This window comes from Carassius auratus, chromosome 30 (genome assembly GCF_003368295.1).
Source record: "Carassius auratus strain Wakin chromosome 30, ASM336829v1, whole genome shotgun sequence".
Lineage (NCBI taxonomy): Eukaryota > Metazoa > Chordata > Actinopteri > Cypriniformes > Cyprinidae > Carassius > Carassius auratus.
Window position 1 is genome coordinate 12,644,445 of NC_039272.1, and position 57,405 is coordinate 12,701,849.

Here is a 57,405-nt window from a genome sequence, read left to right on the forward strand (position 1 = left end):
AAGTTATTACAAATACAGTTGTTCATTGTTAGTTCATGTTAGTTAACAGGGCATAAACTAATGTTAACAAATAACTTGTAATAATGCATTTAACAATGCATTAACTAAGATTAATAAATGCTGTAGAAGTAGGCTATAGTTCATGTTAATTAAAGTAGTTAACTAATTTTAACAAATGAAACCTGATTGTAAACTGTTTCCAGAATATTTTCAAATTGTTACTCCCTTTATTTTGTTATTTTGGAATAAATATAAAGATGCACAAAAACACTATGCAATATATAATTAGTATGTATGTATATATATATATATATATATATATATATATATATATATATATATATATATATATATATATATATATACATACAATATTAATAAAATCAATAGAATTATACTATTTGTTATCTTTTTATGTAATATGCATTTACCAAGGAAAATGTGACAACATAAGTGTAACAGGGACATACACATATAACTGCTTTATAACTACCTCCTGGTTTTAAAACATCAACTCACGCCAACGCCACTGCTCTATACAGCTATTAAAAATTAACTTCATCAGATGGCTAAATGTAATTTAAACAGCAATAAAGCCAGAATAAAAAAAAAAGAAAAATCCCATTTTACTAAATCTTTTCCCCACGATAACAGACGCCTATGATCTATGGGCCGGAGATGTTTTGTAAGGGGAAAATTTCAGCAGACTCATCTCTTGTGTAACATGTCATTACGTACATGTGCGATGACCTATATATTACATGACCGACATTCCTACAGTCTTAACACCGTTGAGTAACAAAGATCCAGACGTTCAACCTATATGTTAGACAACACAAAAACACAATTGACACAGGAAATTACCAATCTCCTTTCTCTCAGCAATTGCACATCAGTTCATCAAACACTGAAGCGTTATCACAATTCCTGATATTATCACTAGGGGATATCCTGTCCTGTCATTTTCCCTTTTTTTCTTCAATAAAATACGCAGCATAAATTTATTAACACGCTGGTGATTGATGACACACTGACATCTTTGAATTTAATTCCATTGTTCGCTAGTCCCAAGCGCACGTTACAAAACTCAAAAGTTTTGTGTTTTGTAACGCGCCTCTGTGGCCAATAGAATCGCTCGCTGATGCGCACGTGATTATAATTTTACGTAACACACAGACATAACGACGGTATGTTCAGGAGCGCGAGTCAGTAGGTTCTCTTGTACCGATAACTGTAAGAATGCTTTGACATTGTATTTATTATTTTTGTGGCGTATCTGTGAATGTCACATACAGGTATGCCGTTGCAAAGACTAGCCCAAGAATATGCTTTGGAGGAAAACGGAAGGTTTTTTATGGCATCTGAAACAGAAGGCGACTGGGACGAGCAAGACCACCTCGATCACCGTCAACTTGTTTTATCCAAAGCTGATGCTTTAGCGTCGGAAAATCGTCTTAAAGAGGCTGTCGATATGTTTTCCGTGGCTCACCGATATGGTCCGGTCCGGCCGGACCAGCTGAGCAGTTTAGTCGGATGCGTTCTGCGCAACTTCAAGAAGAAATCAGAAGAGTCCTCAACGAAAAGTGAGCCGAGCTGGACTCAGGATTGTGAATTCGACTGCCCTGGCTGTCATAGTTTCTTAGCCGAGCCCGTGACGGTGACTTGTGGACATACTTATTGTAGGAGATGTTTACAGCATAGTACTTTTTCTAAATGTAAACTGTGCAGTGAAGATATTAGGAGGAGGCCCGGGGAACCCCGACTGAATGTGATCTTATGTGGACTTTTAGAGAAGTGGTTTCCTGAAGACGTGGATAGAACTAAATGTTTATGGGAAGCTGAAAGCCTATTGAAGAGTAAACACTACGGAAATGCTATTGCACTAACCAATCAGTTATTAGAATCTGGTAAGTTTACATCCTTCACTGTGTCTAAATATATTTACTAATCTGACAACAATGCTATGACCAAGGTTACTAGGTCATAACACCGCCGGTCACAACTTATATTATTTATTAAAAGGGTACGAGGTGTGCAGAGCTCCACTGACCAACATTTGGATTGACAGCCATAACTTATGTATTAGCCCCGCCCTCAGGGATCATGTAACTGACGCGTTCGCAGTGCGCATGCGCACTCTGCACGCGTTGTGTAAGGCAGGTCGTGTTTTGTAATCCGAGGCAAACTGAGTTTGATAATAACAAGTAGAACAGTATGTAATAGCCGCAATGTTCAGGTGTCTGTTAAACAGAAAGATGCCTAAAGGTTGTCTAATGTCCTGTTGCCTAAATACTAAAAATGCAACAGCTGGAATTTGAACAAGCTCCAATGTCATAGTGAAAATGGTCATTTATAGTCTACCTAATGTATTTTATCCGAACATTTCAGATGAATTCAGATGAAACCCTTTGGGAATCCCAATATCTGTCATTGGTTATTCAGTAATGTAATTAAACTATCAAAGCACAATTTTAAATAGATTATTTGATTTAATATTTTACATTAATGTCACTTATATATAAGTTATATACATTCTGTAAAAGTTTTGTTTTAACTTTTTTTCATTTACATTATGTATAATGAGAGGGCCAACTTACCACATGTGTTTTATTTGTACTGTTGATTCATGAAAATCTTTCATCATATCCTCATTGTTAAGTGTTGGTTGCCAGGAAATATTTGATGATGATGATGAAGTTATTTAACTGCTACATAATGTCACAAAGTTTCCGGTCGTCTACACAAAAATCTTCTTTGATGACCATTTGTCACATTTTTATCTGCGTTACATTTCTTGATAGAAGTGTTGGTTCTGAATATGTCGCAGAGTAATCAGAGTGTGGCAGTCTTTTCTCTTCTGTTGTGTCCTCATTTGTCCTTGAAAAAAAGCAGTGCTGTAGTGTCACATCCTCTCTCCCTTTATTCCTGTGGCATTTCAGTGCCCAAATGTCTCTCCTTGATCCACTGATCTAACACATTGAATCTATGCCATGTCAAGTATTATGATTAATATAATGCTTGTCAGACAGACCTAAAGAAATGGTAGTTAAAGCTGTGATTTTGAGGTCTCTCACTGTCTCTGTCTTTCTCTCAGACTCTAGTAATGTGTGGGTGCGGGTGTGCCATGCCGAGGCTCACCGAGGACTGAAGCAGTACTGTCAGGCTTTAGAAAACTGGGAGGCCTGCCTGATTGCTACCCCATCCCCAGAGGTACATCAATTAATTTTCCTAACACATACCACCACAGATGGCAAATTCACAGTACATCAGCACGCTTTTACAAATATTATAATATCTGGATTATTGCTTTAAAAGCAGGTGATTGCAACTCACTCTACTCCGAAATCACCCCTATACTCTTAAATAAGGCACTACATGAGGGGACAGACAGTTTCAGTGGTGTCCGTAATCTTGTTTGGTATTATCGAGTGCACTCATTCAATCCCAAAATGCACAGCAATAGCAAGTGTACAAATGGTGCATGCTCCATGGCTACATAATACCCATAATGCACTGTGAGAATCGTGCACCAATTCTAGCTCTGTGATTAGCCTTCAGGCCATTAACATGACTCTCAGTCCCATTCTAGTCAGATTAACCCCAAAACAGAATCAGAATTCAGAATCAAATCAGTAAAAATCAAAATCAGGACTGTTACTGGAAGCTAAACTCATTCTGATTTGTCTCTCTCTTACAGGGATATTTCCAGAAAGCAAAAATTCTCCAAGAGATGGGTCATGTAGATGAATCTCTGCAGGTCTTCCTTCAGTGTTTGGCATTGGATGAAAACTTCCATCAGGCCAAACGAGAAGTGGAATTGGTGAGTTTAATTTCTGTTTTTGTAGTTTAATTTAGTTGGTGTTATAATAAAAATTGGCCTTCAGTACGTTACCAATTTCTATTTCTGTATTGAAATACTAAGTTGACAATTTAGTAAACAAAACATCCTCAAGTGACTGGTGAAACAAGCTAGGGCATCATTTCAAATATAGAATATTTTATTATACATAGTATTATGTTATTATACAGTATTGTTCAAAATAATAGCAGTACAATGTGACTAACCAGAATAATCAAGGTTTTTCGTATATTTTTTTATTGGTACGTGGCAAACAAGTTACCAGTAGGTTCAGTAGATTCTCAGAAAACAAATGAGACCCAGCATTCATGATATGCACGCTCTTAAGGCTGTGCAATTGGGCAACTAGTTGAATTAGTTGAAAGGGGTGTGTTCAAAAAAATAGCAGTGTGGCATTCAATCACTGAGGTCATCAATTTTGTGAAGAAACAGGTGTGAATCAGGTGGCCCCTATTTAAGGATGAAGCCAACACTTGTTGAACATGCATTTGAAAGCTGAGGAAAATGGGTCGTTCAAGACATTGTTCAGAAGAACAGCGTACTTTGATTAAAAAGTTGATTAGAGAGGGGAAAACCTATAAAGAGGTGCAAAAAATGATAGGCTGTTCAGCTAAAATGATCTCCAATGCCTTAAAATGGAGAGCAAAACCAGAGAGACGTGGAAGAAAACGGAAGACAACCATCAAAATGGATAGAAGAATAACCAGAATGGCAAAGGCTCAGCCAATGATCACCTCCAGGATGATCAAAGACAGTCTGGAGTTACCTGTAAGTACTGTGACAGTTAGAAGACGTCTGTGTGAAGCTAATCTATTTTCAAGAATCCCCCGCAAAGTCCCTCTGTTAAAAAAAAGGCATGTGCAGAAGAGGTTACAATTTGCCGAAGAACACATCAACTGGCCTAAAGAGAAATGGAGGAACATTTTGTGGACTGATGAGAGTAAAATTGTTCTTTTTGGGTCCAAGGGCCACAGGCAGTTTGTGAGACGACCCCCAAACTCTGAATTCAAGCCACAGTACACAGTGAAGACAGTGAAGCATGGAGGTGCAAGCATCATGATATGGGCATGTTTCTCCTACTATGGTGTTGGGCATATTTATCGCATACCAGGGATCATGGATCAGTTTGCATATGTTAAAATACTTGAAGAGGTCATGTTGCCCTATGCTGAAGAGGACATGCCCTTGAAATGGTTGTTTCAACAAGACAATGACCCAAAACACACTAGTAAACGGGCAAAGTCTTGGTTCCAAACCAACAAAATTAATGTTATGGAGTGGCCAGCCCAATCTCCAGACCTTAATCCAATTGAGAACTTGTGGGGTGATATCAAAAATGCTGTTTCTGAAGCAAAACCAAGAAATGTGAATGAATTGTGGAATGTTGTTAAAGAATCATGGAGTGGAATAACAGCTGAGAGGTGCCACAAGTTGGTTGACTCCATGCCACACAGATGTCAAGCAGTTTTAAAAAACTGTGGTCATACAACTAAATATTAGTTTAGTGATTCACAGGATTGCTAAATCCCAGAAAAAAAAACTGTTTGTACAAAATAGTTTTGAGTTTGTACAGTCAAAGGTAGACACTGCTATTTTTTTGAACACACCCCTTTCAACTAATTGCCCAATTGCACAGCCTTAAGAGCGTGCATATCATGAATGCTGGGTCTTGTTTGTTTTCTGACAATCTACTGAACCTACTGGTAACATGTTTGCCACGTAGCAATAAAAAATATACTAAAAACCTTGATTATTCTGGTTAGTCACATTGTACTGCTATTATTTTGAACAATACTGTATTTGCTACTTTTGGTCATCTAATATGAGAGCATGTTGATGATCAGATTAACTGTATTTTGTTTATTCAGGAATATATATACTGTTTTATGTTCAAGATACAGTTTTAGTTATTTGTGGTCTTAAATGTCAACTTATTGTAATGTGCTGTGGCCAAACTGTTTCATATTATCAGTTATGGACCATGATTAAATTATGTAAGATAATTGTTACTGGTGAAGCCTAAACACACAGAAAGACAAAGAAAGTGCGCTATGTACATTTCATAACCTGTGTATCTTTGTGAGTGTGTATGTGTGTGTGTGTGTGTGTGTGTGTGTGTGTGTGTGTGTTTACAGGAGGCTTAAAACACACTCTCTGATGTATTTTTGTGCTTTTCTTTGGCCTACATTAAGACTGAGAGCTATTTTAAAGGATACATAGTGATCTCTCAAAGACATTATAAAGACTGGTGTCTTTAATAACAGTTCTGAGGCATAAACACTAGCTAGCCGCACTTAATTCCTGTGATCTGTTTGTCTGTTATTGAATAAATTGCAGCGAAACTTGTTGTGTACAACATTTTAAATAACTGTTATACATTTGCATAACTGTTTTAAAGGTTTTTGAAAGAAGTAAAAATTTTAAAATGTTTTTGAAAGAAGTAATCAAGGCTGCATTTTTTTTGCTCATTAATACACTAAAAAGTAATATTGTAAAATATTATTTACATTTACAATAACTGTTTTCTTTTTTTAATATGTGTCAAATCTAATTTATTACTGTGTTAACAAAACTGAATTTTCAGCAGCCATTACTACACATGATCATTGGCTTTTACTGATTGTAGTAAGAAATATTTCTTATTACTATCAATGTTGTGAACAGTTATATTTTTTGGAGACCATGATACATTTTTTCAGAAATGTTTTATGAATAGGACATAAAAAAACTGCATTTATTTGAAATATACATTTTCATAACATTATAAAAGTCTTTACTGTCACTTGACATAAAACAAATACATCCATGCTGAATACAATTCATAAAAAACTATCTTGACCTCAAAACTTTTGAACGGTACTGTATATATGAATATACATTCTTAGCTATACTCTGTTAAACCGCCTTTTTGTTCTATCCTGATCTGTTACATATTTTTGTTCTTCTTCATCTTTAGATCTTGCATGACATGTTGGCTCCAGCCTGTGATAATGTCAAGGTTGGTTTGAGAGAGACAACCCACAACACTTCCTCACACTTGTGCAGTAAAACTCTGGAAAACCATCAGACCCCGTTGCAACCCCCCCACCAGTCTGTCACACCAGCAGCATCTATCCACCTGCCCTCTACAACCACAGAGGTAAGCAGGTCCCCCTTTAGCACCTTGTACATTAAAATAACTTTAAAGACCTTATGTTGACAGTGTCATTAGCAGCTCTTAATACTTTAACTCCTAATTTTTCCATGTCTGCAGAAACCAGGTCACTCTCAAAGTCTGGAGCGCTCTGTCCTGAGCAGAGCTCACTCCCTTCGTGCTCACGGGATAGGAGGAGCAGTAGAGGAGGGGCTTAAAAGAGTTAGCTCCGCCCCCCAGTTGGGTGACCCAGAAAAAGGGGTGCTGCTGAAAAGGAAGCTGTCTGTGTCTGAAGCAGGGCCTGGCGTGGCTTACAGCCACAGCAGTAAATATAAGAAGCAAGTAGGTAAGTCATCTATCCCGACGAGTACATGATGCAAACACAAGGTTGAAAAGCCATGTAAATAATTTAGTGACTGCACATCTGAACATTTTTAGCTGGTGGTTCTCCAATGATTATAATAAAACCCTCACCCAGCATATATTATATGTCTGTAAAATGTTCCGGTTTTTGAGTTTGCTTTCCACTGGGACTGTGCTTTACTATCATCAGTGTTGTGCCTGAACGCGTTCATTGAACGATAGTTCATGAACTCGTTCATATTTTGGGCGAACGTGAACTGAACGTGCTGTATTAATGCCTGATGAACATTACTGTGAACTCGTTCATTCTGGTGTCTGTGAACGGCACACTCTCTCAGGTTAACTTCTTTCAATAGGGTGCCAGATTTCTATAGAAAACCCGGCTAAAACACACCGTAAACGGGTCTTAATATGTAGCGGAAAAACACCCAATCTGGCAACACCAGCCACCAGTGTCGCACCGCCGTCCACCGCATGCGTGACACATCATCAAAAAAAAAGGCATCGAGGCGACAGCAGCATGTAGCAAGAAGGCGTATGATCATTTAAAATAATTTTATAATGTTTATGACAAGGTCGGTGAGAATGGGAGACAAAGCATTAAAGCAACAATGGGGAAATGCAGTCCCCTCAATGCTAATGTAAACCCTGGATGGATAAGGATTCACAATTGGATATGAAGATGAAATCTGACGCATAGCTTCTTTGTTAAAATTGATAAAATAATTGCTGTCTGTGATTCTATATGGGCTGTGGCAATAATTTTGAAAAATAATAGCTCGCAGCAACATATGGAAAAAAAGAACTATGAACTAGTTCATTTTTGGAACTGTGAACTTATAGTGAACTTAGTTCAAAATGTTGTAGTTTGAACTATGAACTGAACTAGTTCATTTTAAAATTTGTGAACTGAACTTTGAACTTTCCCAACACTGACTATCATCAGCTGAAAATGTCTGCAGTTTGAGTTTGCCCTGAATAAAGTGGTGCCCTCATCTCTCTGTTGTTCAACATTTTTACTTCAGCGACTGGCAGTGCTGCTACTCCTGTGGTCACAGAGGAAACCAAGTCCCATCGAACCCTGCCAAAAGACCTGCTGGACCCCAATGATTTTGAATGCGCTCTCTGTATGAGGTGAGGAATGAGTATGTTTCTAGAGTCAAATCGACTAAAAGCCAAATAAAAAATGTAAAGGAGGAAAGGACAAGTAATCCATATATGCCTTTAGAATAAAATATGAAAAAAAGAAATGTCTCTAGTTTTCAGTTTTTAACTACGTTTGTTTTTTTGTTGTTGTAGTTTTTTATATACATATTTTTTATAATGTTAATATTTGATTGAATGTATTTGATAGCAAATTAGTTTCTGAAAAAACTTTGTTTCTTTCATAATTCTCAGTTATTTTTAATTAATTTCATTTAAATATTGTTAATATTTTGTCAAAATGAGACTTTTAAAAGGAATGTATTTAATAGCGAGTTCGTTTCTGAAACATAATTTTATTCGATTTATTCGTCATTTTATTTTATTTGATTTAAAAGGATTGTTTAGTAGCAGATTAGTTTCTGCTTTGGTATCAAAATTGGTAGTGGAAATACAACAATTTGACTGTTATTTATTTATTTATTTATTTATTCAATTTTTACAGTTAATTTGATATTGTGAAGACTGTGGCATTGTCCACTGGTGATAGGACTTGAGATGGATTTTAAAAACAGTTGTAAACAAGGTCTTAGAATAGCTTATATTATAAATTACGCAGTGCACGTATAGAAGACAAACTACCGTATTTTCCGGACTATAAGTCACACTTTTTTTCATAGTTTGGCTGGTCCTGCGACTTATAGTCAGGTGCGACTTATTTATCAAAATTAATTTGACATGAACAGAGAGTAATGAACAAAGAAAAATGCTAAAAAAACTAAAAAGCCTCAGCTGCCAGGCGACAGGTTCATATATGTGTCAGTGACAGTGTTCAGCTCAGCTCATCTCCTGTCTCTTTTCTAGATTGTTTTATCAGCCTGTCACTACACCCTGCGGTCACACATTCTGCAAAAACTGTCTGGAGCGCTGTCTAGACCACAATCCCCAGTGCCCTCTCTGCAAAGAAAGCCTGAAAGAGGTTTGTCTCAAAATCATAAACTGTGCATTTGCATGGGAAGCAACAATCAGTTAATTATAATAGCATTCAGGACTCAAAAAGGTACATTTTATGAATTCATTTCTATTAATTAATAAAATTGTGTTTTATTTAATCTTAATTCAATTTATTTAAGATTTAGCACCATAATCTTTTATAAGTATGTAAAAGGATTACAAATTTTAATAAAAAAAAAAAAATTATCCTTTGTTTTTTAATTTGTATTTATTCACAATTCATAAAAATCTTGTTCAAAAAATTTTTCATTTCATCTAATGCTTTCAAGACTATCACAAGTTTCACACTGACTTCAGGCCATTCGGTCATCCTTACTGTCGTGCACTGACATGGCATTTTTGATACATTTTTTCATACTTTCAATTACATTCTAAATAATTTTTGAATTCGTAACCAATCCAATTCTTTCTGTATTTCTGTTGTTCTTCAACTTCTCTTCCTCCTCTGTTTGGTCACTCATACAGTATCTTGCCGTCAGAAAGTACACAATCACACAAGTGCTGGATAACATCATTAGGCAGCATCTATCCAAGGAGCATTCAGAGAGACTGAAGCTGCATGCAGAGGAAACAAAAGAGCTCTCAGAGTAAGTTTGCACACTACGTAATGTGAAGCTGCTTTTGCACTGATGCCAGGCATAACATTCATTTTTTATGCATAATCTTCTAGTTTTTAATCTTTACCTCCAAATGAAATTAGAAAAAAAATAAAAAATGTAACTTTCATTTGTAAAGTATTTAATTCAGTGAATTATATCACAATGTGATATATGATATGTGACCCTGGACCTGGACTGGAGATTTATACATCACATGAAAGCTGAATAAATAAGCTTTTGATTAATGTTTGTTGGGATCAGACAATATTTGGCCGAGTTGCAACTATTTGAAAATCTGGAATCTGAATGTGCAAAAAAAATAAAAAAAAAGTATTGCTAAAATAACCTTTAAAGTTGTCCAAATGAAGTTCTCAGCAATGCATATTATTATTCAAAAATTAAGTTTTTATATATTTATATAGGAAATTCACAAAATATCTTCATGGAACATGATCTTTACCTAATATCCTAATGATTTTTGACATAAAAGAAAAATGTATTATTTTGACCCATACAGTGTTTTTTTAGTTATTGCTAAAAATATACCTGAGCCACTTAAGACAAGTTTTGAGGTCCAGGGTCACAAATGTGATATTTGCATAAGTCCTTGTATCTAATCAACAAATCACACTCAATCTCTTTCTATGTTATTTGTCTTTCCCCAGTTTAACAAAAAATGTGCCCATCTTTGTTTGTACCATGGCCTACCCCACTGTGCCTTGCCCCCTTCATGTGTTTGAACCACGATACCGTCTCATGATCCGTCGCTGCATGGAAACTGGGACCCGTCAGTTCGGCATGTGCATCAGCGAAACCCAGAAAGGGTAAGTGTGATATATGAGTTATATGAGATCCATGTAAGCATCAAGTCTGTTGGATTATGTAGCTGATTTCATATTATGATATATGAAGGTTCGTGGACTACGGCTGCATGCTCCAGATCCGCAGTGTGCATTTCCTCCCAGATGGCCGCTCTGTCGTGGATACAATCGGAGGGAAGAGGTTTCGCGTCCTCTCACGTGGAATGAGAGACGGATACTGTATCGCCAACATCGAGTATCTGGAGGATATGAAAGTACGCACATCGCATGGATTTTTCGATTACTGTAATGTAGAGGAATGCAGGAAAAATAATGTCTAATGTCTGTGTTATTGTTAAGCATTCAGGGTTTTTTCTTATAAGGTAAATTATTTTATTTAAATTTATTACAACTTTAGCACCATAGTTTTCTAATTACAAAAAAAAAAATCAAAGAAAACTGTTTTAGTTATAGACTTAATTTTTTTTGCTAAGTAGAGATTCAAATTAAAATGCATGGAATGAAAGTCAGATACTGTACTACGAGTGTCTGGAGGATATGAAAGACTTTTAGATTACTGTAATGTAGAGGAATGCAGGAAAATATCTCTCTATGTATAGTTATGATAGTTTCCAGAGCTCAACAATAAGGTAATTTTATTATTTGTATTATTTTATTTATTTACATTTTAGCACCATAGTCAATTGGATTTTTAAATAACTGCAATATAGAAGAATGCTTAAAGATACGGTATTAAAAAACATTGTGCATTGTAGGTCAATGATGAGGGGGATTTGGACAAGCTACAGGTGTTACATGATCAGGTGTACGAGCAGGCCCGTAAATGGTTCCAGAACCTGGAGAACCGCTTCCGGAACCAGATCCTGCAGCATTTTGGGCCAATGCCAATGCGAGAGACTGATATCCAGGTATTTCCCGCTCTCTTAATCTGTACTACTGAGAGAAGCCCTGTCTCTCTTCTTTCTATGCCCTACAGCAGGCTGCACAGGAGGAAGTAGGTTAAAGTGCATTCAGGGTTGGGTTTGCATAAGTGCTGTTACATCATAAATGCGTCAGAAAGAACGGAAGTGAAACTGGCAGCTCTTGCAAACATGCTCACACTGTCTGGTAAACATATTAGCGTGTTGTCCCGAATAGGGATGGCATACTTTTAATAATAACGGAGGGAGGTTATGGTTGTGTAAGCGTCATGAACATAGCCAGGCCTTAAATGGTCAATTTGAAGGGCCTGTCCTGTGATTGACAGTTTCGTCAGTATTTAGTTTAGCTCATTGTTTCTATATTACAAAAAGAAAGCATGATATAAAAGGGGTCATGTCATGAGGAATCAAAATGTCTTTGATATTTTGAGATAAAAGAACTTTGATGTTCTGTGTAACTCAAAACATGGTGAGGTAAAAAGGTTAAAGCAAGAACAATACCAATTCTAGCCAATATCAATGAGAATTATTAGGTTTTCTTTTAGGTTATGGCTGATAACCTGGAAGCAGATATATAAAATTAAATAATATTTTGTCAAAAAAAAAAAAAAATCTGTATTTTTCAATCCTAGGCATCACAACATTTTGGGTACAATATAAAAAATTGAAATAAATTCTGAGATTAGCTAAATATTACATTTAAATGTGTTTTTAAATTGTTTAAAAAACTGTTTTAAGGAAATTAACTTAGTGGGAATTAGATGCATCATTTTTATTGTTAACTAAAACTATTTAAAAATAGTTTTTAAGTAAAATAAGGCTGAAGTAAAACATTAAATTTTTTAAGTTTTTCACCATCTAATGTATATTTAATAAAAATTTAACATTTTGCCTTTGTGACTAACCAAAATAAAATAGGTTTAAGTTGACATACTAAAATTACTAAAACTGAAATTAAAATAAAGCTAAGTAGAAATATATATATTTAACATAATAAAAATTACAAAAGCACATGTAATTACTTAAACGTAAATTAATCTGAAAAATAAAAGCTCATTTGTAATAATTATAAAAACCATAATAGTATAGAAATAATACTAAAATACCACATGATGGCAACGGGAAGGTAATCTAAGTATACAACAGGAAATGAGCATGCACAATTAAATATCTAACATCAGCTGATATATTTCCAGTAATAACAGATACAAATCTCTGATATCAGCCGAGAACCAACAAAGTACAGATATGACTTATATCTCTTGGATATGTCTCCTTAAATGTACTTTTATTAGTACATTAGCTTGCTCTTAAGACATTAACCCTATTTCTTCATTTTGTTTGTTTGTATTCAAGGCCACACCGAATGGTCCGGCGTGCTGTTGGTGGCTGCTAGCTGTTCTTCCTGTCGATCCACGTTACCAGCTGTCTGTCCTTTCCATGACAACACTAAAAGAACGTCTAGTCAAGATCCAGCACATCCTCACCTACCTGCAGAACCTTTCCAGCAACTAGAGCTTCCACACAAACACACACAGAACTCTGTTTCCACCAGCTAACGTCTGTGTCCTTCTGCCGGACAACATGCAAAAACTCTGTGGTGCTGAATGATGAAGAACTAATGAGAATTTAGGGAGACTCCACTGAAAGCCAGACACAGATTTCTACCTATGGGGATAGATGTAATTCATGCCGAGAATTCTAAGAACAAATTTGTTTTCTACCAATCTGTTCATAAACATCTTGTCTTTGTGCAGATCCCTGTAGTATTTATTGCTGAACAGCCTGTCCGTTCTCATTTAGGAGAAACAATCTACTTAAAATCACATATCCGTCCAATGCCTGTGGCCTCCAGACAGTGCTATAAAGGCAGAAATATTGCTGGAGAGCATCCAACATTTTCAACATGATCACACCATTGCTTATGTGTGTGTGTTGTGTGTTGAAGTAGACAGGGAGCAGCTGCAAAAACAACTTTTCAAGGTAGATTTTTAGGCACCGAGGCAGAAGGCAAGACCATTTTGAATATATTTTCTTCTTCACTTAATACTCTGGAAAAACAAAATCAGAAATATTTCTTCCAAGCATCTAGCCGAGCTTTCGCACAAGAAGTCATTGTCGCACAAAAAGAGAGAGGACTGACGATGCACTTCTGAATTCATCTGTGTTGCTTTTGTAGTAATGGACATTAATGAAGCTAACACTCTCCCATCCTGTCTCAAGCTTTCAGCTCAGAGATCGGCATGAGACCGTTTAGCATAGATGTATTTCTCCCAGGGGAAATGATTAGGACTTCCAAATATCTCAGTTGTTTAGTTTCAGACGTATCATTCATTTGCTGTGGGTTCACTTTGGTTAATCAAAGCCGCATTAACAACTTGTCTCCATATTGCAAGTGTTTCTGTTAGTTACAAGCTGCTCTTTGTCAGAATCGTTAGAAGTCATTTTAAGATGTTGCTGAGATATTGATATATTTTATTTGTGTAAACAAAGGGAAACTTGCAATATTTTGACAGATGTACTGTAGACAAGTGAAAAACAAACTATCGTTGGCTGCAACCAACACCATACTGAAAGGAGACCCAGCTAGCATTCTACATATTGACAGTGATGAATGCTAACTCACCTGTGTGGTGCTTGTTGTGTGCAGACTAACTTTTGCCTTATAATACCTTGTTGCATTCTGCTCCTATGGTATAATGCTTGGGTTTTTGCATTCCTGTTGATGGAAGATAATTCTGTAGTTTAATTTAATTAATTCGCCTCTTGGCCAAAATCCTTTCTGTGTGAAAAATATGTCACATTATGGCTTTGTTGTATGTAAATCATTTTGTTTTGAAAAATCTTTTTTTTTTACAGCTCTGCTCAAATATTTAAGTTGTCGATTTTCAAAAATAAATTGCACATCTTTTTCAATGTATGTTTTTATTGTATTATTAACATCATCATCATCATCATCTATCCAACCATCTAAAATATTTTTCATATTTCCAAAACAATTGTCTTATGTTGGATTGCAGGATGCTGGAGTCCAATTTATTTATTTATTATTATTTATTTTCTCCTTACTGACAATAAGTACAAACTATCACATAAACAATTTGACCTATGTATGGTCACAAGTATGCTGGAGCCTAATTTCTTATTATTCTTACGATTATTAGATAATAATCAACAAATAACATTTTTTATTATTAATATTCGAAAGAACTTATTATTATTATCGTTACCTATATCCTCCACTAGGTGGCAGCAGCGTCACTGGTTGTACAACAGCAGCATGTTTCATAGCAGCATCGTTGTCCTGGAGCTTGTTTCACTAAGGAGGTTCAACCAAACTCTGATTTTAAACTTGAACTCTGAGTTGACTTACCCTGGGATGGGAGAATCTGAGTATTCGGTTAAAGAACAGCTGAAATGAGCTGGTTTAATCAACACTAAATTGACTGACTCTGAGTTAAGCGCGTGCACCACAACTATAAAAAGCCATTACCAATGGAGCGCCGATATTACGATTCACCATGGCAACAGCTCCCGCCAAAAAGCCGTCTGCTTACTTCAGACTCGATACAAATGTAATTCTTATCAGTTTTATAATATCACAGGCACCTCAGAGTTTTCACTTAACCTACTTTGTGAAATGGGCCCCTGCTCTTAAATCATCCACCACCCTGCATCAAATAACCAGAATATTCTCACAGAGCTTCAGACCTTGTTTTATACAAATATACTTATTACGTATTAACTTAATTGAAAGGTTTGATGATCCGTGATTGAGCGCTCAGGTAGGACAGGAAAAACCATCAAACATCCAGCTATCGGAGAGACAGCATCATGACAAACTCTGAAAGAAAACAGAAGCAAAACTATCAGTTCGTGTAAGTTTAATTGATGTCATTTAGTCTACTAGTTCACTTCGACTACATCTGGGGCAAGTTCAAGCACCGTTTGAATATTAAATATTACAATATCATAGCACCACAGCAGCGATCAGCAATAATGATAAGCCTAATACTCACAATAAAAATAATAAGGTCATATAGATTATAACACAGTCTTGGAGGCAAGAAGTGGATTATTCTGCACCTGAGATGTTTGCAAGGCAAATTTTGGATCACATTAATTAGGAACCTCAGTTTCCACAAATCCCTTCGCTCGATGGGGATGTTCTCTTTTATTCTGGATGGAAAGGGCAGTGACTAACATTGAGCATATTTTGCAGTATTAAACACGTATTATACCGATTTCATCAGGCTCTGAAAATTCTTCAAAAAGAACACAAAGAATGGCCTTCTCATCTGCCATAGTTGCAAGTCTTGAGTGATCAGAACAGGGTGTTCAATGCAAAACTGTTTCCATTTAAAAAATGTTTTGCATCATTTTTGTTGGGGCTGAATGCAGCCCTGTTCTCGTGAATGTGAAGGTGTGAGGCTTTTCCCTGAGATCATGTCACTTGAGGGCTTCCGTACCAATCAACAGATACCACGGTATTCGCTTGAAAGTTGTTGTGAAAAGTTTGTTTCAGAAGTTCACATATGTATTCAATTCTTGCACATTTAGCTTGTTTTCTCCAGCTCTAAATGGCTCCCCTGAACTTAATATGTGGAAAATATATAATAGTGATTAAAGATTGTTACCTGACTGAGTGAAGTGAGCAGACGCTTACAGTTTGTTGTTGTGTTGTGATAAACAGATTTCTTCAATTTATAAATACATTATAATTAAAAATCAAGAAAACATAATTTTGCTAGTTGTGTCTGTTACTTCACTGCTGGGGGGTGAATGTCCCCTGTAGGATTATTTGTGATATTACGTATAAACACACACCCGCACACACACACACACACACACACACATACACAGTAACACTAACACTATTGTTTTGGATTTTTGTTGTTTTGGGATTACAGACAATATTCAAAAGGAATTGCAAATAGTATTTGCAATTGTGTTTTCTATTTGTGGACCTATATGTTTTGACATAATCCAAAAACAATTGCAAATCGCACATTTGTGTTTCCATTTTCTTTTCCATGTATGTAACATGTCTGCAAAATTTTGAATGGAAATTCCAATTCCAAAATTTCCAATGTCTTATATGTTATGACCCTTTTGTAATAGTAAGAGATAATCACCTATTTACTATTCCAACTCTGTGTCCTGAACTTTTGCCAATGTCTGCCAAAGTATTTGTCTTGCTGCTCAAGGAGAAGGCTCCAAGCTCTGCATCAGCCCGAATGATGTAAGGCTGCTATGATTATTTGTAATGGTTCTCTCTCGTGGTGGTTGGATAGGTGGTGCAGTTATTGATAGTGAATTGATTAGTGAATCATTGATTATCTGCGCTTGCTCCTACCATTTTTTTTTTATAAAACATCACTTTGTAGGCTATTCTCACAGGAAACAGTCCTCATGCTCAGTAAAATGCATTGCATATTTCAGAATCAGAATCGGCTTTATTCGCCAAGTGTGTGCAAAAACACAAGGAATTTGTTGTGGGAAGATTTTGTTACATACATGCATGGATACATATATACATACATATCTGACATGAGAACAGAAACATTTAAATAAGACTTAACAACAATAATAATAATGTGTATGAATCTGGGACCGAAGATTTATGTACAAATGTGTGCATTATTTATGCGTTATTGTGTATATATTTATAGAAAATATGCATATGTATTTACGAATTACTTAAGAGAGAGGCAATGATTAGAGATGGAGAATGAATTACATGCATGAATTATAGAATACAGGTAATAATAATAAATGTTAGCTGTTTAAGAAAGAGATGGCATGGGGAAAAATATGTTTTATGCCTAGATGTTGTAGTGCACAGAGATCTATCAGAGTCTGTTGCTGTCTTCTTATATCTGATTTGCTGGCTGACCCAAACCAGACAGTTATAAAAGAGCACAGAACTGACTCAATTACAGCTGAGTAAAACTGTGTCATATGCGCCTGTGGCAGGTTTATCTTTTTCAGTTGACGAAGGAAGTACAACCTCTGCTGAGCCTTTTTACTTGACTGTGTATTTTATTGGCAGTCAATGGGACAGTCACAAGCCTCCCGGTTCTCGTCCAAAATATCTTAAATTGTGTTCATAAGACGAACTAAGCTGTTACGGGTTCGGAACAACATGGGTTTAAGTGATTAATGACAAAATTTTATTTTTGGGTTGGAGTAACCCTTTAACATGTGACCTGTATCCGGATGTTGTCCACATACACACTGAAAAGACAAGTGTAAACACACTTCTGATCAGAATGTTATATGATTAGCATGTCCTCGAAATGCCAAAAGACTTATTTAAATATTGCATGGAAAGAGAGATCCGGGGCTTATGATGGTGGCTGAACAAACTCAGGGTTACAGGATTAGTTTTGAGTTGACAAAACCAAACCAGTCCAATCCAGTTTTGTTGGTACCATAAAGCTGATCATCAACTTTCTCTGTCAACTCAGGTTTGATACTGAGTTAATGGAGCATGTTCACATGATAGTGTGACATCAGTAATGAACAGCCAATGACATGCTTTGAAATTGTGATTCACTTGTCGTGAGAGAGTTGGTGAGATTCACTACCAAAGATGAAAAGTTTGTACAAGTTGAAGAAGTCAAGGTTTCAGTCCACTCCTTGTGAAGCTCTTCCAAGTTCTTGAATGGGCTTTTCCTGGCAATCTTCCCAAGGCTGTGGTCATCCCTGTTGCTTGTGCACTTTTCCTACCTCACTTTTTCCTTCCAGTCAACTTTCTATGAATATATTTTGATACAGCACTCTGTGAACAGCCAGCCCTTTCAGCAATGACCTTCTGTGGCTTACACTCATTGTGGAGGGTGTTGATGATTGTCTTGTGGACAACTGTCAAGTCAGTAGTCTTTCCCATAATTGTGGTTGCATGTTCTAAATTACCAAAAGATACAAATATAGTTTATGAATAAATGTAAAAAATATATTACTAAATAAAATTCTGAAATGAAGCAGAATTCAGAGCACCCTCCTACGAACTGAACATGAGCTGTGATTAAATGTCACTACCAATTTCTTTTTTTTTTTTATCACTTGGATAGTGAGCACAGTCACATGGACAACACGCCATTCGCATCATTTTTCATCACAAGTTTCTAGTGATTCTCTGATTTTAATTCATCAATATAATTCATTGTGTGATGATGATATTCATGCCATACATTCTTGAATCTATTATATGACTCTTTACCACTCTGCACCTTGTACTGACTGCAATCACAGCTTTATGTAATTTTTTAGTTTTTGGCAAAAATTTGCAAATTCCCCATTTTCCTAATAGAAATGATTAACAATGCTTTGTTTTCCACCAGTAGTTGGTCATTGCATACTTTCTGATTATATCAATAAACATCAGCCTCCAGAATGATTGACAGCTGACTGAGTGTGCTAGGCATTGGAAATCCAAGTGCAAAAGCAGGACGTGGAGAAAGTAATAGAAATTATGTTATTTTCTATTGCTATACCAAAAAAGGACAGAATCTTAACAAGACATAGGAAATCCAATAGCAAATGGACTTTACTTTCCATTAAAAATTTGGCAGACATGTTACATACACAAAAAAGAAAATGGAAACACAAATGCACAATTTGAAATTGCATTTGGTTTATGTCACAATGTATGCATCCAAAAATAAAAATAAAAACAATTGCAAATACAATGAATATTATTCCATATTGGGATATATGGACAGCTCAGGGTTACGCCAGTATAGCAGTTACCCCTAGAGCAAACTTAACCTGGTTGTAAAAGTGAGGCCCAATAATGAATGTCATTATGAGGGACATATGAATATAAAAAAATGTACTCAGTCCACTTTTAGTACAAGATTGCTGGTCTCAGTGTGTTCAAATGGGGACACCCTCAGTTTTAAACCTCTTTTTAACCCTCCAGGCTACACAAATTACCCATATATTCTATGAAAAGCAGGTCCCGAGAGCCATTACTTCAAGTGAAAAGAGGGCTGCTGCTGTTTTATCAGCTTGCCACTAGATGGCACTCTAGAGCTTTGTTATTGTCTTGCGTGACTTGTTGTACACAAGTTAAATGGTTATTGTTTTGCGTTTTTGTTTGTTTACTGCTCATTGAGTCGTGTGAACTTTAGCTATGATCTAACTAAAAGCATGCTGCCTTCCTTACCATCAAAGTCCACGTTCCCATCTCCGTTGAGATCGATGTCTGTCAGAATTTCTTCCAGTTCTCCCTTCTTCAGTTTCTCCCCGAGTAGCGTCTTTGTGGACTCCTTCAGCTCCTCAAAGGTGATCCGTCCATCACCGTCACAGTCAAACTAAGAGAGGCACAGAGGAATGCAGAATTTTATGAAGAGCTAATAACATTTATGGGTTGGAAAAAGATGCAATGTAACGACGTTTTGATGAGGGGTTTTGTTTTCTATTTAATGTTCACTTTAAAGTGTGCTCCGTTTGAGAGCATACACACCTGTTTGAAAGCGCAGTGCAGCTCTCTTAGACCCACCATATGAGCGGTTTCAGCCAGCATCCTGGGCCCCATTAATTCACAGAAATCATCAAAGTCCACATGACCTCCCCCTATAAACACAAACACACCACATACACATTTATCTTTACTTTAAAACTGACATACACTACCGTTTAAAAGTTTGGGATTGGTTCGATTTTTTATGTTTGTCCCTTATGTTCATCAAATCTGCATTTATTGATAAAAAATACAGTAAAAACGGTAATATTTTAACAGACTTTAATAGATTTTAAATTTTAAGTAGGCAATACTCCAGTGTTTAGTGTCACAATATTCTTCAGAAATCTTTATAACATGCTAATTTGTTACTGTTTTTTTCCCCAGGATTCTTTGATGAATAGAATGTTCAATAGAACAGCATTTATATGAATATAGCAATTTAGATTTCTTTACTGTCACATTTGATCAGTTTAATGCATCCTTGCTGAATTAAAGCATTGCCACTTTTTAAAAGATCTCACTGAGCTCAAAACTTTATAGGGGGGGTGAAATGCTCATTTTCACTCAATATCCTGTTCATCTTGAGTACATATAGAGTAGTACTGCATCCTTCATAAATCCAAAAAGTCTTTAGTTTTATTATATTCATAAGAGAAAGATAGTCTGTACCGATTTTTCCAGGAAAAACACGACCGCCTGGAGGCGTGACGTGTGGGCGGAGCTAAAGAATCACGAGCGCGAATAGGCTTTTGCGTTGAGAGGATGTGGAAGCTGTGACATTACCGTGAGGGACAACCCATCATCCAAAACAAACCATGGCTTACAGACAGATTCAGCCGTTTATTTATGATCCAGAATCAGATCCAGAGGCTGAAACTGAACGAGAGCAGCAGCAGCAACGACTCGCTCCGAGCGGGGCTCGAACCCGGGTCTCCGATGGGAGGGGACGCACTAACAAGGAGGCAGAGATATTTGAAGCAGTTTTACTCACCGCCTGCGATTCCAACACACGATCGTGACCCTTTTTCCTTGGGATTGCAACATCCTTAAGAAATAAACGATACACAAATCCGTCGTCAAACTGGGCTTTGTGAACAAGCATCATCGAAATGCAGGGAACAAACAAAAACACTTGCACAACTCCGTTGATGCTCTGTAAAAATAAACTCCATCCACTGGTCCCTTAATGCTGTTTTTTTTTTCCGGTAATCTGTGCAGGGTTGTCTTGCCCTGGCAACCAAAAACACACTTCTTTTGTGACTTTTCGCGACGCTCTCGCTCTGATCAGTGAATTGCTCTGATCAGTGAAATGTCTGTGCTACTCAGCCTCGCTATACGGGAGCGTGCGCTCTTCCGGCAGAAGTGCCCTTAGGACCCATATAAGGAAATTCCGCTCCATCTAACGTCACACAGAGGCATACTCGAAAAAAACTTTCCGAAACTTGTGACAAACCGGAAGGAGTATTTTGGGAACAAAAATACTCCTTCAAACGTACAACTTAATTTTTGAAACTTTGTCCATGTTTAGCATGGGAATCAAACTCTTTAACAGAGTAAAAAACTCAGTTTGCATGAAATAGCATTTCACCCCCCCTTTAAGCGGTAGAGTAGGTCAAAAGGTTAGAGTATAAACTGAAACACACACATTTCATTTTTATCTGCTGAATGATCTCAATCAGTTCCATCTCTGTTGGCATGTATCCCATGGTTCTCATACAGTCTGCAACATCTTTGTAGTGCAAATAGCCATCCTGGTCATAGTCAAACTCTTTAAATGCTACATGCAGCTCTGAAAGGAGAAGAAAGGAGAAGAAATGTAATCCCACTTTCAACTTTTTCAATTTGCAGTATACAGTCTTTGGCTTAGGTGTTATGAAATGACAACACACACACTTACATATATGGATTTTGTCCCACATTAGCCTTCTTTGATCGATAAAATTTGATTTACTAGTTTTAGTATTTAAAGTGTATTTACATTTTGTGTGTGTGTGTGTGTTCTGTTGTTAATTATAATGTGCTACTTCTGTTTAATTTATATGTTTATTTTAATGTTAATGAAGTTTCACAATAACACAGATTATGGTTTTAAACTTACTTTAGAACATTAACATTATGCCACATACTGTACCAGTTACGGTATATAATCTATAGGACTGTGCTGGTTTAGGACCAATATAGGACCGTGTATTGGCTGACTCACTACTCTGTTATTACTAATGCAGCTTACATCTTCAACCGCTGTATGCCACTAACCATTCATGACAATACCAATCCATTTTTAATCAAATTTATTTGTGTCAGATGTTTTGTCAGTTATTTATCTTATGCTGATTGTGTCTGCAATTGTATTGTGTCTGTCTAGGCTAGTCTCGGATATTAAATATGCATGTTCTGTACATACCATCTAGTTCCTCTGGCAGTAAATCTCTGTCCTGATGAAAGTAAATGGGAGAGAGAGAGTCAGAGAGAGGTAGAAGGACAGAGAGATGAAAAAGCAAAATGACAAAGAGGAAAAAAAAATTGTGACAAAAAAAAACTGCTAAATATGGAAATTATTACAGCATGAGAGCTGAAAGTCCTTAGAGACATTGGGCATTTTTAATCACTAATAAGTGATGTTAGCATGCTTATCAAAGCTGCTCAGTGGGACAATGACACATAGAGCGGGGTGGGATTGTATAATTGGATTACACCATAACATGCCCTGCCATGCCTCATGTTAACACTCATACAGCCAAAGAACGGCAGAGAGATTCAGGGGGAAAATAATTAACTCGTTTTGCAAACATTAAATGTGTATATGGCTTAGGGGCAATGTGTGTTAGAGGAAAAAGAGAAATAACATTTAGGAAATAAATGGTTTAAAAACTGTTATTAATGCTCTATTTCGAAAAAATATATCCTTGCATAAAGTTCTATTTAGATTCATGCACATATGCATGCTTTAATGTACAATTATACAAATAAACATATATGCAATACAAATAAGGTTGACAAAAATTTTGACTTAATTACAAACAAACATAGCACTTTCTGGAATAGATGCACTCGGGCATAAACATGCAAATGCATGCACCTAATAATGTTATTATTAGTACACTATTTATCATATTTTTGTCATGTAATTTTTTTTAAGCAAACTTTGCATGTAGCTTCACTGTATAATCTAACAGATTTCGCATAGTCTTTGACATGAAAATAATTTATCGAAAAAAAAAATGGAGCCAATAGTTTCATGAAATAAAATTTCAAGCTGTCTGAAATGTCAACTTCAAGCAGCTTTTCTGAATACTCTCCTGTCTTAAAAATCCAATGTTTTTGTTCTCGTAGTCAAAAAGAAAAAGCATATGTCAGTCTTGGCCTTCTTAACTGTATTTCAATTTTGTTTCATATTTATCAGTTTAGTATTTAAGATGTGTTATTTTATTATCTTTCCTACCCCAACACATACAATTGGTTGAACCAGTGTTTCTGTGTCAGATTGGTCTGAATTTTTAATCAAATCATCGTAATTATTTTATAGCACCATAAATAATCTTTAAATTGCTTACATATGAAGTATTTTAGCATCAAAACAAATGACACTCGTCAACTTTAATTTCACCCAACGACACTGTTCCTGCACTTGGCCAACTTGATAACCTCGTAACTTCAGTGTTAATCCAATGTGGAATGGGAATGTATAATAAACTTTTACTAATTGATTTGTAAAGCTGGTGCCCAAGGGCATCGCTGTCCTTCAAACGTTTCATTCACTGCATGCTTTGGACTTTTGACCTCCAAATTCCCCAAAACACATATTTATTATTAAAAATAATGCATTACTCATAGACTTCTCTGGCAGAGGTTGCAGTTATGCAACAGTGAGTTGCTTCAGGCTATTTACCCTTGGATATATGCTAATAGGGTCCCTTGTCTATCTGTTTTTATTTCATTCATTCTTCCAGTTCTGTTGAGCAGAAGCCATGGATCTTTAAGCTGTGCATTCTTTGGTTTGTCTTGTTTGTCTCTTAGACTCTATCCATTATCTCTGTCTTACTATTCTACAGCGTCTCCATCTTCTGGGTTTCGCTTGCTTGCTGGCTCTCTCTGCTCTCCAGACGTACTCTTGAAAATATAATCAAGGGCGTCTGAGTTTAAATGACTATGATTCAGAGACTTGTGACAGATTCATAGCATCGTTTTTAAAAGCAGAAGCAAGATGCTAGCTTAGGGCTGAGCTTCAGTGTACCAAAATAATTTTTTGACTTGGCACTTGTTACTGACCTGATTGAGGAGGAAGGTAGTGTGTTGACAGACAGCAGTATTTTCTCAATCAAACAAACAGGCTAACATTAGGCACCTATAAATGGGTCACCTGTCTAAAAACATCTCAGACTAGTCTAAGCTAGTTTGCTGGTTTTAGTTAATCTCTCTGGCTGGTTTTAGAGTGATTTTGGGCACTTTTCAGCTCGGTCAGTCTGACTGATCGCCCCACTAAACCAGCTGTACATCTTAGTTTAGATGGGAGACCATCTAAAGCCAGCTAAGACCTGCTTAGAGTGGATATTAATTAATTAATTTATTTTTCAGTAATGTGGTGATACTGTCCAGTGATATATAAGATTGTAAATACAATAATGCAGAATCAGTCTTGTTCTTGCAAACTAAAACTATGATTTTATTTATTTATTTATTTTTTACAATTGAACTAAAATAAAATACTAGATGTGATTTTGTAATATATTATAATTTAATATGAAATATGCTATTATAAATATTAGATGAAAAACTTTAATGTAAACGAAAATAAGAGATGTTATTTAAATGAAAATAAGAGATGTTATTTAAAGATTTTTTAAATAACTCAAATTAAAAGTAAAAAATAAAAATAAAAAACTAAATAGAAATATTCAAAAAAATACAAAGTTATAAAAATGGGAAAACAAAAAAAAATTACTAAAACTTCAACAAAAATGAATATATATATATATATATATATATATATATATATATATATATATATATAATTTATAATAAAACAATACTGTAATATTAAATTATTGCAATAATTTAAATGTTGCATCAAGGTACACTGAAAAATAGCATGTTATTTTATGTTTTATTAGTTATCACCTGTTCAACATTATTGTAGTAATTTAAATGGAGATCACTCAAAAAAAGAAAGAAAACAAAAACAAAAACAGCAAGAATACATTGTGAGATCTACTCTAGTTCACCTGTCCAAAGAGAGCATTGAGGTACTGTGTATATGCTGCAGCGATAGCTGAGTTCTGGCTGAAAGATCTACTGCCGCGCCGTCCTTGACTGCCAGATGAATCCCTGTGACCTGAGTTTTTCGAGTCTTTGGAGGAGCTTCGAAGAGCAGAGCGTGGAGGATGAGCATCTGATGTGGATGTAGGACCCGAGGAGCTGTTAGTGAAAAAGAAGAGCTGAACTGACCACACTGCACTGCATCTCAATCGATGCAAGTATTGATTTAGAGCCACCCATACCTTTCTTTTGAAGAAGTTTTACTCCTCTGAGACATGCTAGTAGATAATGAGAAGGAGAAAGGGAAGATTTTAGATGTTCAGAGAAGTTTACTCATGTCATTCATTCTCATTTCGTATGCCAGTTCGTCCACATTGACATAGTAGTTACATCATTTTTTATTAAACATTCATGCAACCATGCCCAATCTATCGAAGTTCACATGTATAAAACATAACATCAGTTTTCTGGCCAAGTTACTGCAACCTGTTTTACCCTAGATTTCAGTAGTTAGGCAGAAGGCTGATTCCAATGGAGAAAATGCCTACTGGGTCACTTCCTGGCATTATAATAGTCAGAAAGATCATAGGCTGGAATTACAATGATCATTTCAAATGGCAACAGTTTGATGCTATTGTTTTCCCTTTGTAGAAAGGTTTCTGTTTGAAGAGAAGGACACACGGCGTAATCAAACGCACACTAGCGGCAGATCCAAGAGGACGGACTGTTCCTCCGAGCACTGAATTAGATTACAATGGAGGCCGACAGGCTCACAGACAGCCTATAAATTACAATCAACAGTTTAATATGCCCAAGCAAAGCAGGGAACCTCTGTCTGTCCTCTGCCCATCAAACAAGTCATTAGAACCCAAATTGTCAATGGCTCCTCGCAAGAAACACGCATTAATTCAAAAAGAGCAAATCATTCACAAAAAAAAAACAACAACATTTATTTCTGAAGGCCTTTGTGTTTTGATTCTATATAAATCTGTTGTGCTCCATTTATTGGTTTTGGATTTTTTTTTTTAAAGCTTAAATAGAAAAGAAAATACCAAAATACCTTAATAGTTTTTCTTAGACTTCAACAAAAGTCTTCTTGCACTGTCAAACTACTTAAATATTTGTGTTTATGAATATTTGTTCATGTATAAATTTCAATAAATGTCAAAATATGTTGTTTCTATGTATATATAGCGCCACAAATGCATTGTTTGTCTTGCTGATTCAATAAAACAATTGTTTTGTTCAACATGGACTTTTTCTTAGGAGAAGCTTTAAATGAATGTAAGCTAAATATAAAATATGATATAATTTAATTTATATCTTTATCTCATGTCCACATATTTATTTATTTGGTTATGTCTTTTAAAAGAGATAAGTTAAGTTTTCTTTTTTATTTTGGAAACAAACCCTCTAGGTTGATACAAATCATATTTGTAGTGAACTGAAAAGGGTGGCTTTTATAAATCAGTATGTTGACTCAAATCTGAAGAAATTTTGTTAAATAAATGCTTACTTCAGAAAATTTCTAATTACGTTTGAGTCTTTATGGCATATAGTCACAGCAAACTGATTATGCATATTTAAAATGAGATGAAACATACTAAAACACAGTACGTGGGCTCCGTCTGCTCTGGGTAATTTGCTGAATTTATTTCAGTGCACTAGTGACTCTCACCGAGAGGAAGAACCTGCCTCACTAATCTACAAGAGTTATTAAACTAAGTGACCAATTGCTGTCAATCAGCACGTCGACACAAGCAATTTCGTCTCCTAATTCCTCTAATTGGAATAATTTAACAGAGAGTGTGGGGATAATTCTAGGACAAACTAATCGTCAAAGAGAGCCAAAGTTGTGCTGGGGCGAAGAAGGCAAGGCTGCTCCATTTTTCTATCTAGTTATAAGATACCGAACCTTTTTGATGTGAATTGTGATACATGATTATTGGTTTGCTGGAATGCTGAAAACGGTGACATTCTTTTCAACTATTTTTTTTTCCTTTTTTTTTTATGGAAGCCACCTTTCAGAGCCGGCCTTCCAAAAATGACTCCATCTGACAGATGCAGATTAGATTGAACATTGACCTGCTTCAGAGATAGAAATCTTTTGCACCCTGAAAGACTCAATCACATTGAGATATCTGTCCTAGCCAAGGGCATCAGATACAGGCTTTCAAATGGCTTTGTCTTACTGTTTGACAGCTGAATTAAACAGAAGTGTTGATGATGTTAGACCTTTGATAAACTTTAAACTTTTTAATGTCAAGAATCTAATTGATTTCAGTTATTTGTATAGTACTTTTCCATACTGTACTGTATATTGTTACTAAAGCAGCCAGTTGCAAGGAAAACACCCATGGAAACTTGAAACAGATTGCAAGAACTTTCCTGGGGTACATCGGAAAACAAGCCACAGAACGAAACATGGACCGCTCAGACTGACATGATCGATCCCCATTACAGATTTTGTGTCATGGCACTGAAATGAGGCCGGCCCCCTCCTTTGCAATTACGGCTATGCAGTGATGGGATTTATCTTTCTAGGCCTGGCAGACACTGACAATCCACTATCAGCTGCTGTGTTTAGAGTAGCTGCTAATTACATCTAGACAAACTTTACATCTGATTGACTGCATTCAAAGGCTCATCACTTCTCTATGGCTGTCATTCATGTCCTTAATATCACTGCAATTATTTTCTGCATATGTTTCAGTAACTACGGTCTGACTGCTTCTCTTCCTCTCAGTTTCTGTTCTAATATAGCAAAGCTTTAGATAAAGATTGCCGCTTTGACTGTCATCATGTGCCTGATATGCTACTGTTGAAAATGCTTTGTTGATGATATTTGGAGTTAATTGGGCATGTTTGCTACCGCAAAAGAGCTTTATACGAGGGAGAATTTAAAATCTAAACTACATAATTTTTTCATTTTACCTTCAGAAAAATGATCCAATCCAGAACCACTTGAGTCGGTCTTTTAAATCAATTCCTCCTCGTGTGAGAGAATGTGTGGATTGACTGGAGAAAGTGACCCTTCACCCTCCTTTGATAATCTGAGTAGGTGATAATCTGTCTAAATATGTTTGGATTAGCATGTGAGATGAGCGTGTTGATGATGTTTAAGACGTGCGAGTATTCCTGTGAATGTGACTGTCTGGAACAGACACATTACTCTGAATTTATCTGTGATTGCACGGCATAAAAAGTTCAGCTGTTGCCTTATATGTTTAAGTATAATCATATTGGCTGTATCATTTAAATTTACATTATATTAAACAGACTTAAAAAATGTAGCTGAATCTTGCATAACTTACCATACCAGTATGGATATAAAACAACAGGGGTTAGTTGTCACAAAGGGTTATGTCATACACATTTCTATGTAAAAAGTCAGAGGTCATACATTTGTTTTATTTTATATCTAATATTATTTTTTGTATTTTTTAAAGTTTATTATGTATAGTATTTGTTCATATTTTGATTTAGCTTTTTATTTTCAGTGTTCATTTTCATTTTGGTCTTTTTTATGTGCTTTTGTCATTTTCGATAAATATTTCTGTTTAGATTTAATTTAAATTTTACCTTTTTTTCAGCTAGTTGACAAGGCGAAATTTTTTATATTATTTCTGCTTTATTTGAATTGATGAAAACTAATTTGAATATTTTGTTAACAATAACAACAGTATTTGTAATAACTGTCTCTTGTTTTCTTATCATTTTTAGTAAGGTTATTTTGCCACCATGGTGATCTGTTATTCACATATTCTTATTCTGTGACAGCTTATTTACATTGTTATGTTTTTAAATTGTGTATTTGGGGACTTATATATAATATATATATATATATTAGGGCTGTCAAAAATAGCGCGTTAACAACGTTAATTAGTTGTTTGTCGTTAATTACGTCAAATTTTTTTAACGCATTTCACGCATGCGCAGTGTGACAAATTATTCAGGTCAGGAAAAGTCTAGTCGATCTCTGAATTCTCAAGATAGTAAAAAACAGCGGCGAGCGCCACGACGAAAACACAGAAGAAGCTTAAGGTTTTACCCCATTTACTCTCAAATACATTCATGCCAAGCTCGATAAACAGAGACGACTTTGGTAGTTGATACGCTGGAGCTTCTTCCTGTTATAGCGTCCTGTGTTTCAAACTGCGCATGCGCAGAGCGACTACACGTAATCCAGCGAATATTACAGCTGTTTGGAAAAGCATATGCATTTTTACTTGGTTTTACTGGCACTTGAAGCCTTCAGAACGTGAAAATATCGATCCTAAAGTATTGTGGCAGAGCAAATGAACACCTCCCAAAAACAAGAGTGCCCAGAGTGCTGCTTATGTGATGGTGGAGCATGTTTGTGTTTCTCTATGCATAATTTCATAGATATGTGGCTATATTTAACTACTGGTTCACCTAAAACTCTTACACTATCAATAGTTAAATGGCATGGTTTGATATAGTGCTCAGGTAAATTTGATCTAAGTAAAAGTTAAACTTTTGAAATTCAGAAAAAAAAGAACCACAGATTGATAAATCAATACATGAAAATTATGTATCTGTGTCCTGTTATTTATCTTTTGGTATGCATTTCAGGAAAAAAAATGGTTAGGATTCAGGTGTAATTGCAAATAGTGATTAATCATGATTAATCCACTGAAAATTCTGATTAATTTGATTAAAAATTTTAATCATTTGACAGCCCTAATATATATATATATATATATATATATATATATATATATATATATATATATATATATATATATATATATATATATATATATATACACAAAGTATATAAGCTCAATATCTCAAAACTTCTCAGAATGCAGATGGAACCTTGTAATTCTAAGGTGGCTTTTTGTCTAAATGTCAAGTCTTACGTAATGTTTTCTGAATTTGTTTTTCATAATTGTTTTACGGTTTTTATAAGCCTATAAAGGGCTGGTCCCATTGTGAAAGTTTACAGCATATAGTGTGACAACATTGCCAGCTATTGGGGCATGTTGTCACAAAAGATCAATGGTGTTAAATTAACTGTTTTCTTTTTCCTGGCCAATGATAGTGATGATCAATAGCCTTTTTGTAGCCAAGAATTTAATGTATGCGTCTGTACGGAAATTGATCTTGGGTAAAAAGTGTGATGGCTAGCTCTGGTCTCCCCTTTGCATTGTGTCTGTGAACTGATTCAGTATTTGACCCAGTCAGCCGGAGATCAGATTGATTCTAACTTTGTTCATAAAGTGTGAACAGACTCGGGACACAGCAGTGACAGCTGATTGCAAGGTTCATGAATGTAATTACAGCTCCAAACCGTGACATAAATAAGCTCAAACTTTTGCACATAATAAGGTCCTAATGAACGGCTGTCATTAAGACAAAGATCTGGATCATGTATTTATATAGGAACTGTTTGGCCACATCATTGCATGGACTTTTAATTAAACCAGAGAGCTTAACCCTAGGGCAGAGTCTCATATTGTTACCAGTCTATGTATCGAAGATAATCATTAAACATTTTAATTAAGATAAAAATAAATAAATAATTGTATTACAACCGGGGTAAATTTAAAGTCCATAATAAGGCTTTATAATAAAAAGTAGCATAATTAAATCTCAAATTCATGCTTGCAGCTAAATAAAAGAACACAAACACCTCTTCTGTGTGTTTCTTTAGCTCCAAGGCTAGGAAAGGGCTACGAGAATGTTTACAAAATATGTGAATGCATGCAAAGTAATGTGCTCTATAGCCTACTGTACGTTATGCATAATTCCCTTCAGCATACTTATGCCAGATGGTTTTAATGTATTCAAGACTCTTAGAAAAGGTCATTGGTTCACATTATTTCAATATTATGCATGCTTACACAATGCCAACCATTTTCAAAAGCTTATGTACTTCTGTTATGATATATCATAAGTTATAATTAGCATAAGAAAGCAATTCATGGCGTCTTAGTAAATTAGCTTTCTCAGACATCGACTGCAAACGAGTCAGAATGCTGTCTGTCAACGTTCAGGCCTGAAACAAGAGAGCAAGAGTCATTATTGAAGTTTTCTTGGCCTCCTTTCTTGCCTGCTGTCCTTCATGGCATTTGTCAAAAGAAAGAGGTTCACCTTTTTTTCAATTTTCTCTCCTAATCGCTTGGTGAATGTTGAGGTGAGCGTGCCGGCTGGGATATGCCGTCATAGTCTATCATGCTCGATTATGCTTACTGTGCTTTAAAAAGGGCTGATTTTGCATTGCAAATCTCCCTCGCAACTTTTTTTCTTTCTTTCTCTGAAACAACCAAAAGGCAAGTCAAGCAATAATGTTATTCTAGTGTGAGCTCCCAATAGACATGGACCATTTAAAACTGAGAAACATAACCAGAGTCAGCGAATTAAACTCCTGCTGCCAATGCCAATACATAAACTCCATATTCAGTGAAATGACAGTGTACAGTTAAGTGGGTCTGAGAATGTGTGGCATGTGGATTCATTCTGCAAACATTGCATACAAGAAATAGCAAAATTGACACTGTGCAGTACGTGAGAATGTTTAAATTTCAGCGTGCAGTGGGTAGCAGTGTTTTCATCCCTGCGGGCTGGGGGTAATGCATGGTATATTTTTGAACAGGGACTGTTATAGATTAGAATTTAGGTGTGATGTTCCGGAATCAATCACCTTTATTTATATAGTGCTTTAAACAAAATACATTGCGCCAAAGCACTGAACAACATTCATTTGGAAAACAGTGTCTCAATAATGCAAAATGATAGTTAAAGGCAGTTCATCATTGAATTCATTGATGTCATCTCTGTTCAGTTGAAATAGTGTCTGTTTTAATTTGCAATCAAGTCAACGATATCGCTGTAGATGAAGTGACCCCAACTAAGCAAGCCAGAGGCGACAGCGGCAAGGAACCGAAACTCCATCGGTGACAGAATGGAGAAAAAAACCTTGGGAGAAACCAGGCTCAGTTGGGGGGCCAGTTCTCCTCTGACCAGACGAAACCAGTAGTTCAATTCCAGGCTGCAGCAAAGTCAGATTGTGCAGAAGAATCATCTGTTTCCTGTGGTCTTGTCCTGGTGCTCCTCTGAGACAAGGTCTTTACAGGGGATCTGTATCTGGGGCTCTAGTTGTCCTGGTCTCCGCTGTCTTTCAGGGCAGTAGAGGTCCTTTCTAGGTGCTGATCCACCATCTGGTCTGGATACGTACTGGATCCGGGTGACTGCAGTGACCCTCTGATCTGGACACAGACTGGATCTGGTGGCCACGGTGACCTCGGAACAAGAGAGAAACAGACAAATATTAGCGTAGATGCCATTCTTCTAATGATGTAGAAAGTACGGTGTTATGTGAAGTGTTCCGGTTCCAGTTTACCTAATTAATGCAGCCTAAAAATCCTTTAACGGATTTGGATATTAAAAGCATATTAGTATGTTATGTGTATGCCAGGTTAAAGAGATGGGTCTTTAATCTAGATTTAAACTGCAGGAGTGTGCCTGCCTCCCGAACAATGTTAGGTAGGTTATTCCAGAGTTTAGGCGCCAAATAGGAAAAGGATCTGCCGCCCGCAGTTGATTTTGATATTCTAGGTATTATCAAATTGCCTGAGTTTTGAGAACGTAGCGGACGTAGAGTAGTATAATGTAAAAGGAGCTCATTCAAATACTGAGGTGCTAAACCATTCAGGGCTTTATAAGTAATAAGCAATATTTTAAAATCTATACGATGTTTGATAGGGAGCCAGTGCAGTGTGGACAGGACCGGGCTAATATGGTCATACTTCCTGGTTCTAGTAAGAACTCTTGCTGCTGCATTTTGGACTAGCTGTAGTTTGTTTACCAAGCGTGCAGAACAACCACCCAATAAAGCATTACAGTAGTCTAACCTTGAAGTCATAAATGCATGGATTAACATTTCTGCATTTGACATTGAGAGCATAGGCCGTAATTTAGATATATTTTTGAGATGGAAAAATGCGGAATGACTAATGATTCTGCATAAGCACATAATGGGAGCATTCTGCTTCTTTAAACATGGCTTTCAAATTGCTAGACACATCAAAAGATAAGATGTCTCAAGCTGGTAGTGCGTCGACTTCACACTGGAAGGGATGCATGAATAGATCCAGCACTCGCACACACAAACAGACCACTGTCATACACATTGTATTATTTCTCTAATTATGTGACCGTGCAGACTGGAGTAATGTCTTCTGAATATGTATCTTGGCCATCACAGGACTAAATTACATTTTAAAATATATTAAAACAGAAAACACAATATTTAACAATATTACTGTTTTTACTCAATATTATACTATATTTACTTTCTAACATGTCCCTTACAAAAGCATACTGGGAAAATACTGTGGATGAATGTTGGTGATATCAGATACTGTAGTGATACAGTAAATACCATGATAATGAATGATTACCATTTTTATATATTTTTTCTATTGGCTAATATTTCATTGTGCATGATCATTTTCTCTTCTTTTTTCATTTAGATTGACTTTGCTGTCATGTAACGCTCAACTAAACTTAACCGTAAATCACCAAAAAGTTAATTATAAGTAGTAACACTGTTAAATGTAACCTTTAGCAGCTCTTTAAAAAATGTATATTCTTGTTATACTGTACATTATAATGTTGTGATTCCTGAATGAATTTCTAGTATTTAAAACAACTGATTTTAAATTTTAAGTATTGTGAAGTAATGTGGAATTTTAAGCTGTTTATCGATTCTCTACCATTAAAATGACATGAAAATAATTACAGGCTTATCAGTATGAGCCAGAATTTTGATATAAGTGCATTGGTATATTAAATAGTGATTCAAGGTATTATGAACTAGAATATTTTTGTAATTGTCTCCTTAATGACTGCCTGAATTCTACTGTTCTAGTTCTTGCACAAATTCTCACTTTCCATCCAGTTGTTGTTGTTTTTGCGTAAGTAATATATATATATATATTTTTTTTTGTGAACCTGTTGGTAGCATTGATTTATGTCTCTATTTATGTTATTAATTTTTATCCCTCTTTCTTCCCTCCTCTTGTCTTTTTCTCTTAATATTTGCATTTTTATCTTTTCTTCATACAACAGTAACCTTCAAATCCAGTCTACTGTCTTGCCCATGAGGTAATATCTGGCATGCTTCATTTCTCGATATATTCCTTAATGTTGAATAGGGCTAACCTGTACACTGCATGTCTACATACTGTGTGCATTTTTCTCTATGGTTTGTATATATATATATATATATATATATATATATATATATATATATATATATATATATATATTATAAAGAAGGGGAATTATGCTATCAATCATAGCCATGTCAGCTTCTCCAGCAAAACTAACCTGACATGTCAACAATATGAAAAGCAAGGCCCCATTAGGGAGTAACAGGAGGAGAATGAAGGAATAATAAGTGAAAACAAGAGAAGGACAAAAGGTTTGAAAAGAGGATGATGTATAAGAGAAAGAATATTCAGCAAGGGGGAGAGGGTAAAGATGAAGAGGAGAGATAAATTGGGTCATTTGGAAATGTGAAGTGGCTGAGTTGGCACCAAGCTGTGAGTGCTGTGCTTGGTTAGTCCCCAGCTCAGGATTATCCCTGGAGAAGGACTAATTTAAACCCCTGAGAGAAGAGTTCACAGACAGACAGACAGAGTATGCATTGTGATAAATACTGCATAACTGCACACAGCTACGTGAGACTTACGTAACTTCAAAGCCGTGAAAGAAACTTGCTGCTCTGTGATTTATTTTCCTCGACCCTGAAAAGTCCTGCGGTATGAACGAAATATCTTCCAAATTCTGGATGAATGAATCTGTCCAAATAATACATTATTATAAAAACATGTTCTATTAAAATAATGATAGGTTTGTTCTTTGTAAATACAGACTTGCAGCATCTTCAAGAATTAATCAATTGCCGTCTGTCTGAATGAATAAACTCTTTTTTTCATTGCATTAGTCTTGTTTTCTTACTCTTCATTTGAAAAAGTTACATTGACCAATTTAATATTTATAATTGTTTAACTGCCATACTGTTAAAATCAGTACGGCAGTAGAGTTGTTATGATGTTTTTTTTTTTAATCTTTGTGAATGATTCACATATTCACTCATAATACTCACTCACTAGTTGCCAACTGCTAGTATAATACTGACCCATGAATCAGTCCAAATGATAAAAGGGTAGAATGGGTTGATTGAAAGCATGGATTAATTATATATACACACACACACACACACACACACACACACACACACATACAGAAGTATTCCATGAATAGTCTCTAATTTCTCAAAAGTTCATAAAACTACATGCAAAATATTTATTATGAAAAAATAAATGTTATCTAATATTAGTTACATCAAATATTGCCATATACCTCACAGCCACATAGTACAAACCCTTAAAAACCAAATCATGGCTTGACCGTTCTATTACAACCCTTCTTTGAAGTTTTTCAACAAACCACTTATGCTTCCATTTAAAATGCTGTTGATGAGTTCTGACTGTTGTTGGATCCCACATAGCGCTTTCAGCTTTTCAGAGAGCGGCGCTGGTGTGTTTAGTGAGGCATTTGGGTGACTGGAATCTAGCTCATCTCCCCCACAACTGAACAGAAAAGTCATATGACTTGAACTGAGGAGAGAGAGAATTTGGCACAGCAGCGCTTACTGGCTGTCAGGACTACAGATGAGACTGGCAGAGGGCTAATAGGACCTGCCTGTCTATTATGGAAGAGAAAAAGAGCAAAACGGAGAGAGCGGACATTCGAAGTCTCAAATGGACAGGGACTGTGACGTGTTATCAGTATGTGAAGGTGAATGATGACAGAGGTGGATACCTCAAGATGAAAAACGGAAAACTAATGGGACAGTGCGGGTGTGAACTAAGCACAACACCATTTACACAGCGCTCTCTGTTTTCCGAAAATACTCTGTTTTGAGATTTTAAAACCTAAACAAGTAGTTGCTTGTGAACAAAATCACCGGGATGAATCAAAACCACTGCTACTAGCTATTAAGGCTTTTCTAGAATGTGTAATAGGTGGGTTATTAAAAAATGAACAGGCTATTAGCCATGACACTCAAGAATGTTAGAGCGGAATCATTTTTTCTTGGAATAAAAGATTTGATCCTTTTTTTAGGATCAACTACCCAAGAAGAGAACAGGCAAGCTGCACGTTTGAGGACAGAGACATATGTGCAAGGGCAAGAACATCCATCTATTCCCAGTGTATTTAGAGAGCCGAGAGATAAATATATCTGTGTGAGAACCTTTTTCAGTTTGTGCATTTAAATCAAGGTGAATTCTTTCGGTGTACCATGCTAGGGTAGAGACTAGGTCGGCCAAAGCATTTGTAATGGAGGATGACAGGTTATTTGTACTGGTTTAACAGCCACTGATTATTACTTTCTAAAAAGTGAGGGAGAGCCATCGAACCATCTCTATGTTTATGCGTATATGGCTCTATCTAGCATGCTCACGAATACTGATGAATATGCATCATCATCATTGATATGAATATGCAGAATATAAAAGACAAGCAGATAAATATATTTTAAATGAGAGGCAACCGCTTTGCTTGAGCAGGCCCATCCTTCATTGTGTTTGTTTTATGTCAGGCAGCATAAATAGATTTTCATACATAATTTATTATTAACACACTGTATTATTTTGTATTTATGTACGTGCATTTCTCAGTGCAGTGTGGGATTTTAGCTATGAGTCATACTTTTGCTAGGGATTTTAGAAATACATCTGAATGCTGTGTGGTTCCTGTGCCATGAGACGTAGCCTATTGCACAATTATACTAAAATTATGACGGTTGACCTTTATATGACAAGGTGACCTTCAGCTCACCACTTTCATCTCAAAAGCAGGATTGAATGTTTTTCTAATAGCTAATTATTTTTGCACACGCATTAATGATTTGATTTTAGCTGAGCACTAATTAGCGACTATGCCAAAAGTGAAAAACGAAGGTTTAACCAGTGTTTTTTTGCAGAATAACCAGGTTTTATTATTTTTATTTTTTTTGGTGTAGCATTGTCTCTCATTGTCCCTCTCTTCCTCTGTGAGTTTGTCTTTCGAGGTATACAGAACCCTACAAAGTTCATTTTTGCACCTCAGCAGGATTCCTACTAAACTGAGCCAAGATATGCCACATCTGGGACTAAAATAAATTTGTAATTCACACTCTCTATCTTTACTAAAGACACATGCAAGCGTATTATGAAACACCATATTAAGTCTATTAATAACCCCCCTTTTTGGAACCATATTTGTATATTCAGAATCTCAAATAACAAGAAAAAAGACCAGTTGTGAAATGAATGGTTAAACACAGTGATACAGTAAAATGATTTATCAAATAAAACACTTTATGTTTTGTGTAGAAAGTGAGCTTACTTTGTGACAACAGGAATATTTTAAAACTGAGAATGATTTTCATGACATACATTTTTTTGACAGAACTCCTGAGAAGGCAGAACAGTAAATTATGAGTATATCTCTAGCATATCTCAGCACCAACTGGTCACGTACAAGCTCCCATGATGCATTTTTTTTGTATCCATTGTTTCCACAGCCAATGCAGCAGTAAAGCTTTGATGACGGAGGGTTTTGTGCAGTTTTTTTTTTTTTTTTTTAGACTAGATACTTTTTTCCTGACTAAACATCTTTCTCCTCTTTCTTTAACAGCATACAGAATGTTTTGATGATGTAGACCTAAACTGGGTTAATGATTAATTCTTAATATGAAATATCAGAAATATGAATAATAATTTTGAATGTTGGTTTTTAAATACCTAGTTCAAAATTGTCTGAAATTAGAATAGATTTTGTGTGTGTGTGAATTTTATCCTGCAGGCTAAAATGTATGATATAATAATTTAAAATCTAATAATAAAATAATTTATGTAATAATGTTAACAAGTAAACACGGTGAAATCACAATGAAAAACATAGGCTACATGTCATTAAATATTTTGTGTTTCATAATCGATTTACCGCTAGCATTTAATAAGCTATCAAAACTGCAGGTTCGAACAGATTCTGAATCATTTCGATTCGTTTGAACAAACCATTTAGTCCTATTTTCTGAACTGGGTCAACCAATTCACCTTAAAAAAATTGATTCAAAAGAATGACTCGTTCACGAAGCGAATCAACGCCACAGGAGAGCCAGAGCAGGATTTTCGGCGAATAGCTTACATTTTAATTGGTTCTTTACACAAAGCTACCACGAGGCTTCTGGAGACTTGGAATATTGTGCATGAGTCGTATGGACTGCTTTTATGGTAGTGACAGTTGTCATTTTGGACGTTAACAGCGCCAGTCCTCATTCAATTTCACCATATCGTTTGTTTCACACACAAAAAAAGAAAATCATACAGAACAACATCAGAGTGAGTAAATAAATCTTATAAACATGAACTATTCCTTTAAATATATATCTATACAGAAAGTGACTTCAAAAATATTCACATGTGACAACTAGCCCCGGTGTTCTGTACATACTATAACTTCTCTGCAGTCCTTTCTTCCTCTCATCTTTTTACGAACTCACTATGGCTATTCAGTTTCTCGTATGTCCTGAACTCACTATGGCTATTCAGTTTCTCGTATGTCCTCCGTTTCTCTCTCTCTCTGTTCCTTTTCAGTGTTCTCTCCCTCATTGTTAAATCTCAGCAGTACACGGTGAGAGTGACAGACCAGTGAGCGCGGTGCGCAGAGAATTTCAAGAAAACGTCACAACTGAGTCAGAGCGAGAAACGAGTTAAGAGAGAGAGAGAGAGAGAGAGAGAGAGGGACAGAGAACGAGGCAGGATATATTGATACTAAACGACGGTAGTTTCTCTTCAGTGTGTGTGAGAGAGACCATGAGTGAGGACAAGATGGAGTGCATGAACAGATGAAGACTATCATTGGGTGGGTGAGTGTGTGTATATATCTGTCCGAGTGCCTATTTTGTTTTGTCCACTTGATAATGTAGGTTTATGTATCAGCTTGACCACCTGTTAGTGTGAGCGTGTCTGTGTCCAGACGCATGCATGTTGCCTGCAGGTGTATTTCTTCATGAGTGAACACATTTCAAGTCGGGTTTAATGATTGTGTAGCCTACTAATAGCTGTTTATTTGCGCTTCTGATCAAGTCTGCATGTGCTGTGTCTCTGTGCTTTGCCAACATGTGTATGTTATTCATCCCGACAGCCTTTGTGTGCGTGATAGTGTTTTTGCATAACAGTAGCCTCTTTGTGTGTATGAATGAAAGTGTTGAAATAACTGTCTTGCCACACATCTGCAAATGTTATTGTTGGTTGTGATGTTATTGTAAGATGCTTTTTTGTGCAACATTTTATTTTTAGTCAAATTATGTAAGAGGCGAACTAAAACCAGGCAACATGTTGCGTGTTTGATTTTTAGACTTTTAGGTAACATTAATTTTTGTGGCATTTCTAACGATCACAAAATGTTTTCATGCATATTCTATTTTTGGCTTGTTAGACAGTCTAGTTCACGAGACAAGAATCTTACGAACTACAGGGAAAGATGTGAAAAACAGGTTGAAAGAGAATGTGTGAGACAGAGATAGAACGCACAGAAGAGGATGCGTATGAAACAGACACTATATCCCTGTCCTTAGGGAGGTAGTGTAATCAAAGCCACATTACTGGTAATGAAAGATATTATCTGCAGAAAGTCTGTCACACATCTTTATCTGTCTGGATCAGAGGCTGTGGGGAATTCTTCTGTTTCACTTGTCACATCAAACTTTTGTTTTAGTTTTGCTCCGGACAAAAACTGGCACCACCAAATGGGTTGCAATTGTGTAAGATAAGAGATTTTTAATTAAAGGCATACTTCAAATGATTTACTCCCACTCATGTATTTCGATTTTTTTTTTTTACGGGCTATCAAAGAAGACATCTAGCAGACAGTCCAAGCTGCTTTTTTCCACAGTGAAAGTATAATGAAATTGACAATTTAGGGGTAATTTAAATGTAAGGTTTTTTTTTTTTTTTTAGGGAGGTCACTTAATTATTATTATTTTTATTATTATTACTTTATTTTAAGGGAAGAGGGAATATATATATATATATATATATATATATATATATATATATATATATATATATATATATATATATATATAATTATTATTATTATTTTGAAAACAAGAAAAAAAATAAACATGAAAAATGTAAGCTTATAATAAACCTAAAAATTAATTAAAAAACAAAATTATCTGAAAATAAGAAAAGAATTATGAAAAACTAGACCAAACAAACAAAAACACATTAATATGATGATTTTTGATTGCAGTTAATGGGATGAGAAGGAAGCAAAGGATGGTAACATGGGTCAATGTTATCTTGTTTTTATTTCAATACATTTCATTTCATTATTTAATAATAAAGCACATTTAAAAACAACTCAAGGTAGACCACAACATGCACAGTATTTTTTTCTTAAATTAAAAAAAATATGTTACAGTTATGTTGTTTTAAAAAGTCCTTTCTTTCTCTCCACAGTTCTTTCCAGTGGTCCTGATGAGCGTTTCCAAACCACCTCCGCCCCATTCCCATTTCCCTCCCAGTAACCCTTCCTCCCATCTCCCCCTGCCTCCATCCTCCTCTCCCTCCCCCTCTCCCTCCACCCCTCCCTTCGCTGCAGGTCCCCCCAGCCCCGCTGTGCTTCCTCCTCCCTCCCCAGTCAAGATCTCCATGCAGGAGCACTTTGCCATCAATGTGTGCCCTGGCCCCATCCTCCCCATCCCACAGATCTCCGACTTTTTCCCTCGTTTCCACGACTACCCCATCACCCCCCCTCCACCCCGGGAGAAAAAGGTCCTAAAGGACAGAGACAAGGACGGAGACGGGAATGGAGAGAAAGAACATAAGAGGGAGAGAGAGCATGAAGAGAACGGAGAGTTTGTCGACTCGGATGACGATGACAGTGAGTTTGTCTCGCGGCTAGTGACTATTGTTTCGTGTTTGGTTCCCTTTGGGTAGCTTACACATGTGTTTATGCTCTGCTCTTCCTTTTAAGTAATCGTTCTGCTGATGTGTGTAACACCAATGAGCGGATGGTATTCAACCATCTGTTCCATGTTAATGAACCCTGACCCCTTTTGACACATTCTACACTCAAAGACCAGAACGTGAGTTAAAGAAAAAACAAGGACTTTCGTTTTACAACCCTCTTACAACATAACTCACCACCCTGGGCGCCGCCATGACGGCAATGTCCTGGCGGGGATGAGAGTTATAACACCTTGGAGACTATCCAGAGATGCGATATCGAACTTCAAAAGGGAAGACAAACAACCCCCCTTCTTGATCGCACATTCCAGTGAAACAGACGCACATACACTCAAAAACAGGCACAAGCATTTTTGCTGGCCCATGGACCTTATTTTACTTAAACTACCTCTAAATGTATTTTAATGTCTCCCTTTTTGTGCTCAAATGTATGTATGCGGCATAATGGAATATATGAATGTTACTGTGTGTTTAATGCAAACTTTAGATGCATTTAGTTAATAGTAAGTCTGTATCTTCGGATACGGGACTGGTAAAAGCCTAGTTCTTAGTGTCTGTATAATCGTAAAAACACGACTGTAACGAATCTTGATAGCAAACTACAAAAAGATGCATTGTTTCAGAGGAACGATCTTGCTTAAGAAAAATGTTTAATTTTGTCATCGCCATAAATTAGACCAGTGGGCGGAGATCAGCAAACAAAGAAGATTTTTCCCGCCTCAGTTTGTTTACACTTCATTGGCTCATACTCAAAAATTAGGCGTGAACCTAGGTTACGTAAAAGCTCGGGGAAACCGTGTTTCTGGGCATTCCGCCAGAGAGAAAAGAGGATTCCCAGCTTTGCAACCGGACTTCAAGAAGTTCTCCGTTATTCTTCTTTACTTTTCGTTTCATTCTAGTTTTTCTTTATTGTCTGCTGATATTTGACTTCGTTCAATTGCCTTCACGAGCCAAACGAACTTAAGTCTAGTCATCTTTTGGCAAAGTTTACCTTCGCGTTAACCATCGAGCTCGCGTATCATCTGCTCTGGAAAGAACCACGCTGAGGCCGCACAGACCGGACAATTTGAGCGCAGCTACGCACAAGAGCCAGATCAAAGCAAGTACTTTCTTATATCGCAACTAAAATTGCTGTTTAAGGTTGTCTAGGCTATTCCATGTTTGTGAAATCATTCAATGACTTGGGGTCTCTTGCAAAGTTAACTGTTTGAAATTGCCACGCTGAGATTGCTTTTCACTTTCACTTTCTCTCCTCTCTCTCTCTCTCTCTCTCTCTCTCTCTCTTTATCTCTATCTCTCATTTATCTCATTATTATTCTTGTTCATTTACCTTGTTTAAATTGTATTTTCGTTTTGCTATATACTCATATTTACTCCGTGTGAATTGTAGTTATGTACTCTTTAGTCTGTTTTTATTAAATCCTATAATTTGCTTGAATTGAATTGTTTTATTGCTCATTGAGATCGAAGTCCCTGAATCGTGTGATCTACGCTACGAGCTTTGTTTTATATGAATTAATTTTCAGTAATCTTAGTAGTACAGACACAGAAAATATTGTTTTTTCCTGATCAGAAGATTAATATTTCTTGGAGTTTGTAAGAAGGGTATTTTTATTGAATTTTGATAAGGAAGTCTAGCTTCCAGTTCGCTGGACGAACAGATTGTCTAGAGTAACTTAAATTAATTCTAGTAAAGGTTACCTTTAAATGATTAAATATTCCCTCTTTGGGTAATTTAATATTTGTAAGCAATAAGCACGTTATATTCATAGACTCATGAATATTCACTTCATTTGAGTTAATTATTCCCCAGAAAGTGATTGTTGCTACATTAAATGGTGGAGTTAAATTTGGGCAGCGTTCAAACTTTGTTTTTGTGAGCAATATTCATTTTCATTTTCATGAGCATTTTTGGATGTTAATATTATGTATGCGCATTTTTGAATTGTGAGTTAAGTCGCGCTTCGAGCGAACTCATTTGGCACAAAGGCAACTGTTCAGCACAGCAGCCTAACAGTTTCTAAAAATACCTATAGTCACTGTTATTTTAATAAAAATAAACTGCAGTAAATGTTAAAAGTCTCCTGTCAAGAGAAGACCAACATTTTCATATGAATAATTAAAAGATGAAGAAATCTTTTATTAATTGTAATATGTAAATCTGAACCTGAGCGATGTTCCTCTGATTCAGTTAAAAAGGCCTTGCATATTAAGTATCGTTATTGAATTTCGTGGTGAGCCACAGTGATATTCAAAATTTAAACGATAAAAACTCCTGGTCTAAATTGGCTTAGCTACCCGATTTTAAACCTAAAACATTTAAATCATAAGTGCTGTTTTGTTAAATGTTTATGGGAGGTAAAACAGATGGACAAAATCTGTTATTAACAGTCTTGTGTTGGTTAGAGAAAAGCTCCGGCCTCACGCGCTGTTTAATTTAGCACCTCAAGGGTCATAAAACCTTTGTCTGTTTGTGAGTTGCGATTTTGATGCAGAGAATCAGCGCTGATGAGCGCACAGAGATTAGATCATAGTGTAACTGACTGTCATTCCGCTATCTAAACACCAGAGGGAATTTTAGACGTTTCAAGTTGCCCTGTCTTCTGATTCCAGCTTGCATGAGTGCCATCTCTGGCCGTTTCAGATAAGGCTCTCGAATTACTAACCTCTATTTCTCTCTGTGATTTATTGAATTAGCTGTCTAAATTATCAATAATTATTTGCATTAACAGCTTTGCTCGTGCGAATATTATTTCAGCATTAGACAATTTTTGCCTGTTTTTGTTCACATTTACTTTGAATTTGGTTCAAACATGATTTGAATTAGAATTTAATTGTTTAATAGTGCAAATTAAGTGTCTCAGCCCAACCACTGATTAACCCATTTAGAAGGGAGCAAGCCATCTAGTGGCAGTAACCTGTTAAGTCAGTTCACAGCTTGCATCTCTCTGATCTCTTTCTTTTCGGTTCTGTTTTGAATTGCTTCATCTACTTTTACCCTTTCTGATTAATTTCATAATTATTAATGATACATTACTGTTATCGTTGGGTATTATAGGGCATTTATTCCGATTTTTCCAATTAATTCTTCTCACCTGCTTATTTTAAATTTAGATTTAAACCAGTTTTGAATTTTTAATTTGAATTAAGTTTTCTGCCCACCAGGTTAAGCCACAGAGAGTGAATACGCCCCTTTGTGGTGAAAACCAGCTTCTTCTTCTCCCGTGCTCATTCCTGTCTTTTGTTATTTATTTTATTATTATTATTATTATTTTTTTTTATTATTATTATTATTTTTTTTATTATTTTTTTTTTTCCTCTTTAATTTTTTTTTATTATTAATTTTTATTATTATTATTATTTTTTTTTTTTATAGTTTTATTCAACTTTTTATTTTATTTTATTCTATATAGCCCTTTTTGTTGTTTATCTTTCCTCTCTCTTTTTGCTTAGATTATTTTGATAATTACCATCATTATCATAAGCTTTTGTTTTGTTTTATCATCATTAGGTAAAGCTGTTTACCTCTCATTTCTACATATATATTTACTCAGTTGATGATTAAACAAACCAAACCTTAATTCACTTTAAGTTTCCTTTGTTCATCCTTTGTGTATTTGATTGTAGAACTCCTTTGGTGATAGGACAGTCATCTCAGGTTTCCAGTGAGCAAGGGGGCCAACCGGCGTTGCCAACACTGGCCGTGAGTGAAACTCGGTCCCTCTTATCTCTGTTCGTTTGCGCCACGCAGTGGAAGACATCAGCAATTTGGCACTCCAACGGTGATCAATCAGTCCAGCTGACACACGACGCAATCTCTGGGACCAGTACCTAAACCGGGGGCTAAATCGGGGCCCACTTTCTTTTCTAAAGAGAGGGTTCTGGGGAACAGCCCAATTTTGTAGTGCTGTCTGGCGGTTGACATCTTGGTGTTGCCGGTTGTGTTAAAAGTCACAAGCTGTTTGAGAGGGCGCAACGTCAGAGTAACGGAGGGCCAGGGACACTGCGGTTGAGTGTTTGGGAGCGCCAGGGAGGCTGACCGTGCCGCTGGATTCCACCAGGTGAACCAAAAGTGATAAAACCTATCCACTTATTATAAGGCGCAGAATATTAGATATTCCCCCTGATATTTATGTTAAGTGTTTGGTCCATTTTCCTCTGTAAGCCACACCCTTTTCCTAGGTCTCTTACTCCCCTAGCCGCACGTGCTGTAGGCCCCTAGCAGAAACTCTTGTGAAAAACAGCAGGCTTAATTTTTTTTTTATTCTCTACCTAACACTTCTAGCGTTCTTATTCATTCCATTTCATTGCAGACCAATTTATTTGGTGTTTTGTTTTCACGGTGCTCTTTCCTATCTTCACCTTTTTGCATGCTGTTGTGATTCTGTTTCTTGCAGTTCACCGAGAGACCCCAAGGAGAGCTAAGTAGTAGAGCGACAACCGAGCAGCCGGTGTCACCAGGTGACCCACGAGGCTATCCCCTGTCAAGTCTCTATTTTGGGCCGACCCTAATTGGACCCGCCTCCCTGTCTAACTGTCTGCATCAGTTAGCCAAAATTCTTAGAGACGGCATAGCCGTACGATAGCTCGTTAACCAGAGAACGAACTTGCATTGGCCTCTTTGTGTGTGTGTTGTGCTTCTCTTGTCCGCAGTGAGCCAAGATGTCGCGTGCATCCAGTCCCGCAGTCCCTTGGGATCAGCTAGCGACATGGCTGGAGACGATGACGACCTCCTTCCTGCCAAAGGACACCAGTGACCTGCAGCACTTGAGCCAGGGACAACTGGATACTGAGATGGACCAGCTGATGGCGAACGATCCGACGCAGAGTTACACCCACAAAGAACTTGCCAGGATCACAGGGACCCTAGCTCACCTCCTCATCGCCCAGGCAAGGATCAGCGAAAGGAGCAACCACGACTTGGAGCAGGAAGCCGCGGCTCTGAGACTTCGAGTGGAGGAAGCCCTACAGCATCAGGCCCACACCCAGAGTCGTCTAGATAAGCTACTTCTCGAGACCCAAGACCAGCACGAGAAAGAGAACGCTACAGATCCAGAACTACAGAAAGAAGTGGAAAGACTTCAAAATGCCCTGGAGAATCTTCGTCTGGACACAGACCAAAGAGAACATTTGGAGAGAGAAACCCGAGAGAGACTCGAGGCAAAGCTCCGACAAGGTGACGCTCTCCTTGAAAGGGCTGAAATCGAACTGAAAGAAAGAGATGCTAAAGTGAAGGCCTATGAAAATCACCTGGAAATGGCCCGAGCTGAAATCCACGACCTTACACAGCGTAAAGACTCTCTAATAGATGAACTTGACATGGTTCACAGAGAACTGAAACATTCTTATAGCCTGCAACGTGAACAGAAAGAGGAAACACACTCCACAGAGTTTCCCCTGGCCAGTGAACCCCAGCGTGTCAGCCAAGAACTTCGAGCTGGAAAAGGGGGTGAAAGCCTGCTTTTCAAAATGTCACCAGCCAGCCTCCACGAACCCCTGTCAGCAGTGGGGGAAGGAAAACCCTTCCAGAAAGTCCGGGTCACCAGCCACGGACACATAACTCCAAAAGAACTGGACAAGCTGGCTAGAAACATCCCTACGTTCAACCCAGATCCTGCAGGAGGCCACGACATTCACGCTTATTTACAAGATATAGACTTTCACTTGCAAACTGTCACCAACGTAACCACTTGGGACAAATTGTACCTGCTCAGAATTACGTCCAGTCGTGAGGTACGCAGTTTCTTAGACCGTCAACCAGAGACTGTCAAAATGGACTACCAGCAACTGCGAAAAGCTTTGGTGCGTGAATTCTCTGATCCAGAATCAGACCAAGGGCTAGTAACCGCAATGGACCTCAAGCAAGGTCGACTTGAAACCCCACCAAATTTCTACAACCGACTGCGACGTGCCTACTTCGGAGCAAGGAATGAACCAGGCATGGAGGAAGACGTCAACTTCCGAACTTTGTTTCTGCGAAACCTCCATCCTACTGTCAGCCACCATTTGGGAGTGTTAGCGTGCCCGCGTAGCATGTCAACGCAACAGTTACGTGATTTAGCACATAAGGCCTACACCAAACAAAAGACTGTGTCAGAAAAGACTGTAAAACACCCAACTATTTGCTCTGTCTCTGAGTCCCATTCAGAGTTGACCCTAGAGGGCGCCCAACAGCACCCCAGTTATACACCCATCAACCGAGAGTCAAGACCGTTCCAAGCCAGCAGAGGGCAGCGCGGTCGCGGTGGTGGTGCCCGTCCGAAGCACCAGAACGACCGCTCTGGAATATCCTGGGACCGGCCTCGCCCCTCCCATAACCAAAAGGGGGGGGGCACCTGGGAAGCCGGCCGGCGACCCAGAACTAGCCAACCTCCAGCCTCCAGAACACCAAGCCCAGGGAGGCGGGAGGGGGAACACTCTCGACGTGATACTTGGAAACTCAAGGCTGAGCCCACATCTAAAAAGGAAAGTGCAGCCACATCCGAAGCTGCAGAACTTCTGAGAATACTGAGAGAGTTCCTTCAACAGAAACCTCACAAGGAGGACAAGAAGGATAAACCAGACACCGCATGACTAAACCTTATGCCTGAAACCAGCACCACTCCCAACGTCTCCACAACTGAACCAAGCACACAGAACACTGTTTGTCAACCACGAACTATTGAACTAGCTGTTGCCTCATCAAACAATAGCAACACCCACTCAGTCCAGCTGACGTCTGCACCTCCTGACCAAGAAAGCATCATCCCACACACTGAGGTGCCAGAAAGTGCTGTTTTGGTTATCTGTACCCACAACGAAACACACAAAACATACCCTAACTGCTTATCGATCAACACACAAGCCCCAACACCAAAACTCCTGGGGAACCTGATCGAGAAGGGAGTGGCTCGGAAACTCTACCTAACCATCACTTTAGAAAAGGAAATGAGACTCGAAGCCCTTGTGGACACAGGGTCAGACCTCACGTTGATTTCGGCTCAACTATTTGATAAGCTCAAATTTGAAGCTCAGAGACAGAATCGAACTCTAAATTTTCACACTTGCAAGCTGAATGTGCAGTCATACAGCCAAAATGACATCCAGCTCAGAAATGTAGCTCCCATCCACCTGACGATCGGACCTATGAGCCTAGTACATCCTATTTATGTCTCACCAATGAACAATTATTCATTTCTCATCGGGAAAGACCTGCTTGATCGCTTTGAGCCTTTACTAGATTTCAAACAGCTGAAAGTCTGGGCTCAAGTGCGAGAACCTCTTCCCCTCCAACCACACAGGTCGCCGGTGCCAGACGGTCAGGTCACAGAGGTCACGAGAATTCCCACGGTGCCAGACGGTCAGGTCACAGAGGTCACGAGAATTCCCACAGAGCCAGACTGTCGGGTCACAGAGGTCACGGGAACCCCAGCAGCCAGCCATAGGTATCCAGCCTCAACAACAAACCAAGGCTCAAGTTCGATCCTCTGTACCTTCAAGGCCACTAAAGACTCTGATACCTACTGCCCCAAGGTCAAAACCGAACTGCAGCTGCATGATATAACAACAACGGACAGTATTCTGGCCATATGGGCAGACAACTCAGCCATTAGTCTGTCACTGTACAATGCAATCACTGAGAAGACACCTGACCTCCCTTATGCCAGCAAGCGCACTCGTTTCCCTTTGAACTCACACCCATCCTCAATGGTTTCTGCTAGAGGAATCTGCGCTTTGCATGTGAAATGGAATTATCGGTGCCTGACTCATTATTTCCTGGTCCTTCCGGACCTGCCACACGATGTTTACATTGGAGCAGACCTCTTGATTCGCCTCAAGGCTCATGTGGACACTTTTAATGAAGTTGTATGGGCCCCATTGACTTTGCAGCCACACGTTTCCATCAACCATGACAACCTCATATCAGGGCAGACCATCCCAGAAGTCTGCACTTTAGTCAACGAACAGGAAACGGTGGTACCAGCTTACACCAAAGGGGTCGCTATTCGGCTCAACATGCGATGGGGTCAAACCTTAAACCACACGCTGGGTTTCTTCCAACCCTCACCTGAATGTGTGGAACTCGGACTCACACTGGAAGCCACACCCCTCACTGAAGTGTCATCTCGTGTAGTCTACATCCTGTTCAACAACTGCACGGCAACTGACATCAACATTCCCAAGGCCTACCGGCTGGGATGGCTAGTAAGCCATGACTTTCATGATTTTGAACTTGTACTACCTGTCATTGGTCCCATTCCACCCGCACTGATACCCGAAGGGAGTACAGACAGTACATTGTTCACTGCACCCTTCAAACTCATTGCCATCACATCTGTTATGTCGGTGCCTAAAGACCAAGTGTGCAGAACGGAGCTGACCGAGGATGAACACCTCACAATATACACAGTCTCCCACAAGAACGTCGGTGAGGCTCATGAACCTACTACACCTCTCAATGCCAACCCGACTGATGACACACCGATGGAGGAGCCTTACCCAGGTTTTGAATCTCAAGTGCAGCAAATTCTACAAGACGCTAATGCACTTCAAAGCGATACAGATCGTCAAGGACTCAGACAAGTTCTGTATAAGTTCAAAGAATCCTTTGCCAAAGACTCTCTAGACTGTGGTCTCACCAACCTCCACACGGTGCGCATCCCTACGCACCCTGATGCTCCTCCCACTTTTGTCAGACAGTACAAGATTCCCATCGCCTCACACGAACCAGTGCAGGAGATCATCGAATCTATGCTTGAAAAGGGGGTCATCCGTCCATGCAACAGCACCTACTCAGCCCCCATCTGGCCCGTCCTCAAACCTAACGGCAAATGGCGACCCACCATTGACTACAGGAAACTGAATCAACAGGTGCCGCTGTCACGATGGCCCATGACCCAGCTAGAACAAGAACTACCCCGAATCAGAGGAGCCACAATCTTCTCTACACTTGATGTGGCCTCTGGATTCTGGACCATTCCGGTGCACCCGGAAGACCAACACAAGTTGGCATTCACATTTGGCAACAGACAGTTCACCTTCAACAGGTGTCCGTTCGGCTACGCCAACTCACCAGCTGAATTCAACATCTTTCTGAACAAAGCCTGCCCAGACGCTAGAATGAGAGGCAACCTGATCTATGTAGACGATGTTCTCATGAAGAGCACAACGGTGGCCGACCACCTGAAAGAAATAGACTATGTTTTGAACCAACTATCCACCGCCGGAGCCAAGATCGCCCTCCACAAAGGACAGTGGTGCCGAACTAAGGTTAACTACGTGGGCCTGCTCATCGGATCCCAAGGCATTGAACCTCAGTCAAACCGCATTCATGCCATTCAAAACATCAAGCCTCCCACCAACGTCTCTGAGCTGCGGAGTTTTCTAGGGGTATGCAATTACTCTCGACAGTTCATCGAAAACTACTCGGACATTGCCAGACCTCTGACAGCTCTGCTAAAAAAGGACTGCCCTTTCGTCTGGTCAGAGGCTCAAGAACACGCCATGAAAGAACTAAAAAGACATTTATGCACAGCTCCGTGTCTTGCTTACCCCGATCCACAAAAGGAATTCTACCTGGAAGCTGGGTTCTCCAACCAATGTCTCAGTGCTGGCCTGTACCAACGGCATGATCAAGACAAGAAAGTAGTTGCCTATGCCAGCAAGACACTGCTTCCACCAGAGTGTAAGTTCTCAGACTGTGAAAAAGCTCTGCTCTGCACTGTATGGGCCATTCAGCGATTCTCCAATTACATTGGGGCACAGAAAGTTATCATAGAGACTTGCCACCAGCCAGTAATGTTCCTCAACAGCCAGCGAATCCGAGATGGCGTGGTCACCAATTCACGCATAGCCACATGGTTAATGGCTCTCCAAGGACGCAATGTTGAGGCACGGTATGCACAGAATCACAAGTCTGCCCTGGGCAATGGCCTGGCCGCATGCCAAAACTGTTCTGATAACATATCTGCAGAAGAAATGGGCGTGCAAGAACCCCAACAGCAACAACCGACCTGTCACAGGTACTTTGAAGAGAATGCGTGTCAGGGCATGCTCACAGCCTACGTCGATGGATGCTCCTACAACCACGATGGCATCCTCAAGGCAGGTGCAGGAGTGCTGTGGGTCAACGACCAGCCATGTTCCCCACAACACTTCAAGTTAGGTCCCCAGTCATCACAATATGCAGAAATAGCAGCCATTCTCATAACTCTGCAGATCGCATCAGCCCATGACATCAGAGAAATCCTCATCTGTACAGACTCTAACTATGCCAGACTCAGTTTTGTGTGCCACCTTACCGGCTGGAAACAGAATGGTTTCAAAACGGCAAACAACAAGCCAGTCAAACACCAACACCTGTTCCAAGAATGTGATAACATCACCGAAATGCACAATATGACTGTGTACTGGAAGAAGGTAAAAGGACACTCTAAGCTACCAGGGCTGGACAAAGACTTAAATGATAAAACCGACGCCCTCGCCAAAACAGGCGCACTACACGGGGAGGTGTGGTCACCCCCAGAACCCACACCCAGCCCCGATGTTGCAGTATTAACCCGCAGCAAACGACCTTCACCTGTGGCAGTGCCCGCCTCACAGTCGCTATCGCTAACTCCGCAGATCTCCAACAACGACATTGCGGATATGCAAGCCTCTGACACTGCCATAAAGACAATTCTTAACCACCTCTCTGACCCCTCCAACCACCCTATCACTGAAGCTGAGCTCAATGATGACTCGTGCCTCCGACACCTGTATAACACCAGACACATGCTACGTGTACAAGACGACATTCTGTGGTTTGCACCTGATGACAGCACATCGCCACGGCTCGTGGTGCCACGATGCCAAAAGGGGGTAATGCTAATGTACGCCCACGACACACCATGTGCTGGACACCACGGTGCCAGAGCCACGTATGACACACTGAGACAGGTGGCATTCTGGCCCGGCATGCAACAAGATGTGGCAGAGTACGTCAGAGAATGTCTTGTGTGCTGCCAGTTCACACCAGCAAACCCAAACCACAGAGCCCCACTGCAACGCAGAGGGATCACGTTCCCGTGGTCAGACCTCCAAATCGACTGGGTAGGGCCCCTGCCCAGATCAACAAGAGGCAACAAGTACTTCCTCACGGTGGTGTGCCAGTTTACCAAGTGGGTAGAGTGTCTGCCAGCACCCAATGACACTGCCCAAACCACTGCATACCTCCTGATGAACCATATCTTCTCCCGGTTCGGATTGCCACTGAGAGTCAACTCAGACAGAGGTACCCACTTCACGGCCGAGATCATGCAACAGATCTGGAAATGCCTAGGGGTACAAGCTAAACTACACATCAGCCACCATCCAATTGCATCCGGCCAGGTAGAGAGATCGAACAGAGCGGTGGTCGCCATGCTGAAAAAGTATGTGTCTGCTAATCAGAAAGACTGGGATGTGAAACTACCCCTTGTGTTGATGGCCATCAGAGCCACCCCACAGGAATCAACACGGGTGTCCCCTTTTGAACTCATGACTGGGCGGCAGATGACCCTGCCACTACACTTGCTGTATCAACCAGGAGACTCCAACCTTGTCACTGCTTACACCACATTCCAGTACCTTGACGAGCTCCATAGACACTTGAAAACAACGTTTGCTTTTGCCCAGCAACACCTGCAAAAAAGCGCTGAAGGCCAGAAAGCATACTATGATCGGAAAGCGTCACACCAGGAACTGAATGTGGGCGACAGGGTCTTGTATTACCGCTTCACCCCGCCAACTCAGACAGGCCCCCAGCGGCTGTCAAAGAAATTCCTGCCACACTGGACGGGACCTCATGAGATTATGAACAAACTCTCCCCAGTTGCGTACCAAATCCAGCTAAGTCGGGGATCGAGAGAACCAGTTCTCAAATGGGTCCACCGTAACCAGATTAAGAGACATGTGGCCACTAGCAGAGAAAGACAGGGAGGGGCCAATGCAAGCTAAACACCAACCGCCGCCATCGAAGCGAAAAGACTGTCCCATCCAACCCGGGACAAACCTCACTGACCTGTTCCCTCTCTCTCTTTTCCCTTTTCCTCCCCATCTCTCTCTCTCTCTCTCTGGCCTGTAACAGGATGCTGCTGTGGATTCTCATCCTGTGCCTCCAGTCAACCAGAGGCCAGCCGTCATCAGACATTATCACACCGGGTCCTGCCTCGGGCATTGTATTGAGAGAGCAACCGGGACTCCTGATCACGAATTGTCGGACGTACACCCAGAAAGTATACGTTCGACTCGACCCCCGCAACGTCTACAGAGCACACTACCCCCGCGCAGTAGCCCAGTACAGCTGGGCCGGTGCCCGTTGGACAGAGGATTCCCTCCAGCACGCCGAGGCCGATGTCAAGCACATGCTCAACCAACTTGAGAAGATGACTGTTACCCAGGCGGAACTAGGTGGACACAACCGCCGCCCCAAACGTTTCCTGGGAGCGCTGCTCGGAGCCGCCGCTGCTGTTGGAACTCTGTTCAACATCGGTATGTCCAGTGTCAATGCAGTAAATATAGCCACTGTGAGACGGCATGTGGCTGAAATTCAGACTGAACTTCCACAGCTAAAAGAGCAACTCACTACACAGAGTGCATCCTTGCAAACCATTGGAAAGACTTTGAAAGGAACGGTGGTCATTCTCAACACCCACAGCGTGCTTTTGAACCAGACCATGAACTCCATGAAACAGCTGTTCACTGTGTTCCAGAATGACTTTGCCCAAACGCAGCTGGTCACAGCATTAATGACTGACATGCTACGGGAAGTGAGTTCTTCCATCGACAGTCTAGCCATGGGAAGAATTCCACCATACCTGATACCCCTAAGCTTGGTGCAAAATGTGCTGGCTTCCGCCATCACCACACCCACTGATCCTATGCAAATCCACCTTGCCTACTCTCTAGGTAGTGCTATTCCCCTTTACGTGGATCCTGAGCAGAAGGAGATGAGTTTCCTCCTGAACTTACCCATCATAGAGTCAAGCCGAATCTACAGACTCAAAGACATTGTTAATGTGGGGTTCTGGAAGGATAACACTCATATCAAGATACGTACCCCTGAGGTGGTGGCGTACCATGACAGCAACACCCAGCTGTACTTAGCCCCAAACCTGCACATGTGCACCCTAACTAAAGACATTCACTACCTCTGCCCCAGCAAGCCATTTCTCAGAGACAATACTGATGGAATCTGCGGGTTGCAACCCATGATCAGCGACACGCGTTGCCCTGCCGATGCCCAGCCTCGCAGCCACGTCACCGAGACGCAAGCTGAGATTGTAGGTGATAGATGGCTCGTTAACACTCCAGTACGTACCGCTACACTGACCTACGACCAGCATGACACAGCCACCCGTGTCAATCTGCTCGACCAGAGCATGTGGATTCAAGTCCCACGAGGGGCCATCCTCCACCTCGACGATCTGGCCTTATACCATCTTCCGAGTGAAGAGTACCAATCAGAACTAGAAATCCCATCCTTCTTCAAGAACTACAACTTCACCCTAGGTCCGGAGTTGGAACTGTGGATTGAAAAAGGCGGGCCTCAGCTCATTGACATTGCTCCCGTCGACGCAGCCCTCCAAGCCTTGTCTCGATTACCCATCCTGAACACCTCACCTGTTGTCCAAGCCTGGACTGCAGCTGACACAGCACTGTGCATCTCCATGGTCGTCGGCCACACCCTGACCCTTGGCGTGGCCTTAGTCCTATACAGGAAACTCAACGAGATGCGAATCTCTGCAGCTAAACTCAAGACAACTAGGATTGGAAGTCTCCGATGGAAACCCCGAAGGGAAGGTAACACACCAGAGACGGATAAGGACCTCATCGAGTTGAGTCCTCAGCCCTAACAAACACCTGCTACCCGACTGTCAGGATTCACCTGCCATCCGACCATGGTGGTGGGTGTTGTCCGATAATGACCACAGGGCATCATCCGACCACAAAGGGGGAATGTAACACCAATGAGCGGATGGTATTCAACCATCTGTTCCATGTTAATGAACCCTGACCCCTTTTGACACATTCTACACTCAAAGACCAGAACGTGAGTTAAAGAAAAAACAAGGACTTTCGTTTTACAACCCTCTTACAACATAACTCACCACCCTGGGCGCCGCCATGACGGCAATGTCCTGGCGGGGATGAGAGTTATAACACCTTGGAGACTATCCAGAGATGCGATATCGAACTTCAAAAGGGAAGACAAACAACCCCCCTTCTTGATCGCACATTCCAGTGAAACAGACGCACATACACTCAAAAACAGGCACAAGCATTTTTGCTGGCCCATGGACCTTCTTTTACTAAACTACCTCTAAATGTATTTTAATGTCTCCCTTTTTGTGCTCAAATGTATGTATGCGGCATAGTGGAATATATGAATGTTACTGTGTGTTTAATGCAAACTTTAGATGCATTTAGTTAATAGTAAGTCTGTATCTTCGGATACGGGACTGGTAAAAGCCTAGTTCTTAGTGTCGGTATAATCGTAAAAACACGACTGTAACGAATCTTGATAGCAAATTACAAAAAGATGCATTGTGTCAGAGGAACGATCTTGCTTAAGAAAAGTGTTTAACTTTGACATCGCCATAAATTAGACCAGTGGGCGGAGATCAGCAAACAAAGAAGATTTTTCCCGCCTTAGTTTGTTTACACTTCATTGGCTCATACTAAAAAATAGGTGTAAACCTAGAGTTACTTAAAAGCTCAGGGAAACCTGTATTCTGGGCATTCCGCCAGAGAGAAAAGAGGATTCCCAGCTTTGCAACCGGACTTCAAGAAGTTCTCCGTTATTCTTCTTTACTTTTCGTTTCATTCTAGTTTTTCTTTATTGTCTGCTGATATTTGACTTCGTTCAATTGCCTTCACGAGCCAAACGAACTTAAGTCTAGTCATCTTTTGGCAAAGTTTACCTTCGCGTTAACCATCGAGCTCGCGCATCATCTGCTCTGGAAAGAACCACGCTGAGGCCGCACAGACCGGACAATTTGAGCGCAGCTACGCACAAGAGCCAAATCAAAGCAAGTACTTTCTTATATCGCAACTAAAATTGCTGTTTAAGGTTGTCTAGGCTATTCCATGTTTGTGAAATCATTCAATGACTTGGGGTCTCTTGCAAAGTTAACTGTTTGAAATTGCCACGCTGAGATTGCTTTTCACTTTCACTTTCCCTCTCTCTCTCTCTCTCTCTCTCTCTCTCTCTCTTTATCTCCCTCTCTCATTTATCTCATTATTATTCTTGTTCATTTACCTTGTTTAAATTGTATTTTCGTTTTGCTATATACTCATATTTACTCCGTGTGAATTGTAGTTATGTACTCTTTAGTCTGTTTTTATTAAATCCTATAATTTGCTTGAATTGAATTGTTTTATTGCTCATTGAGATCGAAGTCCCTGAATCGTGTGATCTACGCTACGAGCTTTGTTTTATATGAATTCATTTTCAGTAATCTTAGTAGTACAGACACAGAAAATATTGTTTTTTCCTGATCAGAAGATTAATATTTCTTGGAGTTTGTAAGAAGGGTATTTTTATTGAATTTTGATAAGGAAGTCTAGCTTCCAGTTCGCTGGACGAACAGATTGTCTAGAGTAACTTAAATTAATTCTAGTAAAGGTTACCTTTAAATGATTAAATATTCCCTCTTTGGGTAATTTAATATTTGTAAGCAATAAGCACGTTATATTCATAGACTCATGAATATTCACTTCATTTGAGTTAATTATTCCCCAGAAAGTGATTGTTGCTACA

The 57,405-nt window shown here is 38.7% G+C and overlaps 5 protein-coding genes across 7 annotated transcripts; 4 read left to right on the plus strand and 1 right to left on the minus strand.

Moving 5' to 3' along the window:
- The first annotated feature begins 1,177 nt into the window (after positions 1-1,177).
- Positions 1,178-13,608, plus strand: LOC113049249 (LON peptidase N-terminal domain and RING finger protein 1-like). Its single transcript, XM_026211424.1, has 12 exons — positions 1,178-1,907; positions 3,095-3,210; positions 3,698-3,820; positions 6,816-6,998; positions 7,113-7,338; positions 8,381-8,489; positions 9,363-9,477; positions 9,978-10,099; positions 10,777-10,935; positions 11,024-11,186; positions 11,688-11,840; positions 13,209-13,608. The coding sequence occupies exons 1-12, from the start codon at positions 1,283-1,285 to the stop codon at positions 13,365-13,367; spliced, it is 2,253 nt and encodes a 750-aa protein (XP_026067209.1). The 5' UTR covers positions 1,178-1,282; the 3' UTR covers positions 13,368-13,608.
- Positions 13,609-14,780: 1,172 nt separating this feature from the next.
- LOC113049250 (calcium-binding protein 2-like) lies at positions 14,781-28,725 on the minus strand. 2 transcript variants are annotated; one of them, XM_026211426.1, is made up of 8 exons: positions 28,516-28,725; positions 25,824-25,859; positions 25,548-25,740; positions 22,730-22,760; positions 21,971-22,114; positions 20,362-20,435; positions 20,026-20,173; positions 14,781-15,696 (listed from the first exon to the last, which is right to left on the minus strand). In XM_026211426.1, the coding sequence occupies exons 2-8, from the start codon at positions 25,856-25,858 to the stop codon at positions 15,668-15,670; spliced, it is 654 nt and encodes a 217-aa protein (XP_026067211.1). In that variant the 5' UTR covers position 25,859; positions 28,516-28,725; the 3' UTR covers positions 14,781-15,667. The 2 variants fall into 2 exon arrangements, with proteins under 2 accessions (XP_026067211.1, XP_026067210.1); XM_026211425.1 differs by having other exon boundaries at positions 20,326-20,435; positions 28,516-28,718.
- Positions 28,726-39,333: 10,608 nt separating this feature from the next.
- On the plus strand, positions 39,334-41,794 carry LOC113049253 (vegetative cell wall protein gp1-like). 2 transcript variants are annotated; one of them, XM_026211430.1, is made up of 2 exons: positions 39,334-39,535; positions 41,136-41,794. In XM_026211430.1, exons 1-2 carry the CDS (start codon positions 39,515-39,517, stop codon positions 41,613-41,615), a joined length of 501 nt encoding a protein of 166 aa, XP_026067215.1. In that variant the 5' UTR covers positions 39,334-39,514; the 3' UTR covers positions 41,616-41,794. The 2 variants fall into 2 exon arrangements, with proteins under 2 accessions (XP_026067215.1, XP_026067216.1); XM_026211431.1 differs by having other exon boundaries at positions 39,345-39,531.
- An 891-nt stretch (positions 41,795-42,685) lies between these two features.
- Positions 42,686-55,728, plus strand: LOC113049252 (uncharacterized). The gene is made up of 2 exons (XM_026211429.1): positions 42,686-42,744; positions 53,731-55,728. The coding sequence occupies exon 2, from the start codon at positions 53,732-53,734 to the stop codon at positions 55,496-55,498; it is 1,767 nt and encodes a 588-aa protein (XP_026067214.1). The 5' UTR covers positions 42,686-42,744; position 53,731; the 3' UTR covers positions 55,499-55,728.
- LOC113049251 (uncharacterized) lies at positions 45,645-49,480 on the plus strand. The gene is made up of 2 exons (XM_026211427.1): positions 45,645-48,956; positions 49,041-49,480. Exon 1 carries the CDS (start codon positions 46,308-46,310, stop codon positions 48,216-48,218), a length of 1,911 nt encoding a protein of 636 aa, XP_026067212.1. The 5' UTR covers positions 45,645-46,307; the 3' UTR covers positions 48,219-48,956; positions 49,041-49,480.
- Positions 55,729-57,405: the final 1,677 nt, after the last annotated feature.

Excerpts from the sequence above, each read along its gene's own strand:
- LOC113049249 (XM_026211424.1), top strand. The coding sequence starts at position 1,283 with ATGTCACATACAGGTATGCCGTTGCAAAGACTAGCCCAAGAATATGCT. Across the intron at positions 8,490-9,362 it reads GAATGCGCTCTCTGTATGAG|ATTGTTTTATCAGCCTGTCA; the intron begins GTGAGGAATGAG and ends TCTCTTTTCTAG. Across the intron at positions 10,100-10,776 it reads GAAACAAAAGAGCTCTCAGA|TTTAACAAAAAATGTGCCCA; the intron begins GTAAGTTTGCAC and ends GTCTTTCCCCAG.
- LOC113049250 (XM_026211425.1), bottom strand. The coding sequence starts at position 25,858 with ATGTCTCAGAGGAGTAAAACTTCTTCAAAAGAAAG. Across the intron at positions 20,436-21,970 it reads TCAGCAGATAAAAATGAAAT|GGGGAGGTCATGTGGACTTT; the intron begins GTGTGTGTTTCA and ends TTGTGTTTATAG. Across the intron at positions 20,174-20,325 it reads TGCACTGCGCTTTCAAACAG|TTTGACTGTGACGGTGATGG; the intron begins GTGTGTATGCTC and ends TGCCTCTCTTAG.
- LOC113049253 (XM_026211430.1), top strand. The coding sequence starts at position 39,515 with ATGAAGACTATCATTGGGTGG. Across the intron at positions 39,536-41,135 it reads TGAAGACTATCATTGGGTGG|TTCTTTCCAGTGGTCCTGAT; the intron begins GTGAGTGTGTGT and ends TTCTCTCCACAG.
- LOC113049251 (XM_026211427.1), top strand. The coding sequence starts at position 46,308 with ATGTCGCGTGCATCCAGTCCCGCAGTCCCTTGGGATCAGCTAGCGACA.
- LOC113049252 (XM_026211429.1), top strand. The coding sequence starts at position 53,732 with ATGCTGCTGTGGATTCTCATCCTGTGCCTCCAGTCAACCAGAGGCCAG.